The sequence below is a fragment of the Ochlerotatus camptorhynchus genome, unplaced genomic scaffold (assembly GCF_037179485.1).
Source record: "Ochlerotatus camptorhynchus isolate MF236.1 unplaced genomic scaffold, CSIRO-AGI_Acam_v1.1 ptg000221l, whole genome shotgun sequence".
NCBI lineage: Eukaryota > Metazoa > Arthropoda > Insecta > Diptera > Culicidae > Ochlerotatus > Ochlerotatus camptorhynchus.
Window position 1 is genome coordinate 564,948 of NW_027040711.1, and position 72,089 is coordinate 637,036.

Consider the following 72,089-nt stretch of genomic DNA (forward strand, 5'->3'; position numbering starts at 1 on the left):
TTTGAGCCTAGGGTTACTAGAAGCTCAAATTAAAAATGAACCCAGTTAATATGCACGAAATGTCGTTCAAATTAACGGAGGTCTACAGTACCCAGTGCCGAATTTAGGATCCGCGGGGCTTGGGGCAGCTATTCTTAAGGGATGGGGGGGGGGAGCATATATATGCTATAGAAGTTTGAATTTCAAATGCGATCATATTTTTCTTTTTACGATCTTGATATGAAAAAAAAATATATGTTTAAAAAAAATTAGAAGCAAATAAAATAATGAAATTGAATTTAGATTTATCCGCATTTAGATTTGACGAGTTTCAGTAGCTTTTCCTGCATAATTTCAATTTTAATTTATTGACGTTCAATAGCATTCAATATAAATTTTCAAACATACGAATCATAGGGTTGAAACGATTGTTGCCCTTAACTTGAAAGTGACCAATCTTTTAATTTTGTCGAACCTGCTAACGGAATACCTTTATGAAAAAAAAAATCTTCATTGAAAGTGACATTTTTCATTGAACTGTCAATCAATCTATTTATCTAAATACACTCAGGTCTTTTTTTACACGGGGGATACGGTCCGTGTAAAAAAAAACCGTGTAAAAAAAACCTACGAGATTTTGATTTTTCGCATGCTTAAATGTTTTTAAAAAATCGGATTTTGATGCCATTTGTAATTAAAGCATGATATGGTCCATATAGACATATTTTAAAAATTTCTGTATTTACACCAAAAATTGTGATTTTTTTTAGGTATGCCATTCGATTACAAATAGCTTGAAACGGATAATGTGATTGGAATCAAGTCGATAGGTTGTATCATTGTCGAGAAATCGTTAAAAACGTACCGTGTAAATCGTGGAAAACCGTGTAAAAAAAACCGTGTAAAAAAAACCGCATAAAAAAAACCGTGTAAAAAAAGACTTCAGTGTATGTTAAAATGTTTCCAATGTTTTAAATTAATTATTTTCTGTGAGATATAAAAAAAATGCCTACATTTAGGCGCAATTACAACCATTTTAACAAATATATATTTTCCATAATATCTGCTGATAAAATATGATGAAATATGTACAAGGACTCAGGGAACTATCTATTTTTAAACTTTTTTAATCAGAGACACTCAATATAATCATGTGGAATGATAGCATCATCATAGCCTATTGATTTTAATAGGGTAAACACGCCAATAGTGGAGATACGATAGTGCAATGTGTTCCTATAGTGGCTTATTGAGTCTTCAAATGTCACTATAGTAACACTTTCACTAACGTACATCCCTTATTGGTGCGTTTACTCTACCATGAGTTTGTCAATTTCTTTAATGTAACAATTCATTTCCATATTTAAGTTTTATGAGGTCAATTCGCCCCCCAATTGCGGTATTCAATTTAGAGTTGCGTATATTCTACATAATGCTACATAAAAACAATACAAATAAGTAAAAATAATTAAAAACATCCATAATGCTTCAATCTAGATGTCAATTCTTCAAAATCAATCTTTTTATACTTATCAATGGTCTTATACTTTGCCATTCATCAGTTAACGATGTCCTCAAAGGTCATTTGCAATTGCATTCTGCATTCATTTTCCATCAGATGTAACTGCGGTTGTTTGCGGAGACATCTATCGGAAACTACACACAATCTGTTTTCCTATAATTGTTCACAGAGGACACTGCAGAGCCATAGATGTCTGGTACCTCTATATATGCATTTAGATTATTATTCGAAGTCCCTCTTTTTTACACATTCTGCACACAAAATAGCTCACCCCTCACAGAATTTCCCACTGATTTTTATGAATGGGGCGGGCCAGAAAGTGTCTTTTGCGCAGAATATGTGAAATAGCAAGGACTTTAAATGTTAAAGTAAATGCATAATATAAAGGTACCAGACATGTTTTGTTGTGTCAGGTACTGTATTTTGTAATCTGTGAAAGGGAAATAACAAATCGAGTGTCATCAAAATACATGGCATGTTGAGAGATTGAGGTCGTGAGAGCAAATTTTCTCTCTCAAATTTGAATTTTTTGGCTCTCTGGAGACTGGTATTAAAGCAGGTAAAACTGTATGGGAAAAATCATGTTTATTCAATTGTAGCTTGTTTAACAATAATTTCTGGGAAAAACTAAACGACAAAGTCCCTGACTTGTTTCTTTAAGTTGTAGTTCACTTTTTTTTGACCTGAATATGCACCGAAAGTGAATTATTCCCACTTCTCTCAAATTATATATGGAGATTTTTATGACTTCCCACCAGCGGAACAGCGCCAGGTCTGTGGAAAATGGCCGGACGATATGATTAATTAATCATAGCTAATTTGCTGAAAGAGCTTTCACCTGAACTCAACAATTGGCGACCAACAAGGTTAGATATATTGGTGGACCATCGTATAAAATTATTTTAAAAGTTCAGAGCTAAGCTTTATGATTGTACGTCAAATGAAAATTATTTGCTTTAGCAGAAAAATATGATAAATTAAAAAAATACAGCAAATATTTGCTCAGCCTTCATGGCCATCCCCACCCCCACTCTAGTCGTGAGGTCCGGGAAAATTGTCCCCATTATCCCCCCTCAAATCCGGCCCTGACGGTACCCCTCTGAATAACTTTGTCGAAGACAGCAACCTTGTATTTCGCCAGGACCACAAGATATTCACCAATATGTGTCATTTAAAAAATGCCGTACTGGATGTACTGAGTTTAAGAGCCATCAATTATCAATCAGCTGATGTATCATCTACAATGTCGTGGAATCCTAATACATTTTGCACGCAGAATCCACATTTGGAAAAACCCATTGATTGCTATTGTAGTAGTAGTTGTTGCCGTCCGCCATTTACTTGTGATGACGGCACGGACTTCTGTTCCGTTAAGTTAGAGTACGACTGGTTTAGCCGGCAGTTAATTAGTGTGGGTGTATACGATCACTGTATTACAATAGCGATTCGGCTTGTTATTATGACATGACTTGTCATGTGTGTATATACAAATATTTCTGTTTTTTTTTCAGTCAAGCTATACGTGATCAGTGACGTTTTTTAACATTAATGGTGGTAAGCTCCAACTCAGATTAACTTTTAATGTCGTCCCTGTTTGGATGATCTGCATAATGTTTGCTTAGGGTCGTGTTGATTAAATCTGATGTAGACATCAAAGCAGCCGGACATTCTTGATAGGGATTTAATCCGAGGATAATATCGGTTGGAGCTTACACCCATAAATGCATAAAGTTTCTCGGCTAGACCATCAATCACGTAATGTTTAGCCATGCTGAAGGTATCAGGGTTCGATTAACGGTCAGGTCTAGATTTTTTTTCTTTTCTGGTGGACAAATGTGTTGACTTCCCTGGGCATAGAGTACCACTGTGCTGCTTGCATTGCAATAAACGAGTAAGGCAAAAATGATACAGATTCTCGAAGCAATTAATTAGCATCTATGGAAGTACTCAAAGAACTTTAAATTGTTGAGTGTAGGTTAAAATGACAGTTGCAACGTACAAGTCATATAAGACAAATAAAAAGATCGATCTGATTAGAAGGCAATAAGCAATATTTTTCTTTAGTATTATACTGTCAACATAGGGTAAACTACCCCATTTCCGGCCTATTAAGCACAACCCGCACTTAGTCTTTCATAATCTAGCGCAGTTTAGCACCAAACGGAATATTAATATTACTGATGGCTTCCAAATTTATTTACTTACTGTTACTTACTATTACCGCATTCAGTAGTTTGTCGCAAAAGCTACTGATCATCAGTAATTTTAATGAGAATAGCTGAATGTTCGAAATCTGTAAAAAAAATACCGAACAGGGAAGCCGTGTTTAAGTGTGTATGGTTTTATTGATTATTTTGCAGTGTAACGGGTCTACCAAGCTTATAAGATTTTTCGCAACTTATTCTTCGACAAACCGACAAGAAACTTAAACTTAACTTTTGCTCGAAAATCTATAACGGCCGATTAAAATGTGCAGCGCTCCGATCTGTCAAACCCGTATGATTTTGTTTTTATCTAGATAAAAACAATTTGTTAACAATTCTAGATAGAGCTGGCATTTGGTCGTAACAGCTTTTGTAAACAATGACTTCTATCGATGATTTCTAGCAACTAAAGGAACGCCCACGCAGACCAACATAACCATCGGATAGTGAAAGCCTTTCCTTACCTGATGAGGAGGTTGGTTTGCGTGGGAGAGCCTTGAATTTCTAGAAATCATCGATTAAAGTCATTGTTTACAAAATCTGTGAGGCCCTAATTCCAGCTCTATCTAGAATTGTCAGACGCAAACCAACTCATACATCAAAAAAAAAATCAGAATGGTTTCATGTATTCCAGACGCCCCTTTTCTATTTTTATGCATCCCGCCCATTTTTTGAAAGATATTCCTAACATCCTTGTTTATCTATCTGACTATTTCCGATATATTCTTTCCTATCCGCTCGCATGCCGTAGCAGCACTGCCAAGTCTCAGATTCGTATTAACGGTAGGGTGATGGTGGACTAAAGCCAAGGCTCACAATTTGGAGGGGGCTCCGACTCAGAGACATCAATCATATCCTTCTCAATAAAATATTTAAAAAAATCGTTGGGTAGTTTTGAAACAATAAACCATACAACTTTCTCATATACTGTCAGATTACAAAATAATTAGGGAAATTAGGTTGGTAGCGTGGACAAAATCTTTACAGCTCTACGGTCTTCGACAAAGTTGCTCGGTTTACCAAGCACAAATTTGTTAACGTTTCTCTCATGTTCCCACCGCCTAAAATGCACTCGATATTATTTTTTAAATAGAGCGTCCTAGGGATAGGGTTTCTTGGCTAAAGTTATGCATTTCATAATATTGAGAAATGTTGTCCAAGACAGACGAAATTCTTTGTTTTAATCATCGTGTAAAATCTCCACTCGGAAAATTTTGAGCTAAAGTTGACATAAACAACAAAATTGTTTACAAGCTTGTATACAACACAGTTGATATATGCAATATCGCACTTAAATTTACATGACATATCGTGTAAATTTACACCACATGCTTGATCGATGCTGATGCTAATACATATTCAGCAATCGACAAAATTTTCAATAGCTTCCAAAAATATCCATAGTTGCACTAAATGAGCATTATTTAGTTATTCGCAACATAGGGGAAATGGCTCTAATGTTCTAAGATTTAGCCCATCGCTAAAAATCAGCTATTTATCAATTTTATCTAGATGAACGCGTCATTTTGATACTAATGGATATTTTTGGTCACAATTGAAAATTTAGTCAATTGCTGAATTTATGTATGGGCCCAAATTGGAGGCATTTCGACCGTCATTACATCCATTACCATTCCCTAATCCCTATTTGCAAGGACTCTATGGTCTGCAACGATTCGATTGCAACGAATTTCAACCTCTTACGCTGTACTTGCCTGTTTACTTGCCCTCTCTCCACTGTCTACTATCGCAGTTGATGTGTTTTATTTGATGAACGACGCGGTGTCTCTGGCACCCGTGTTAATCGTCGGGTGTGACTATAGAAGGCACTGCAACAAGCTTCTTTGATTATCACAAGCACATCACGTTTGGCGTTTACGCATAGCCAGCAATCACTCACACAATTAATTTCGCGATGGCTATGTTTTTGGAGCTTGCTTCACAACAAAAAGCAGATTGGTATGGCCACCCTACAAACGGGTGGAGCAGGAGGGGTGGACAAACCTGTTGTATCTCTTCAGCGTTTTCCGGTTGCTGTAGATTCGATTTGTGTGTTGTTATGTTAAGATAAAAAAAATATTTCAATCACTCTTCGTGCCTTCAAACACTGTGGCCACTATCAAATGTAACAGAAAGAAAACATGGTCCTTATCACCATTTCCTCTCACCCTCGATAAATTGAAAAGGTACACACTTTTTTCCAATTGCACGCAATTAGCTCATAAACACCTTCCAGGAACTGCTTCAAACTGGATACAGTGATGAAGAGTGTCTGCACGAACTGCTGCTCTTTGTGCTTTGCCTGTACGCGGATTTGTGATAATAAACCCACTACACTACTACACGACTCTGGCGTGAATTCCGTAATTGTGCGATCCAATCAGTTGTACGATCCAGCGACGACTAACACGAGTTCTACGCAGAGGCTTCCTCATGAGAGGGTGTGATACAGCCGCGAAGTTAGTGACAGTGTCGTTGGTTGTAGATGGTGATAGTACACACGACCACAAATGGACGAGAGATTCAGAAAACTCATCAGGTTCGATCTCTGTGAGAGTGTATATTCCGTGGGCTTTCATTTTTACTTTGCGCGATATACCGGCAGCGTGCGGTTGATAGATTTGAATGCTGGTTGACTAGTATCACCGACACGATGATGTAGTCGTTGTTATTTCGAATGTAAACATTGAGCGGATTTCGACTTGCAGCAGATCAAATATGGGCTTTATTGAAGATATGGAAAAGGTGTACGGCTTGATTTTTTATGCCAGGTGACGTGAATAATATAGTCAAAGGAAAGTATTTGGATGGACTTACTTTCATTGACGTCATTGATTTGATACTGACTTTGCTGGTATAAAGTATTTCTTTGTGAGGATATTTGCTGTAAGCTTGATAGGGAATTCTGCTTTTATTTTTAGCTATGTTTGGAAATGAACTCGGAAATGAATGACAATTAACAAAATGCTTTATTTAGAAAAAAAAAGTGTTAAATTTCTTATAGGCCACGCTCCAGTTCGAGTCATAACTCCAAAATATGAGCCTGTGCAAAAATTGATAAAGAATTATTAAGGTTTAGTCGCGCAAATGGTTTGCAATTTGTATGGGAAGATTTTCAAAAGGTTGTCCAAAGGTTGATTTTTTTTTTTAATATGTTTTTGCTATGGCAAAGAACAAAAAGCCTGTTATTGTTACTCTCAGTTTTATGGAATATCAATAGCACAACAGCACTTATTGTATCACAAAAATAACAGGCTTGTTAATCATAGTCATGAAAACTACACATCAAATTTTGTCATCGTTTGGACAACTACAACCAAAATTAGAGTAATGTAAGTTAAACTCAATAATTTCCCAAGAAAAGCACCGAAATCTCCATACAAACTTCATTAGATTGGGGCGACCTCTAAAACTTCATCAATCTTTACCATTTTTGGCATAGGTATTGAGGTATTGAGTCGAGCTAAAGGGTGGTCTATAAGAACTTTAACACTTTTTCAAAATAAAGCACCCTATTGTATTCCTCATAACGTTAAGCGATATTACAAAACATGTATTGACCTTACTGACTACCATAACCATTACCATTAAAGTTCTCAAATCATATATAAAAAGGTTAATATAGTTCACTTTCCGAAAATGTATGGGAAAACAAGAAGTTGGTTTAACAACCCATTTTTTGTAAGAGCCAGTTCCAATAAACCATAATACATAAGGTTTAAATTTTATCACACAAGCGTTCATGTAATGTTCCAAAACCATTTTAGTTAAAGTTTAGCAAGGATTAAAAACCATTTTTAGCTATTTTTGGTTGCAAGCTCTTATTGTATAGTCCTGTACTGTACGAAGAAGTCATCTACATTCCACTCGATCCATAGTTGCAAGTCACCATGGTCCGCAGGTATCTTACCCGCTGTGCGCCTCATCTTCTCTCAAAGCACATCACTCGAAAAACGCACATCACTCGATCCATCGTCACCTTGACCAATCGCGTCAGTTTATCCGGAAATATTTTCAAATACAAATACAAATTATTATCATATTTGCAACCTTGTTTTTAGCTTTCATAATTTCTCTAGGATTATTTTTCTAAGACCATAATTTCAGACGCATTTTTAAGATCTTCAAAGTCAGTAATTGCACTGAAAATATAACTTAGTTTATACAACGAAATAAATAATTTATTGTACGAAGAATCAATTCTTTGTTATCAGCAACGAAATAAATCCGTACTTTCTCTGAAGCTACTTTCATTTAAACTGTCACTACTGCTGCGGTTCTAATGTTATTTCGTATTGAGCACGGATACTTCGCAATATAAATACGAATTATTCGTATGATAAAATTCAAGTACTGCAATTAGTACGAAACATTCATATACCCTCAAAAGCAACACCTTTTACTATTCAAATTTGGGCGCCAGCACCTTTGTTTCTTGGGCAGTTAATAATCAGCCATTTCTATCGGCAGCTTGTGGCAATCCTCTTACTGGATAACATCGAAAATGTGTCCTTCCCTGTAGTTCAGTGCTTCATCCGCTGGCTAGTAATTCAACTCGATCTGTTCGTGTACGTATGATCAGCACCGTCGCGGTGCTGATTAAAAAAATAAATATCAAATACAGGTATCATCCTGGTTCGTCGATGTTGTATTTTCCGATAACCGGGCCACACTGAATACAGAATAATATTGTTATAAATATCGCACTTGAACTTTATTGTGAACCAAATTCATTCAATTCATTCCCACAATATTAATCGAAAGAGCAGTTGGTAGAGAGGTTCCGTTCCTCGTTTTCAGAGTCTGCGAAGTACCAAGTGGTCCATAGGTTATAGGCGTATATGAGGTGATGGAAGAATTGAACGACAAAAACAATGAGATAGTGTTTTAAAATATTCTAAAAAATGGCGATTTGAAATTCGAATGATCAGAGATATATTATATATTATATATATTACTATTTTGCTTCAATTTCAGTGTGATGCTTGAAGTGTTGAGAAGTCTTATTTTACTACGAATTTCATTCATAAAGAAGTAGTATAATTTTCACATTCAGGGCTTAGATCTAATTTTGGGCCAACTAAGCACAACCGGCCCTTTGCCTTTATTTTTTGAGTGGATTTTTTTGTCACAATATGTAATGTTTTCAGATATTGTATTGAGATATTGTTGAAAAGCTAACACTGTTTCTTGACCCCAAACTTGACCTACGTATTCTACATTAGGCGTAATGCATTGAAATGCCATTCAAACGCCTTTGAATTTCCATCGGCCTATCGGATGAAGATAAAAAATTGATTCGGTCGGAGCGCTTCTTTTGTTTTTGAGAAAAATGGATGCACACATTCATATCATGCGTTCTCTTTTCGGAAGGTTTTGAACTAAAGTATCGTAGCAAACGCATAATTAACTTTTTAACTTTGTAACAATGGATTTCTGCCCTATCAGCATTTTTCAAACAATCTGCTGTCTTTAGATGGGTCACAGGAATTCATAGATCTTGGTTAGTGCAAAAAGCGTTTAAGTGACTGACAAAAATCAATAAGAACACTTGAGCGACACTTGTGCAAGCTGTGAAGTGGAGTCCGAAACGTGATTTTCAATTTGCGGTGTGTTATCGCCCGGTGCTAAACCATCTTCTGATCCGTGGAGGATTCGTGGCGATTACAAGGACGAGCTTTCGCGGCTTATAGGATTTCAATCCGGAGAAGTGGTACCTACATCCTATTGCTCAGGAAAGTGAGTTTTCGTTTCTCTCTGAATTATTGTGCTTTATGCCAAAATATAACCCAGTGCCAAAAGTAAAGGCACATAAGTATCGAGAAATGGAGCAGCAAAACCTACAACATCTGTTCGACAGCGTTCGTGCGTTGGAACAGCGGGTGAATACTCTCCAAAATAAAAATGCAAATTTTGCGTGAGGAACAACAAAACGTTCAAGCCGTTCCCAAACCCGCGAGATAGGCTCAGAACGATTTCTTCCGGATCCCTGATCAAATTAAAGCTATTCCATCCTTCGATAAGAACAACAAACAGTTGGCCTCTTGGCTTTTCACAGCTCAAAAGTCCCTGGAAATATTTGAAAACATTGTTGCACCTGAGGTGTGCTTGGTGTAAGAACAATCCGTAATAAATAAAATAGAAGGCAAGGCACAATCGGTGTCAACGGAAATCCATTAAATTTTACTGAAGTCTCCGAGATTTTTCAAGCAATTTATGGACATAAAACGATATGGTCACGAATCAAACGCAGATGTGTTCGCTGAAAATGGAGGAATCACTCTATTTATATGACAAAAAACTAAAAAGCTTACCCAAAATATGAAGGCGCTGGCTAAGCAAAAAGAGTTATACAATACTCATTGAACAAGCAATACTTCGGCTATGTACAAGCAGCAGAAGATCTGGAATCAGCAAACGCATTCCTATGCAAATTCCAGAATGCGGAAAACACAAAAAAGTATACTAATCAACCGCAAAATAATAAAACTTCAAGAAACCATTTACAAAATCAGAACACAAAAATTCATATAATTCAAATTTTCAAAAACCAGTTTCTGACAGACAGAAACTCACACCGATGGAAATAGAAACAAGATTTTTTCACATACAGCGGAATCTGAGGACGAAAATACTACAGACGCGGAGTCTGACGAAACAGAAGAGTTAAATTTTCAAATCACTTCCAACATACCCGTTCCAAAGTAAATGCGGTGAATGGTTTGCCTTATGCAACACTCAAAATTGGTGATAAAAATGCCAAAATCGTAATAGACAGTGGGACAAACAAAAATTTCATTTCGTATTTAGCAACCAATTGTCAACGGAAAACCTGTAAAACGATTTCCATTACAAACAATTCCGGTAAACATAAAACTAATCAGTGCTTCAGAACAAAAAAAATTCAGCAAAGGCAGAACAGTAACTTTCTATATCTTTGAATTTCACACTTTCTTCGATGGAATCCTTGGCTACGAAACACTGTCAAAGATGGAAGCCATATTAGACATAGGAAATCATAAACTTATACTGCCCGATGAAACAATTAACTTAAAAATTCATAAATTAGGTCTCCCTGATATTACACTTAATGCACACTCCACTAGCATACTTCAAATGCCTATGTTCTTCTCCCTCCGACAATTGCGATGTTATCCTCCCAAAAAATATTAGTATCCATGACGCCGAAATATCTGCTGGGCTTTATAAGTCTGAAAATGGATTGATTAAAGTAGTCGCAACTAATTTCGGCGATGACGATGTGTCCTTTTTTCTGGATGAAACCCGCAAAAGTGTATCCTATCTCATATTTTATGGAAATAAACAATACGACAACAGAACATTTTACTACGTGCGTTAACCCCGATTTGGAAAATTTTATCCGAACGAAACACTTTAATCCTGAGGAAAAGTAATCCCTTTTGAAACTGCTCAGCAGAAAAATTGACATAATTCATAACGAGAACCACAAACTTTCTTGTACAACAGCCATAAAACACAAACTCAAGACTTCTGATGATGTCCCGATTCATACAAAAACGTTGAGAAGCAGATAAATGAGATGCTTGTAGATGGTATAATAGACTGATGCAAAATTTGAAATGTTCGCCTCACAAGGCTCAAACGGTTCCAAATCGGGTCCTGATTAGCCTCCCAAAATTTAAACTCCTTTGGTAAGCAACTGACTTGGCACAAACCATTTGATGTTTATATGGAAATTACTATGGGAAAACCAAACTTTTTGTTCACTGTCTTGTAGCCTTTTTCCACATTGTACTGTTAACAAGTTCTTTTGCTATTCTTATGAGAAATTTCCTCAGCTACAACTTTGCAGAAAATTGATTTTAAGCCAAGCGTCAAACAAAACAGTTATTTATTGATTAAGAGATTGATAAACTTATGGCATGATTAAGCAGCTGTATTGGGGGCAACACTGTATTCTGCAGTGCGACATAGTAGCCATGATTTTTTTACTCTATTCTACGCCCCAGAAACACCAATAGTTGATTTAGCATAATCACACGACATCAGTGACTTGAATCATTAATAACTTTTGTTCTTTACATTTGATCGAAAAGTGGTTTTCAACAAAGTTGTAGCTGAAATTTCAACGATCGCAAGCTGGGTGAATTGGTGAATTTTGAGATAGATATGAACCAAAATGTTGGTTTTCCTTATAGTAATTTCCATCCAAACTTCAAATGGTTTGTGCCAAGTCAGTTTCTTTCTAAATATGATCATATTTTGGGAGCCTAATCAGGATTCAATATGGAACCGTTTGAGCACTGTGGAGCGAAAATTTCAAATTTTGCATCAGTCTAATGGTATAATTCAACACTCATTATAGCCATGGACATTACCGATCTGGATAGTACTTAAAAAGACAGACGCCAACCGAAAACAAAAGTGGCGAATTGTCGTTGAATATCGCAAGTTGAACGAAAAAAACTGTCGATGACAAATTCCCGATACCCAACATCGAGGAAATTCTTGACAGATTAGGACGTAGCACCTATTTTTCAACCTGAGACCTGAAATCTGGTTTTCACCAGATAGAAGTGGAAGCTAAAGACAGACCAAAAACGGCCTTTAGCACCAATAAAGGGCACTTCGAATTCGTTCACATGCCCTTCGGTCTTAAAAACGCGCCCTCAACTTTTAAAAGGGCGATGAACAATATTTTGAGCGATTTGATAGGTAAATGCTGTTTGGTTTACCATGATGATATAATAGTCTTTGGAAACTCTCTACAACAACATCTCGAAAATCTTAAAAAGGTGTTCAGAAGACTTAGTAGAGCAAACCTAAAAGTTCAACTAGACAAATGCGAGTTTCTTCGCAAGCAATGCGAGTTTTTGGGCCATATCGTTACCCAAGACGGTATCAAGCCGAACCCCAACAAAATTGAGAAAATAGTTAATTGGCCATTACCCAAAACTGCCTCTCAAATTAAAGGATTTGTAGAACTATTGGGATATTACCGCAAATTTATAAAGGATTTCGCCAAGTTAACAAAACCTCTGACGAAATGCGTAAAGAAAGACGCAAACATTGTACTTGACGAAGAGTTCTTGGATTGCTTCAATGAATGCAAACAATTACTAATCACAGATCCCATACTAAAGTATCCTGATTTCGACAAAAAATTCATCTTAGAAACAGACGCAAGTGACTTTGCGTTAGGCGCCGTCCTATCACAGCGATCTGAAGATGGAAAGGAGCACCCTATTGCTACGCGTCGAGGACTATAAGTGACACTAAATGCGGATATTCGGCAACGGAAAAAAGAACTTTTAGCCATCAGTAATACCACGGCAACCTTGGGGTGTTTTACAAACAATCGTAGCTTGCTTTATGACCGGCACACTCGGAACACCAGCGGCACACTCGGAACACCAGTGGCACACTCGGAACACCAGCGGCACACTCGGCACACCCGCGCCATACAAGCGGCACACTGACAAAAAAGCCAATATTTGTGCGCGGAGTTACCTACTCGTGGATAAAATACATGAAAAAATGACACTCTTACACTCGATCATAAACAAGTTTCCTTATTCTCGATTTAATTAAGTTTTCTAAAAACTTGTAGTTCAAGCAATGAGTAACAACTTTGCTCCAGACTGCATTATTTTTTTTCGATTTTATCCGATATTCATTGTTTAGATCACAAAATTACTTAAAACTAACGTTAGTAAAGCGGGGGCCGATCGGCTCGCGGCTATCTCGAGGTTGGGGGTAACAAATTGTAACAAATGGATGACAGGGTAGGGATTGAGGACACAAGGTTTGGAGAGCAATGTGCTCTTGATATCGAGCTAAGTGATATACTGATGAAAAAGACAAACATGGGGGTAAATACACCGATGGGCAGCTAACAACTTGGGAGAACACAAGATGATACTAACTACTAAATCCTCAGATCTATCCGTTTTAAAAACAAATTAAATTAAATTCAAATAGTCGAAAACTCGGCTCGTTTTCCTCGGGCCCTGAGGGATGCGGATAACTCAGATCTGGTAACAAAGACTGCATTATTAATCCTGTCAGTTCAATTGAGATATTTACTTTTGAATGTTTATGAGCATTCTTCTTTTTTTTCAGTCCTTTATTTAACGTCGGTCTCTGTTCTGCAATCTAGTGCCAATCACCGACGGACATCGATTGCCATCCATTGAGGCAATCGAATGTGCAGGAAGGCAGCTTCCACACCTACGTAGGATATCACAACCATTCAACACACATGGGCCGGGACCAACGGCTTTACTTCCCTTCCGAAGGAAGACATGACCAGAGATGTTTATGCCACAGAAAAATCCCACCGACCTCGGCTGGGATTGAACCCAGAGCCATTGGGATTAGAAAGCAGTCACGCTTACCACTACACCACCGGTGCCGGCTATATATGAGCATTTTGCATATGAAAATTTCAACGAAATTCCCTATATAAACATTAAAACAAAAGCACCAGTCCGTGTAACGTCAAAAATAACTGAAACATTTAGAGAGTGGTTATCTTACCTATTGACACTAGCCTGTAGATGAAATGTTATTTTTTTAGTGGTAATCTAGTTGATACGTTGCATAAGCTGCCGGAATTTTGTTGCAATATACGAACAAAATGCACATATAAATGCAGCAGAGTTGTTTCTTATAGAATGAGCTACATGTGCTGAAACTTTGAGCTTAAAAGAGTTTGCTCAACCAATTTCATGCACGAAAGGGTGAAGGGATGTTATTTCTCCATGTATTTCGAAAAAATCCCCATATAACTTTAAGCCAAAAGCACCAGCTCGTGTTACATCCGAATGAGCTGAAATTTTCAGAGAGTGGTTTTCTCACCTACACTGTTTAAAAAATTCTTGTAAATATCTGCGAGATATAGCGCACATAAAATTAACGCTAGATTTGGCATAAATTTCGTGTAAATTTAAGCGCAATATCGATTAAATTAGCAATATTGTATGCAAGCTTGTAAACGATTTCGCTGTTTATGCCAAGTATAGCTCAAAATTAAACGAAGGGAGATTTTACGCGATAGTTAAAATGCCATTTTCACCCACTCCCATCTGGGAGTCTATCGTCGTTTTGATTCTTCAATTAAAATTTTCACGTCCGGTTGTTTTGGTCCGATATGTGAGAGCATGTTAGAGAAAATCAGAGGAAAATATACAAAAAATAGCTGTCAAACTCCTTTTGAAAGATCTAATTTCATACATTTTTTTGGGTTAGCCAGAGGAAAATAATAAACAACTTTACACGACGACACACCCGCTAGTGTGCGTGAGTTAAACGTCACTAATCTCTATACATATGTGGTTGACAGGGATAGAATCGTCCTGCACGTGACGGAATCTATCTTTGACATAAGGCATAAAGGATGTGACGTAAACAAACATGTCATTAAATGCTCCGAGAATAAAAAGTTCGTTATTTGACAAAAAGTACATTTGATTGAGCTGAATTTTGCGTCTAGACTCAATTTAATGTCAAAATTGATGCTCATAGCACCTTAATTTACATAAAGTTTTCTAAGTGTGCATATATAAGTCCTATATAAGCATATACTGCGTATAATCCCTCATCAGTCCCATGTGGAAAAAGTATAGGCATTGAGAAAATGGTTGTCGAAGTTACGAAGTTAAAACCAGTTGCATTTAAGCTTGCATGTTATGTTATATCAGTGAAAAATATGGCAATTCGAAAAGCAGAACTGTTACTTCACCTCTGGACGATTGAATTCAAGGATGGGACTGATATGCGCTTACTTAGCTTGATGGGACAATCTGACTTGATGTTGTTTTCACATTGTTTATGATCAAAGTCCGTAGTTTTATTACATAATATAAAAGTAGATGCCACTTGATAGTGTATAGTGTTGTTATCTCAAAATTGAAGAAAATCCATATGGGACTGATATGTGATTATAGACAGTATACTGTCGTATAAGCATTAAATCACTAGTTTTACATACGAATATTGGCCAAGATATGGGCAACGTTTTAATGCTTATTGTTCATTTAGAAAACTTAGATTAAATTTGAATTTGGCACAAGTCTATTCATAGCGTGAAATTCATGACGGGCACTAACCCATTCCAGACCTGCAAATACTTTGACTCATAAAGCAAAACTTCAGTACACATTTTCACACATACATTTGTTTTTTTTTTTTTTTTTTTTTTAACTCAATTTGAACATGCAGATTTGGGTGCAGCTCTAGCTGAGAGTTTTCTAAGCCAGTACAATTTTTGTATTATTAGTATTGTGTGGCAAGTTCAGTCATACTCTATGCCCAGGGACGTCGAGAAAATTATCATCCTGGAAAAATCCTAGACTGGACCGAGTATCGACATGGTCTTGCTTTATATCTGCGCCTTTATCGACTGAGCTAAGGAAGGCCAGCTCATGTAGTTTCTAGTGCTTATTAAATAAGCTTATTTACTAGTTTTGAGCTCTTTGTATTTGGCAATGATATCATAATGAAAATAATTGTTTTCAATAAAAATGGTGGAAACGAGGATGTAGTCGTAAACTAAGGAACGCTGCTGTCCGGTGAGCATATGTTCGATAGTTGTATTTCCGTTATATTCGTTATTTGTAAAAATAGAATCAAATGAAAAAGTTTTTCTTCATTTTCTGATGCATTACTGGTAAGATTTCGCTTTGCGTCTATTGTAATACATATTATTAGTGATAGACGGGAAACTTTTGCATATTGATCAGTTTTATCCTGTTGATCAATTTAACACCAGTTGGTCATCTACAGTAGCCTATGCTGAGAAAGTTTGAGAAAATTTCATCATAACATGGCATAAGAAAAGTTAGAAAGGTTTAGTGAATTTCTTGAGTATTCTGCAGTTTATTGGATTATCTCTTATCCACTATCTCGTTTAGAACATAGCGGTATGAGTAAGTCGGACTGCAATAATGTAGTTTGACTGTAGAAATAAATTCCAGAATGGCTGTACAAAAGTCTATTACTAAGCAACGATCTGAAATTTTGAAGTATGTTTTATCTTGTGTTAATAAATTGCCTTACCAGAGTAATTATGCAGAACTATTTTTTTAAACCCCCGTTTTGACAAATTATTTTACAGCACAACTTTCAATTCCAAGGCATGTACATGAATAGTTAGGTGTTTCGGGATTTGATTAGATAAAATTGCATAAATTGTTAAATTTATTTTCTTACAATCACTTTACTAAACTGTACAATAATCTGAGCATTTCGGAAGAAAATAAACTTCCAAGTTCAACAATATGCAATACATGGATTTGCATACATTATGTTGCATTCAGTTGGTTTTATTATTTTACAGTGCTTGTAGATTAACTCAAAAACGACGAATTTATAAATATTGATCTATCTATGGAGATTCCCAGTTCACACCGTTTCTCTGCCAGAAGGCAATGGCCTGATTTATTGCTTAACTACTACTACATACAAAAATTAAACTACAGTTGCAACGTGCTGATCAAGGCAATCTATTTACTTAAGTGTCAATTTCCGTTTGCCAAGCGTTAGTTCCACTACACTTTTGATGTTAACGGTCGTTTATCTCACGTTCTGCACTTTACTAATACTGAATGTATGGGTGAAGTGTATTATTACGATGTACTTAGCACCAATTGATCCCAGTTTAAGCTTTTGCTAGATACGCCGATGACTAATTCTTGGTAGTATTGCTTTTCTTGGGAAAATCCTGCTCCCACATGGTGGGTAAACCAAGCTCTGCTCCGCAGGTACTATATCCTGGTGTCCCACAAGGAGACCATCTAGGCATTTTTGAAATTCGTTCATAGATGTGTGGCCCTGGGCTTTTAGTTTTCCTTGTCTGTGAATTGTAGAAAAGTATTTGTCAATATCAATGTTCGTATGGATTATTTTTAAACCGTCAAGTACCTGATTATGAGCGACGAGTTGATAGTCCTTGGTAAGGTAATCCTTGGCAACTCCGTGGGCAAGCAAGTGCTCAAGGGCAGAGAATTGTTTATCATTCGGTTCGTACCGAATGTAATCTCCCATGAAGCAAACAGAGAGCGTCTGGTTGGCGTAGGCGTTCGCAATATTCCAACCTCGACCAACGTAGATGAAGCCGTCACCACCAAGCTATGAGATTTGAATTTCAATTGAATAAATATTCCACTTATCCTTGAATGGCATAAATCTTACATAGAAATTATTGGGAATGTCCGGCAGACCCATCTCGGCAACAGCTGCATCCTGTATGGTTCGCATCTTGATTGAGCATCTGTACATATCCACACACGGTGTCGATTGGACTCCGATGTGGGTAATGAGCACGTAAGGAGTTGGCGAATGTAAAGGATAACGACCGCGGACTTCGTTCTGGGCACCCCAGTTTTGACGGTCGATGACTAGATGGCCGTTGCCAAGGTTGGGAACTACAATTTAATCTAACATAATTATAAAGTATGGAATTCAAATGAGTTTCTTACGAAAACTCTGCAATGGTACTAACTAGTTCCCGATTGGTAGTTGTTGCCGAAGAGAATCTCCGGCTGACTAAGGTTAGAGTTGCTTTGTGTCTGCTTGATGATGAAGTATAAAGCTGTGGAGAATGCGATGATCGTGAAAAGAATGAGTGCACCATAGAGGAAGTATCGTTCCTGTCTCAGAACAGATGACTGCTCAGGGGAAGGAAGGCCTCGATTTTGGTTGTTTCGACCAGCTGAAATGGGGGAATAAAGGTTTGAATTTAGTAGCGAATAATAGAGAATGCTAATTTTCATTGTTTGCGGAATGATGTGTGAAGCGCAGTGTCACGTACGATCGTCAGATTTATATGGTGAATATGTAAATTTGTAGCGAGTTTATTGTTATATTCTGACTATATAAAGCTCTTCATGATGTGTACATTCCATTGGCAAAACTTATGAGCATTTTGAACCTATTTGCAAGGGTGTTCACTTATACCGAATCCACATAAATTGTGTTGAATTGCGAGAAATCTGCTTTCACGACTTATAACATTCCTAGTGGACCATATGACTGCATCATCAGCATGATGTTAACAGTTTTTATGACCTGTTTACATATGTGCTGGTTCATAAGGCTGATTAACCAAAATTGGTATAATCCGATCAAGTTTGTGTAGAAATTTATGCGAGAATGTTAATCAGCACTGTTTACATCATGCACGTGGATCAGCACAAGTGTAATGGGGTGTTTACATCTGTACTGGTGTGGCACCGCTAGTGTACTAGAACTATACTAAAAAGTAGTCAGTATAATGTAAACAGGGTGTCAGCATCTACCAGCATGAGATTTGAGGAGCAACTAGCGCGAATTTCAGTTTCTCCTGAAATCTCATGCTGGTAGATGCGGACGCCATTTACATTATGCTGACTACTTTTTAGTACTGAAATTCGTGCTATTTAGTTGAGCTATTGATCCAGCATGTATGTAAATACCCCATTCAGGAACAACTGCTAGTTGGCACTGCTGAACCAGTATAATGTAAATACCACATTATCTTATAAGCCCTGGCGGTTCCCTTTCGAATGATATACGGTTTTTTTTTGCAAGAATAGATTACAAGGGTTATATAGATTCAACATGCTGTAGAACAAATTGTATATGTTCATAACTAGAGCTATCACATACGTACGAAATAAATGTTTTTAAGAACCTCGAACAAAAAGTTGTCGGTTTCAGGAAGAATTGCGCCTAGAAAAGCCTAATTGATCGAGATAAAAAAAATCCATCTTTTTTAAAATTGACTCGAAGGAAATCTAATTTTGGGAGGTAGAGAGTTAAATATTTGTTTATTTTTTTAGTGAATTTTTGAAAAACAGTATTACACGATTGAATGCTACCCTGTAATATTCATACAGTCGAGCATTGGAAGTCCTTCTAACAGTGATTTTAAGAAAATGAGGCACTACATATTGGACTGCATAAATAAATCCTCGAAAAACTTGAAATATATTGCTCCATGAAATGCTCGAGTGGTAGGAAACGTCATTTTAAACAGTTTGAATGATTTGATCTATTAACCATTTTATTCGAGCAGTTGAAAATGACGTTTGCTTCCACATGAACTTTTATGAAATATGTAATGTTTTGAATCATTATTTACTCTATTCACAAAACCGCAATATCTTTAAAAAGCCCACCTCTCCTGAGACCTGAGAGTGAGTTTGTTTCACCAAATGCACTGCGGCTAGAAAATCACCTCATCAAGGTTTTGTTCGAAAATATTCACTTGCTTGTACGCTACAGTCAATTGCAAGAACTGAAATTACATTTGTTGTAAGAAAGGATGTAGGAAATCCACCGCCATTCAGCCTATTGAAAAAGGCACAGTGCACGGTTACTTACCTTACCAATCAGGCTAAGGCCTTGTTGTCCTCTGCTGTCCGAAGAAGTCGTCTCCACTCTACTCGATCCATGGCCACAGTTCGCCAGCCTCGTAGTCTGCGAGGGGTCCGCAGGTCACCTTCTACTTGGTCGATCCACCTTGCCCGCTGCGCGCCTCTTCTTCTTGTTCCTGTTGGGTCGCTTTCTAGAACCATTTTCACTGGGTCGTCGTGCGGCATTCTTACGACGTGCCCAGCCCACCGTAGTCGCCCAATTTTTGCAATGTGGACGATGGATGGTTCTCCCAGCAGCTGGTGCAATTCGTAGTTCATTCGCCTCCTCCACGTTCCGTCATCCATCTGCACTCCACCGTAGATGGTACGCAACACCTTCCGTTCGAAAACACCAAGGGCGCGTTGGTCCTCCACGAGCATAGTCCAGGTCTCGTGGCCGTAAAGGACCACCGGTCTAATCAGCGTCTTGTAGACAGTCAACTTCGTGCGGCGGCGAATTTTATTCGACCGGAGCGTCCTCCGGAGTCCAAAGTAGGCACGATTCCCTGCCATAATGCGTCTTTGAATTTCTCTGCTGGTATCATTTTCGGCGGTCACCAGTGAGCCCAAATACACGAACTCATCGACCACCTCGATTTCGTCACCGTCAATCTGAACTCGGGGTGGGAGGCTAACATTGTCTTCCCTAGAACCTCTTGCTTTCATATATTTTGTCTTTGATGCGTTGATGGCAAGTCCAATCCGTCTAGCTTCAGCCTTCAGTCTGATGTACGTTTCCGCCATCATCTCAAAGTTCCGTGCCATAATGTCAATGTCATCGGCGAAACCAAGGAGCTGGATGGACTTCCTGAATATCGTGCCACTCGTGTCTATCCCAGCTCTTCTGATCACACCTTCTAACGCGATGTTGAACAGCAGACACGAAAGTCCATCACCCTGCCGTAACCCCCTTCGAGATTCAAAGGGACTCGAGAGTGTCCCCGATACTCGAACAACGCACGTCACTCGATCCATCGTCGCCTTGACCAATCGCGTCAGTTTATCCGGAAATCCGTACTCGTGCATAATCTGCCATAGCTGATCTCGATCGATTGTGTCGTATGCGGATTTGAAATCGATGAACAAATGATGTGTGGGCACGTTGTATTCGCGGCATTTCTGCAGAACCTGCCGAATCGCGAAAATTTGGTCCGTGGTAGCGCGGGCACCCATGAATCCCGCCTGGTATTGCCCCACGAACTCTCTTGCATATGGTGACAGACGGCGGCATAGAATTTGGGAGAGTACCTTGTAGGCGGCGCTCAGCAGTGTGATCGCGCGGTAGTTGCAGCAATCCAACTTGTCGCCCTTTTTGTAGATTGGGCATACGACACCTTCCATCCACTCCTCCGGTAATATCTCCTCCTCCCAAATCTTGGCAATTACCCAGTGCAGCGCTCTAGCCAGTGCTTCACCACCGTATTTCAATAGCTCACTTGGTAGTTGATCTACACCAGTTGCTTTGTTGTTCTTCAGCCGACCGATCTCCTCCTCAACTTCTTGAAGATCAGGGGCCGGTAGCCTGTCGTCTTCTGCGCGTGCTCCAAGGTCTGTTGCCGTGCCACCTTCGTTTTCTGCTGCTTCACCGTTGAGGTGCTCGTCATAGTACTGCTTCCACCTCTCAATCACCTCACACTCGTTCGTGAGAAGGTTACCGTCCAAGTCCTTGCACATATCGGCTTGCGGCACGTAGCCTTTGCGCGAACTATTTAGCTTCTCGTAGAACTTCCGTGTGTCGTTTACGCGGTACAGATTTTCCATCGCCTCGCGATCTCGATCTTCCTGCTGACGCTTCTTCCTTCGGAAAACCGAGTTTTGTCTGTTCCGCGCTTGTCTGTATCGCTCCACATTCAATCTCGTGCGGTGTTGCAGCATTCTCGCCCGTGCTGCATTCTTCTCCTCTACTAACAGTTTGCATTCGCCGTCAAACCAGTCATTTCTTCGGTCCGGGATTGCAGTACCTAGTGCCGCTACAGCAGTACTACCTATGGCTGAACGGATGTCCCTCCAGCCATCTTCAAGAGAAGCTGAGCCAAGCTGCTCTTCCGTGGGTAGTGCAACTTCCAGCTGCTGCGCGTAGTCCTGGGCAACTCCGGTGTCCCGTAGTTGCTCAATGTTGGGTCGTGGCGTTCGACTTCGACGTGTGTTATGCACCGTCGACAGTTTTGAGCGCATGCATACTGCAACTAGGTAGTGGTCCGAATCTATGTTCGCACTGCGGTACGTGCGGACGTTGATAATGTCGGAGAAGAATTTCCCGTCGATTAGAACGTGATCGATTTGGTTTTCTGTGTGTTGGTCAGGTGATCTCCAGGTGGCTTTGTGGATATCCTTGCGGGGGAAAAAGGTACTTCGAACTACCATACCCCGGGAGGCTGCAAAGTTCACGCATCGTTGGCCGTTGTCGTTCGATACGGCATGCAGGCTGTTTGGCCCGATTGCCGGTCTATACATTGCCTCCCGTCCTACCTGAGCGTTCATGTCGCCGATGACGATTTTGACGTCCCGTTGCGAACAGCCGTCGTACACCTGCTCCAGCTGCGCATAGAACGCTTCTTTATCGTCGTCGGGTCTCCCTTCGTGTGGGCAGTGCACGTTGATGATGCTGTAGTTGAAGAAACGGCCCTTAATCCTCAACTTGCACATCCTCGCGTTGATCGGCTGCCAACCAATCACGCGTTGGCGCATCTTACCCAGCACTACAAAGCCGGTTCCCAGCTCGTTGGTGGTGCCACAGCTCTGGTAGAAAGTAGCCGCTCGATGCCCGCTTTTCCATACCTTTTGTCCCGTCCAGCAAAGTTCCTGCAGTGCTACGACTTCGAAGTTGCGTGGTTGAAGTTCGTCATAGATTAACCTATCGCAACCCGGGAAGCCGAGCGATTTGCAGTTCCATGTTCCGAGTTTCCAATCGTAGTCCTTATTTCGTCACGTAGGTCTGTGCCGATTGTTCCGATCCGTATTTCTTTCTTCGGTATTTGCAACTTTGTTTTTTTCCAGGGCGGCTTGTTGGGCCTGCCCCAACCCCCTGTCTCGCCGGGGGACCATCGTGCACAGCTCTGTTTAGAGTCCCACGCTGGCACTAGGACGGTGATCAGCCGCTCCTAACATGGAGAACAGACGCCGTTTTGAGCCGCACCTCCATGGTGAGCAGACGCTCAGGTTTGGTGAAGCATTTCCTCTATCACCGTACTATGGTTACCGCGCCAGTGTTCGCGTCAGTGCACGGTACTTTATTTAAATAGTGAAATTTTTTGCTTAAGAGGGGTATACACTTAGATAAAAAAATAACTTTATTATGTCTAGCAAGGAATCAAAAATATCACCAAATGACAAAATGACAAGCGATCAACGAACCGAATAATAACGCTAATGTCAGAAGTGGAAAGCAATAATGATATAATCTTCTTCCTTTTTTCATGACAAGCAGCCCGTGCGATACAGCTCACTCGGGGCGATAGAAGAAAACGAGCAAATTGTTGGCAAGCTGCTTCACGAAGTAAAGCCGAAGATGATACACGCGTGTTAATGGGAATTTTTTTGTTATGTCTTTTCTCGATTCAGATCAAGCTATGTCCTCATCCATGTATATTGCAACAAATCAGGCAAGCAATATATCATTATCCTTCTACCACTCTGATCGAGCTATGTTACAGAGCGAGTTTGTCATGGTAGTCGTAGCAACCGTTTTGTCTGTATCGTTGGTTGCTTTATGTATTTGGATTCGCTGATGTCTAGTTAAAACTGATAAACATCTATAGAAACATTGTAGATGAAGTAATTTTAAGAAACTTTCTCGAAGACGAAAATTTTTCATCTCTTAAGTGGACGATGTCATAGGGTGAAAATGGTGGACAAACGGTAGTACATCCCCTTCCTTTACCATGTTTTCAATGTTTTACAAAGTACTTTGAAAATGCACCTTTCTGCACAATGAAGCAAAAAGCTATCTCTTCGTTTTAAGCATTTACGCCGACCTGGGCGAAACTCCTAGATCTATTAAAATTTTGCCAAAACTTACTCTAAAGCTCGATGAATCGAGTCATAGTTCGACAAATCTATTTTATCGATTATATCCGAGCTTAATATAAACGAGCTTAAATCTTTAAAAACGCATAATATCATTTTGTATCGTTCACATCTCTGTTACCGGGCCACATCTCTATAATTATCATGACAGGTAACGGTGACAGCCATTTGTTTATAAGAAAGGAACATCGCGAAATCTCGACCAACAATACAAAAAGGCGAATAAGCTTTTGTAATCAAACTTTTAATGATCTTTTCTCGCGAACCAAAGCTAGCCTTGCCAAAACAACAACCCCATCAGGTAGGGAAAATTCTCCCCTATTCGATAGTGGTAATCGATTGGTTAGATGAGCTGCGGTTTGCGAAATAGGGTCATCATGTTTGATCCGCCCTTCTGTATTGTTGGTCGAGCTCAAAAATCTTTGTTCAAATACAAATCTAGATAGAACTGAAATAAGGGCGTAACAGCTTTTATAAACAATGACTTCTCTCGATGATTTCTAGGAATTCAAGGCACGCCCACACAAACATGTAATGGAAGTCTTTCCAATGGTAATGTTGTTTTGCACGGGCGAGCCTTGACTGTCTAGAAATCATCGAGAGAAGTCATTGTTTACAAAACCTGTTACGCCCTAATTCCAGCTCTATCTAGAAATATTAAAAAAAGAGAAACTGCATTCATTTTTGCCTTGGGTATAAGCATAAGCGCTTCGAGATCACGGACTACGACTTGGACAACCCTGGCATCCTGTGAACATTAGCTAGGGGCGCGAAATAACCTTTAACTCCGACGCAGGCAACGGCTGTAATTAAATTAATTCCATTTATTACTGCTTTAATTACATTAATTACACAGTGTAGAACATTCAGAAGTTAAGTCCATTAATTACAGTAGAAATTTCGTAATTAAAGTACATTGCGGTGTTTTGACAAATCTGGCTGGCAGTCAGCTATTGAGTTAACCGTTATGTGCGTGCAGCGTGACACGAGTAGAAGAGAATTTCAAACCAATAGCAAGTTTTACTATTAAAAAAATAATATCAGAGCATCTCAATTTGTTATTTGTTTGATCGAAGTTAGAGTTAAATATTAAAAATAATAATTGAAAAGCTATGGGACCATAAGCGAATAATAGCAAAATAAGTTGTTGTAATATCAAATCCGCAACTATGTTCTTTCAGCTACTGAAGATCAAACCAATAGCAAAAGGAGCTATTATAGAAAATGAAGACTAAAAAAAGCATCAAACATGGTTTCAACGAGTCTCGAACTTTGTGACTATCGCAAGTGCTGAACACTCATCTATATAAACATGTTAAATTTGAGAGTAAAACGGGCCAACAGTTCCTTCGATTGTCGAGGTTTATGCCGTTCAGTGATAAAAATACAAGAATCTTGAGAAGACGTTGAAATTATAGCTTCAAGCAGGAGGGTGTTTCTACTAGTTTCAAGACTAACTCGTTTTGCTATGGATAAGATAATCTCGTCAGCGTACGAGATATCATTATTGAATATGTGATTTTAATTGTTCGTTTATATTTAAGCTGGTGTACTTTACTAATTATATAGGGAACTGGGATGTAGTTTCAGTCTACTACTAGGGGAAAAGAAGGCATCAGCACTTCTTTACCTATCATCGGTAGGGGGTTTTTGCATGAAGGTGCATCATCTTCCGGAAGATCGTATTAAAAAAACAAAAAAAAATAACGCATGTCCCCCCCGGATGAAGCTGTAGTTCCATTATATCCAGTATTTAAAACAATTTGTCTTATGTTTTCACTGTAGTTAGGTTGAATGATTTGTATAATTTCATTAGTATATAAAAATTACACAAATTAAAAAATCCAGGATTTCAATCATAAGCCGAGATAAGATCCCAAAACGGTGTTCCCGAGTACTCAACATAAGACGATATAGAAATAAGCATAACAATTTTCTCGCACATGAGGGTTAGTTTATATTATACATCTTTTTTTCTAATATGATCTGCTTAATTCATTTTTCGATTTCATCATAATTATAATATTCTATCAAGATCAGCGAACCTTGGTGCAAACCGGTACAAAACACCACTTTGTATAAGAAAAATAGACAAAATCATACGATAGATGCAAAATGTACAACGTGCAAGTTTTGAATTTTGTCATTGCCACTGACAGATTTCACGCGATATAGACAAAATTATGTTTGACATTGTCACTGGAAGATTTGACTCTCAATTAAACATTAAACCTTCGTCAAAATCTCATTCATTTGTTGTCAGTGACAAAGATTCATCTAGTTACAAAAAGTTGCACTAGAGGTCGTTGATGCAAGCTTACTTTGACGCCTCTATGGATTTATTTAACTTAGTTCATTTAATGTGGTTATGAATTAGCTGAATACAAAACATGTTGGTACATGTTCGTCATTGAAAAATGGCACAGCATCCTTTGATGATCATTTTCATTTCGTGATAGTGACGAAAGCTGTTTTGTCTACACCGTCGTGAAGGTTAAGATTTGCAGCACTGAGTGCAGTTCATTTATTAGCTTTTACTGATAAGTGAATCATACTCTGGAAGTTGATAAGCCATGTACTGCCTATAATCGCACATCAGTCCCATATGGAAAAAGTAGGCATTGAGAACATGGCAGTCGAAGCTACGAACTGCTATTCCCATGCATATATTTCAAAAATTGTTGTTAATTTGATGATAATCTGTTGAAGTTACAATCAATTGCTTGTATGTTCTGTTATACATGCGAAAAATATGACAATTAAAAAAGCAAAACTGTAACTTGGCCTCTGGACGATTGAATTTCATAATGGGACTAATATGCAATTACTTTGCTTGATGGGACAAACTGACTCCATATGGGACTGATATGCTATTACAGGCAGTGTAGTACCTGTGCATACAATGCCTTGGTTTTTTTTACATGCACGTAACCTATAGCTCATACCGTAGTAGGCTGTGTATAAAAGAAAATGATTTACTTAGTTTGACAGTTGCACCATGACAAAGTGGCAGCGTATTCGTGATTTGTCCCACGCGCAAATGTCGCAAAAAGACATTTCAATCGCCGTGGGAAGGTCCCGGTGGATCGTCAAATGGGTTTTAGACCGAGAAAAGAAAGGACAACTATCCGCCAAGGTGGCCACAGGTCGTTCGAGGTCAGCTCGGGTTCCGAGGGTTATCGCTGCTATCAAAAAGAATTGATTGATTTAACTTTATTAGGGAGGCTTTCAGCCTGGGGCTGGTTCGCCTCCATTATCAAAAAGAAGATTCTGGTGATTCTAGTGCGTTTAATAAGGAAAATGGCAAACGAACACGGGATCAGTGACTTTACGGCACGGAAGATCGTAAAGGAGGGCACGGGAAAAAACTCACATGATTACCAACCGCATCCGGGAGCTACGAGTCGAACGATGCAAGAAAATCTTGAACTTCCTTAAGCGAAAAAATCCGGTAATCCTGTTCACCGACGAGAGCATGTTTACCGTCGATCCCTTATCAAATTCTAGAACCAACCGGTAGATTAGTTCTTTTACGGTAAAAGACGTGGCCGACGAGCACAAGAACGTGTATTTGACCAAGCATCCTGCTAGCTTTATGATGTTTGGATTGGTGGCTTCCGATGGCAAGAAAAAATGGACCCGGTGTTCATTCCAGAAGGCGACAAGGTCAACACGGAGGTCTACATCGGGATTTTAAGTAAGTATGTTATTCCGTGGATCAAAGAACAGTACGGTCCGAAGCCAAATGTTGTATTCAAACAAGATGGGGCTCCGTGCCACACCTCGAACCGCACTCAGAAGTGGTTCCAGGAACATCTTCCGTTCTGGGCGAAGGATATGTGGCCGCCATCCAGCCCCGATCTTAATCCGCTGGATTAATCAATATGGAGCGTCATCAAGGCCAAGGCCTGTTCTAAACGCCACCCGAGTACTGAAATTTTTGTTTACGAAATCTGATCATTCTAATGGATTTCTCAGACGATTTTCAAATAAAAATGTAATATCCTCCTCAAAGCGAATATTTATATCATTTGAATTCTCGCAAACTTCATTGACCATGCTTGGGAAAAAATCGGGAATCTTTATTGTTTATTCCAATTCCTTCAAAAATATATATTGAAATATTAGAAAAATTGATGGATTGATGGAAAATATATATAAATTTGGGAAACCCAAAATACCAGATGCGCTTAAAGATATGCTTAACTTACCCGCAAAAATGTTTGTAAATTTTTAAGTTTTTTTGGCTGAGCCTTTTGCGTTAAATTTATTGCCTTAAATGTGTGATTTTAACATTAACCCGATACCTTGACAGTTAAATGTACAACACCCATATAAGCGAAGAATTTAGTTCGTTTATCGATACCGTACTCCGAACAGTGTCGCGTACTATAGGTCTCTAAAACCGGCTATCTCGAAAAAAGCCTTGTTGATCCTGAGAAATACTGTACGAGCAGTCTTGAACCAACTTTTCCAGGACAATTAGCTCGAATAGTTTGGAGATAGCACTCAATGCAGCTATTTCGCGGTAATTGGCGACAGTCTGCTTGCATGCTTTTTTGTGAACAGGGAAAACAAACGAATCCTTCCAACATTCTGGAAAAACTCCGGAGGTCATTGACAAGTTGAAGACCTTAGCTAAGGGCTCTGAAAGAGTGTCTAAGCAACGTTTCAGCACAGACAAACAGACGTAACACTTCATTGTGTATCTTCGTTCACGCATTTAACGGTTGATTTAAATATTATCAGTTCCGCGAACTACTCGCCGCAGCGCTGGCATCGGATCACTTTGACGTTTCTATACATTCTATAGAACTTTTATGCAATATTGTTTGCGAGTTAGCGAGCAATCTTGTTTTCCGCGAGAAGCCAGAGAGATGTCGTTACTGAGGTCCTATGTTTTGAGATACTATGTTTTCAAGAAAAACTTTTTCAAAGTGTTACGTCTGTTTGTCTGTGGTTTCAGTACTAATGAGGGAATGCCATCTGGACCAGATCCTGTTGATGTTTTCATCTGTTTCCCGGCTGAAATCACCATGTCGCTGTGGATGGTGAATGGAGAACCAAACACCGACGTACGAGGGACATTACTCGTGGCAGCAGCAATTTCCTGAGCATCAAGAACTTCGTCTGAAAAAACGCTGCTGAATTGTGTGCGAAACATATTGGCGATATCTGCGACGGAGTTGGCATCAGTAACGCCATCAGTCATATTGGACGGCAATCCCGTTTCTTTCCGTTGCTCGTTCACATATCGCCAGAATTCCTTAGGATTAGCTTTGAGACGACTCTGCAAGTGAGACTGATGTGCGTTGTACAAGCTTGCATTGAGATCTCTGTACTCGTTGTTGGCGCGGACGTAATTAGCCTTCTTAGAATCTGTGTGATATTTACTGTGTTTCCTCAGTGCACAGTTCCACAGTGTTACTGTGGGGGATAAAAAGTCGAATCTACTTGTTTGCAGAGCCAATTTTACTAGTTTTGGGAGCCCTGGTCTATATATTTTATCGTGGGCCCCCTATTTGTTTTCAATTTTCAAATTCTACCTTCCATGGAATAAATAGACTTGTGATAAACCTTTTACGTATGAAGTTTTTTTTTTAAACCTGATTTTATTCTAACATATATTAAATCTTACTGAAATAAATTGTTATTAAAAATGTTGAATCCAAGTTTTATCCATATGTCGTTATAAATAATAAATTAAGTCTGGTTCATAGGATCCCTCAAATAATTTTTCATTAATTTAATTTAGAAACTGACTGCTATCTAGAGCATTTGGTGGGCATCATTGCATCCTGAGGATAATTCTCACTTTAACAAAAAAAAAAACGATTTCAGTGCATACATATGTATTTCATAAATTATTGAGTAGAGCTCATGCTTTTCAATAAAATGTGTAAGATGTTTACAATCACGAAACATGTTCACGACCTTTATGATTAATTCGAGCAATTTTATGACAGTTCATCATAAGTGCATCTTTTGAGAATAATTTTAAAATGTCGTGGAAAGCAATTTTTTCAAGAATAGATGTAAAAGGTAAACTTCATCATCTGCCGCTCAAAGGTAAATGCTTCGATCGAATTTGATAGCAAAGATTACATCCTCAGAAGGGAGGTTTGTGTATTTGCTCATTTTTCTTTGCGTTGCTTCCACTTTTGCTCGAGCGCAGCGCTACTGTGTCTGACGCTTAGATTCAGGCAAAGTTGCCAGTCTTCTTGATATGATGTCTTTGATTTTAGGCTAACTAATAGCACGAGATGATTTTGTAGTGCATTGCGAAAATTTATTACGAAACTTAACCAAACGTAAACATTACACAATTCAGTTAAATGCATATCACAAATTTCACCCACGTGGGTGGTTCAAGAGCTGTAAGTTGGTATTATTTTCTGAAAAGTAATTATAGGGATATTTGTTATTGGCTGGTTTACTTGTACATGGCTACAATTTTTGTTGTTGGTGAATTAAAATTAATAATTACCAGATACACACAATGGCACCACTGTAGAAAAAAAAATAGATTTCAGCATTTGATTGTACTTACAGAAAAAAAATGTCAGGTCTTCAGCATGCAGATTTGCATGTTTTGAGAATCTTTCAAGAATATACCAACATTCTATTTAAAATAGTAGTAATGAAGTATATTGGAGTAATGAATCATTTTTAAAAACTTTTAATCATTGAAACTCAATATCTCCTAAGCGAAACATATTGTTTGTTTTTCTCGTTAAGTGGTTGTTATGTCAAAATGTCAGCTGAACACTTTGGCGCTATACAAATTAAAGAAAAAGTAGAAGCATTTCAAGATATTTACATTTACAATTTTCATATTAAAAATCACAGAGTTTGCAACACGATTACAACATTTGATTGTGCGTTCAAAATGCTTTAATAAAGGTACGTAATGTCGATTGTTCCTTTATTGGTTCCAGAGATATGTAAACATAAAAATTAGTGTTTGTTTCAAATCGGTAAAAAGATTGCCACAAACTTTGATTTTTTTTAGTTTTGGTCTAAAATAAGTAGACCCACCAATTTTGGTCCAAATTGGAGAGAGGTGATATAATTGCTCGGTCACTTGAGATGGAATGACCCCTGTGGATCATATTTACTCATGTTTGGGATTAAAAATTTCCCTATATTTGGGTTTGTCCGCTTTACGTCCAATCTGGGTAAACTTGATTTATATACGGCTTATCTTATCTTGTAGAACCTTAGATATACCATACAATTTGAGAAAAATTCCACTTGAAAGGATCCTCAAAGGTAATGGCACCCACCACCACGGTAAGGTAATGGCACCACCATCTTGGTTTGTTTTATTACTAGTCACTTTTTGATAAAACTGCTTTAATTTTGTCTTTAAGGATACGCAAAGTTTAAACTGTGCCAACACTCCGTTCTTAGCGACGCTGGTGGTGTAGTGGTAAGCTTGATTGCCTATCACCCCAAAAGGCCTGGGTTCAATCCCAGTCGGCGCCACCGGGATGTTCTGAGGCATAAAATTCGGAATGGAAGTAAAGCCAAGCCGTTGGTCCCAGGTTCATGAGTTGATGATGGGTCGATAGATGGTAGGGTCCAGGTGTGGAAGCTGCATCTCTGGCGTCGGTAGCATTGGTACTCAGTACGAAAAACAAGATCGACAGAAAACAAATCATAGAAAGAAAAAAAAAAACACTCCGTTCTTCTATAGAGCTTCAAACAATAATAGCCTTAACATATAAACGGCATTGAAAGCTGTAAACATACGCTAAAAATACTATCGATGAATTTTCAAACACTGCTCTGCCCTGATGGGATTTTCTCCAGAGAAATTATTCGCACTTTCTCAATTTGAATAAATGAGTTATTGCGCTTGTTGAAAGATGACTTAAAATCTACTTAAAAGCGTAATAGTTAATTCAAGCATTCTTCTATAAGCGACACATACATCTAGCTATGTAACTGGCTTCCGATGACGCTGCATAGGATGAATTCTTGCCGGCTGATGAGGATGACGACTTGGATACTCGGCGGTAGTATTTACGTTTGCGTTGCGGATTCAGATGATTCCGCTCCTTGCTGTGTATTTTCAGAAGTAGTTTCATGATTCACTACTATAACTGCTCGCATCAGTACTTAGACACTAGGGTATTTTTGATGGCACCCTTCACACATAATCAACTATGTCACCATTGCTCACTCATTGCTGATTTCACTCTACTAATGGATTTATGGATTAAAAAGTACTGCCCACTGCGAAATGACTAGTCCAACATGATTTAAATTGAATTAGTGGTACAGTATCCTATGAACTTCACACAACGCTCGTTTTGTTCGTGCACTTTGTCATACTACACTACACGGTGTCAATCATACACGTTCTGCATTCACGTGCCCATCAGCTATTTGTGTGCTTCTTAGATTATGAGTATCACTTTTCAGTTACAATTTTGGACTATTCGGATCGACGGTCGACGAGTAAGTGACGCTTCCTCGTCTGTTTGTTTAGTTAATCTGATGTAGGGGCGACTTGATAAACACAAATCGTGCTTTTGCGTAGTGGCGGCATGGCTCTGCGCGTATCGCACCATGTAGACTCGCTGTCCGCCTTCTTCGTGTTTGGGTTTGACCGGTGCACAGAGGAGTAACTAGGGCAAAATGCTGGCCATAATTATTTACTGCTATTTTGAGTGGCATTTGGCAATGAAACAATGTAAACGCTAGAAATAATTGATTAAATCAAATAAAAATAAACAAAAAGCAAAATTTTTCGAATTTTTGTAAAATTATGGAAAACATGCAGCTTTCAACAGGCTCGCAAATGCCAATCCGGACGAATCTGGATGCGTTCCCAATAACTTGACGTTTCATTCGTCCATCGATTGTAGGATAGTACCTAGCAATACTCAACAACATTTTTAACATTGTAAAAGTACAAAAAATCCGAAAAATCATATTTTTTTTAAAACAAGATAAACCGCTCATCAATTAATTTGCATTGAATACATGTAACATTTTCTGAGAAGTATTGTGTATTGATTATTTTGTTTACCTCTGGTAAGTGCAGTTACTAAATGGTTGATTTTTGATTAAAATAAAGTCATAAACTATGTCAATGTTTAAACACTTCCCAAAATTTGCACATATCATTAAATGTATTTTAAACAATGCCATTTATTTAAGTACACAACAAAATGTAGCAACATAGAAATCCTTTAAAAAAGGTTTATGCCTATTTTGGCCAGGGTTTTGTTCTAGTTATTCCTCTGTGCGGCGATGAAAATGAGAACGGATGCATTCGCTGGAACGTGCAAAACACTACACATAAGTCAAAACTCGTGAGCCGCGGTTGTCTGTTTGCATGTGTAGTATGTATTACAGTACACATTACAGAACACAACCTACAGAGGAAGACGAATTGTTGCAAAACAGGGTTGAAATATATACGAATTAATAACGAAACTTCAGCAATTGAAATCAAGGTGGAAAGATGCTTCTTTTTCAATTACCTACTGAATACACTCTGAACAATCAAGCAGCTTTGTATTTCAGAACTAATAGGGTAGAGAACTACTTCGGCCTAATCGCCTATTTTGGGCCTATCGTGCAGAACACTTCAAATAAATCCATGATTTCAGAGTTAACAAGTCAATTATGCGTTTGGTACGATACTTTAGCTAATAAGCTACCGAACGAAGTCAATGAGAACGCGTGGTATGAAGGTTTGCACCCATTATTCCCAAAAACAAAAGAAGCGCTCCAACCGAATCAATTTTTATCTTCATCCGATAGGCCGAAGTGAATTCTTTGGCGTTTCAATTGAGCATTTCTAGCTCAAATCGTTAAAAAAAAATGTCAATTTTGTCTCGACCCCTTCTGATTTGAATGAAACATTGCTCACGTGTTCGCTGCTACTAATGGTTGCATTTTTCATTTAAATATGATTTTTTCCTCCAGAGTAACTTTTGAAAAGGGCGTATAAAAAAATTGATTATTTTTTATTCAAAAAACCATAACTTGAAAACTATTGATCTGATCAAAACGGCATATGAGAAGAAGTTTTAGGTAATTAAATTATCTTTGCGGAAAAAATACACTGAAAGAAAAAACTTCGTAAATTAGTATTTAAAAAACGTAAAACGATGATTATCTCAAAACACCCCCCCTTCGATCTTTATAATTTTTTTTTCAAGAAAATTGATGAAATACCCTTGAATTTCGTTTTCAAAAGTTACTCTGGAGGAAAAAATAATATTTAAATGAAAAATGCAACCATTAGTAGCAGCGAACACGTGAGAAATGTTACATTCAAATCGGAAACACTCATGACCAACCGGTTTGCGTTTTGGGCTGGAAATGCTCTCTCTGGAAGCTTTGCGTATAATATTCTTCGATTCAATTTTGGAGTCGGTGAAGTATAAGTCGATAAAGCAGAATATTGTACAACATTGAACTACACTGAGGCAAATAGACTTAAGAATTCCATAAGGCTCGACTTATGAACAAACATATATGAATTTCATAAGCGTGACTTATCAATGATTTTCGGTTAACATATGAAGTAGCTTTTATTCGCCTTAAACCGTTTCATTTTCCCAAGCGTTGAAAGACGGGTAATCTCAACGTCCAATTTTCCGGTTCCAGTATCAACATTATTTTTCATCAGGTAAATCAATGAAATTCAAACTCATTTCTTATAGCTAAAATTCATAAGTGTTTCTTATGGAATTGTTACGTTCTTTTGCCTGCATGTATATGATGTGCAAAGCTATTGATATTACCATGTGAGGCACATAAACTCCAAGTGAGTCACTATTCGAGCCAATAGTGTTGAGACAATGGAAATGAGTGTGCTTCACAATAAGAGCTCAGTTAAGTGTGAGACACATGATGATTTTTTTCCTTGATTTGTTTTCCGTGCTGAGCACCAATGCTACCGACGCCAGGAAGGCAGCTCCCACACCTGTACCCTACCTATCGACCCATCAATTCATAGTTAAAGCAAATGTCAATGAAAAACAGAATCACTAACATGCACATGGACATAGGAAACCATGTTGAAGCTCTCAATACAGACTTCAGCAAGGCGTTTGATCGTATCACACGTACCCAACCGTACAAGCCGAGCAACAGACCACTCGAGATCGAGGCCCCACGCCGGGAAGCAAACGAAAATCGATGAAAATAAATGTATAAGAACATTTTCCACTGGAACGTACTCACCAAATCTCAAAATTACATAATGTCCGAGAGCGCATTGCCGATGCTTCAATGCATTTCCACAAGCCAAATCTAAAACTGCACGGTAGTAGGATACGATCAGCGAATCCAAACACATAAAGCAAACTAAGATAAAGACAAAACGCTTGCTACTACTACAACGATAATAGGCCCGTAGCCAAGATTTGGTTTTGGGAGCTAATTTTATGACATAAAAATTCCGATGCTTCATAAAATGTGCGCATAACTAAACATCAAATGATACAGAGTCACGATACATATGTTAATTTATTGTCTTTTTTTTACCTTCACCAAAATCGTTCAAATTCATGCGTCGTCATTTTATTTTTTTATTAATTCGTTTTAATCTTTGATCGGAATTTTCAATGAACCATCAGAATGTAAAATAATAATTTTTCAAAAGAAGAACAGCGGATACTGTTGCCTTCATCATTCTGTATGCTTTTTATGTTTTTGTTTGGCTATCACTGTATTTTTGTTTTGTTTTTGAAGTGATCGTTTTTCTGTAATATTTTGTATTGTTCCAGTTAGCTATATAAGTGCAAATATTCAATGTAATTAGATTAAGTTTGAATTTGACCTCCGATCAGGGTAATAAATAGAGAAAGTGATGTATTCTTTTACTTCATTTCAATCAATTGCCGATCTCCAAACTGCTGTCCAGAAATCTGAGCAATAAATTAAACACAACGTAGGGCCACATCCTGGAAGATTACAGAAGTAATCTTTTAGCTTTACTCTTTGCTAGTATATCAAACACGTGGTTTGGGTCAATGGCATAATCCCAGTTAATTAATATTTTAGCCAAGCCCGAATGTTGCTGGTTAGTTTGAATTCATTTCAGTGTGGAGAAAGATCTCTCCACACTGGCTGTAGTAACCGGGAGTGTCGCCAAAATCGTCAACACAAGATTGATTGTTGGAAAATACGTCGAGTCACATTTATCAAGCACCCCGAATGCCTCAACATTCTTGTTAATATTTATGTATGTAGGGCACCAGAGCTCGTATTCCACCTTTACTGCAACCACGCTGGTAAAATCACCGAAATAACAGTTAAGTTTGTCAAGTTAGGATGACTCTCCAATATCTGTAAAACCAGGCAACAAATAAATGACATTTCATTGTTTACAAGGTACATCGGCAAAATAAATGCAAATTTTCAGTAATAATCTGATAGTAATTACCGGAAACTTGTAGTTTTTTGACAGACAGAAGAAAATTAAAGCAATTTTACAGATTCTGTAAAAATGAATTTTACAGATCAAAACCGTAAAAAATATACCGAACATCAAAACTAGAATTTGGTGTGTAGCTTGATCGGAGTTGTAGAAGGATAATGGTTTATTGCTTGTCTGCTTTGTTGCAATATACACGGTTGAGGACATAGTTTGATCGGAATCGAGAAGAGACATAACTAAAAAAATCCCATTAACACACATTGTTGGCAAGCTGCTTCACGAACCAACACGAGCCAACAATTTGGTCGATTCCTTCTACCCAGGGTGGCCAGATTATTTTTTTCGTTATCGGTAGCATCTCAAAACTTTTATCGGTAGTTATCGGTAGGCCGTCTGAAGAAAGCTTTCCCGATACTTGAAACCTTTGTGAGCGGGGGGGGGGGGGGGGTCTGTCCTTCAGTTCTTCTGTTTTAAACGTGTCGAAATCAATATTTCTAATTCTAATGCTAAGAATTCAGCCATAACATTTGATAACGGCACAAAAGTATTTGTAAACAAACTTTCTAAGGCCCTTTACACGCAAGCCAACAACATCATCGGATAGGGCAACTACCACCTTTCCGAAAGTGGTATTGGTTTGCGTGGGCGTACTTTGGTTCGCGTGTAAAGGGCCTTAGAAAGATTGTTTACAAATGCTTTTGTGCCGTTATCAAATGTTATGCCTGATACAAGGAAAACAACACATAGGTATTGAACATTTTTCAAGATTACCAAAAATCTGTGATTCTCGGTAGGAAAAGTGAAAAATCGGTAGTTTTTAACCTTTTGTCTGTGAATCGGTAGGCATCCCAAAAATCGGTAGGACTACCGATAAATCGGTCTGGCCACCCTGCTTCTACCGACCCGAGTGAACTACATATTGCAAAGGCATATATTGCAAAGGCCGTTTGTAATGAAAACAAAATAAAAGGGTATGTGCCTAGGGGCACGAACGGAAGCTTGACGTAGGACCGCTAGTGGATGGAACAAATGTGAAGCGCATTTAGTTCTTTTAATTGATCGATCATCTATTATCTTAAATCTTTCCGATTTTGAATATTAGGTATACCAAATTTGTAGTATTTTTTTCAAAGGGAAAGTTGATGAAGAGAATCGATCCAAATCATTGGGGGTGCTTCCAAGTTTGGTTGCAAGATTACAACTCTAGAGAGCATTTTGTGTGGTCGTTCGGGGCGTGTGGTTCTGAATATGGACAAACAGGCACTGATAAATTCTATTCCAACTCTTTACTGCAGTACTTCCCAACCTGGTCGCCGCGGCGCCCTGGTGCGCTGTGAAGCTTTCCTACACGCAAACCAAAAATCTATTACAATGAATGTTAGTTCCGTTTCCTATCATCCTCTGTTCATGAACATCGCAACGAATGTTAGAAATTAACCATGCAGGCGATGTAATGGTTTTTTGTCTTTTTTATTTCGTGTTCCATCTACGCTTTCGACTATACCAGTAAGTTGTAGAACGACGCACATTGCAGAACATTGTAGAACGACGCACACACTTATCTCGAATCTCTCCAGTAGAAAAAGCATATGAAGTCGAGCATGCGAGAAAATGAGCGCTTCATGTTTGCTTTTAAGCTAACCATATTCAGAAGCATGGATAGAGCAGTGGAGAAGGCACAGGTCTGATTGTCGCAACGTCCGTGGTTCGAGTCCAGTCGGCAACCTTTTTTCTATTTTTTTGCGACATAATTAATTTCACTCACTAATACACTCCACATTTTTCGGTCTCCAATTTTCTTACATCGGACCGCAGCTAGGTATATCGCATCCTCGGTTCATGCGGTCTCCACTTTACATCCTCTGATGATGAATCCCACATAATTGTAAGCGAATCTTACATCCACCGGTAGGGTGTAGGTGCGCTGCGGGTTGATTAAAAAAATATATATTAAAATCCAGCTAGGGAACGTATTTTTTTTTCAAAATTCATTCATGACCAGTGCCTAATATTCAAACATGTAATAAAAATTCACTCTGTTCACTTTTGTAGTTGAGAAGTGGTTTCAAATCTCTCCACCTGCAATAGTGAAATCCAACCAACCACCGGCCACCCGTGGCGCTGTTGTCGTAGCGGTGATAATTTGTAAAACATCTGTCAAACGTGACTCACATCAGAATTGTGTATCAGTTTGTAAAATTGTAGGAAAAGGGGGGGAAATTGCTCTAATGTTGGCCTATGAATCTAAGATTGGGCCCATCGCTAACAATCAACAATTTATCAGTTTTATTTAGATGAGGTACTAATGGATATTTTTGGTCACTATTTAAAATTTAGTCAATTGCTGAATTTATGTATGGGCTCTGAAACCGTACAGAGTCCGTCTCTGTCGCTTCAAAGCGTAGATGACATCCATGGCCGATCCAGTGTAGGTGACAGCATCACGGATCTCATTTTATAGGAAAACCTTCAGAACACCTCGTAGATCAGACCGGAGATACGTTGAACCTTGCGATGACGCCTCCTTTACGAAGTTTGCCATGACCAGTCCAGTGTTGGGTAGAAGAGTGGACTACCTAACCTGCCACAACCTTCCTACTGATGCTATTGATGCTTCTGCTGCCTGCTCACCACGCCGTCCGAAGCGAAAATGAGTTGAGGCTAGACAGCAGCGCTCTGTTATATCTTTTCAGGTTAAAGCAGGATGATGTGCAACAAGTGGTACTCGGTTATGACGACTGGGTTTGGGAAGAACGTTTTTTTCATGATAAAATTATCACTTTTTATTTGTACATTGGACAATGCTTGACATGATAACTTTTTCAATAGTTTTTTGATGAAAATCATCAGTCGGAAGCATTGATATTGATGCGTAGAAATATTGCTGATCGATTGGTGATAAAATTATTGAAATTGATCTAGGGGCAGCTGAGTTATTAATGTTCTAAATCTTCCATAATTTTGTTACATGTTCCTTTTTCGGTTTTCACAAAGTGTACCCCCATATAGAAATCACAGACGTAGTCCTACGTCAAAAGGGATGAAGATTATATCATTATTGCTTTCCATTGCTGACATAGCGTTATCATTCGGCTCGTTAATTGCTTGTTATTTTGTCATTTTGAGATATTTTTGATTCCTTGGGAATGATTCACTGTTATTCCACATAATATCAATTTTGCTTTGTAGGCACACTGATCATCCGCTATAATCAGCCAAGAGCCAATTCAAAACACTTCTGAACCAGGTTTACGGCTATTCATAAAAAAGTAACGAAGTTTGATCGAAAGGTTTATTCTTAATATTTTGTAATCGTAAAATTGAACATATTTGTAGTTCTAACATTAAACATCTAATATCATGTCAAAGTTGACAATTTTGTATGAAAATCAGCATCGGTTTCTTCAACAATTTTAAATTGTCAGTTGTGTGCAAACGCTTATAAAACTACGGTTTTACGATTACGGTTAATGGTGTCCTGGGTGCTCTTTTTCCTCATGAGTTAAGGAATAAGTGCCCGAAGACACCAAAAAGATTGATAGCAAACCCGTAGTTTTATAAGCGTTTGCGCACAACTAATGAATGTAAATTTTCTAGCAACGCACAATACATCCTATAACGAGAATGGTCAGGAGCCAGCGATGAGAAAGTTTTAGTTCTGCTCGTGATGGATTATTCTGAATTGGTTTAAAAAATTATTTATTCGCAGAACAATTTTCCATTAACTCATTTTGATTTCCAAACTCTCATTCTATAACACTACATTACAACCCTTAGATACACTATAAACGATTCATCAGAAAGTGATATGTATTCCACATAGGTAGATGTATCCATCCTTCTACAACGATGAGCAAGCAATAAATTGAGTAAATAATTGAGTATGCCTATCTCGTTTACCAACGTTCGTGGTCACTCGCGTATGCACGCTACAGACTACATTTTGTTCGTCGTGGTCGCCAGTGGGTTTGCACGCGCGAAATGTCTTCCTCTATATTCCTTGTAGGTGTTCATTTGGTTTTTCCTAAGACAAGACAGTACATATGCCTCGTTGTCTTTTTCTTCGTAGGTTCTTAATCCGCTCCTGTAGTCCCTGTTGAATATTATCCGTGCTAAATCAATATAAACAGAAAAAAAGCAACCTTAAACATGAAAATCAACCAATTAGCGACTGGAACAAAAAGAGGATCCAAACGTATACCCCAGTTGTCTCCCCCTAGGCTTCTCCATCGACTTGTTGCTTCCACTAGGCACTGATTGTCACAATTTGCAAACAATAATCATAACATCAGATTAGTTTGCAACGAGCTGGTCAGTCATATGATGCGGTTAGTTTTGTGGCTTTTAGCTTGCGATGGACAGTCGCTTCCACAGAAAACTGGTGCTTAAAATTTATATCACGAAAGATACACAGCAACAAATAATTTTTAATATTACATCCAAGAGGATGAACTTCAATTATGTCGAAAATCTCATTTAATTTTTATGGCCACAAAAATAAACAAATGCAATGAGAGCAGCGACATGTCGGTTCATGCACTGAATTATTTTGTCCTTTTTGGCAAGTAATATTACACCATATTTTTGACACGATTGAAGTGCATCCACATTGATGTGATATCAAAATTAGTTTTTTGCTGTGTAGATAGAGCTATGCAGTAAGTCGGTAGTTTTGGGGGCACCTACTTAGACAAATTTATTATTATTTCTCACTTATCCTTTTTTGCACGACATGAGTCAGCTTAGTATCTAATATTAGACTGGCCCACATCTGTATGGGGAAATTTTTTTATCATTTATTTCAACAGTCCAACCAAAGAAGAATACTAAGATGAAACAGTCGGAAGAAAACTTTATATTTTAGTGTCCTCTTTCACGGTCCCTTTCATCCAATGAATACCCCCTGTATGCAAGGTAATTTTGTGGTTTTGCTGCCCCCTCGGTAGAGATGAAATTTCACGCTCTTTTGACGTAGGACTACGTCTGGGATTTCTATATGGGGGTACACTTTGTGAAAACCGAAAATGGAACATGTAACAAATTAAGAAAGATTTTGAACGTTAATAACTCAGCTTCCCCTGGTCCAATTTCAATAATTTTATCACCAATCGATCAGAAATATGGCTACGAATGTTGATTTTCAACAAGAAACTATTGAAAAACTGGTAAATGTTCAGCATTGTCCAAAAGCGTCGAATTAACTAACAAATCCACCAATTACCTACATGCATATTCTGCTTCCCCAGCACAGTCGTCAGAGAGTAGTAAGTAGACGAAACAAGTCGAAGTGACATTCGCCTCCGATCCTCGGGTGCTTGCGAATAGGGAGGATGGAATTGCGTAATATTTTACACACTCATCGCCATGTACGAGGTGTGCTGAAGGTGTTCCTGAAAAATGAGATCTGTGATGCTGTCACCTACACTAAACACGCCATGGATGTCATCTACGTTTTTGAAGTGACAGAGACGCACTCTGTTTGGTTTCAGAGGTTAAATCATCACCAACATTGGAAACGAAACGGCTCTTTTCAGGGCCACCAAGCTTATTACAGTAAAGAGTAGGAATAGAATTCATCTGCTTGTGGTTGGAGGCGAACCAGCCTAAGGCTGAAAGCCTCCTAAATAAACCTAATAATAATAATAATTCATCTGCTTGTTTGTCCATATTCAGAACCACCGACCACACAAAATGCTCATGTAATCAAACTGGAAGCAGGGATACAAATTATTTTGATCAACCTTGATCAACTTTGAATCGCCACAGCCGGATATTTTCGATGGAAGAAGCAACAATCTAGCATCTAATTCGACGAAGACGGCAGGAAACATTTCTGGATCAACAATAGAATAGGGCCCATCAGCATTTATAAACAAACCGTTCCAAAGCCTCACAAATCGAAGGCCGCTCACACAAACCAACACCAACATCTTGTAGGTAGAAGTTTCCCCTATCCGATGATGGTGTTTGTTTGTGTGGGTGGCCTTCGCTTTGTGAGTAAAGGGCTTTGGAACGGTTTGTTTACAAATGCTGATGGGCCCTATTCTATTGTTGATCCAGATTTGTGAAGCCGAGTTATTTACGAAAGAGAGTGTCGATGAAGAGAATCGATCAATGTAGATAGGACCTATTGAAAAGTGACGCGAGATTTGTTTTCCGTACTGAGCTTCAATGCTACCGACATAAGGGACGCAGCTCCCAGAGATGTTAGCCCTTAGAACATGCCGATGGCGCCGACTGAGATTGGACCCAGGCCTGCTGGGGTGAGAGGTAATCACGCTAACCACCGGCGCCGATATCTATCACGGCGAATGAGAACGACCCAAATTTGAGTTTAGTTATCTCAGAAATAAGTGCAGGAACTCAGCGATGAGTAAATATTCTTCATGTTTTCCCAGGTTTTTCCAGGATTTTCCAGGGAAAAATTCCCGAATTTGAGAAAAGTAAAGATTGGATTCACTCAGTCTATTGGTACTACTTCGAGACTGAATAAAATTTTCGTCAATTTCCTCATTTTCTGGCAGATTTTTTAGGTTTTCCACAGGAAATCATGAGACAAATTTACTCATCGCTGAGTTCCTACACTTTTGGCGATTATGAGTAAACTAAACTCAAATTTGGCGCGTTCTCATTCGCCGTGTACGCAAAAAGAAAATAGCCAGTGTCACTACTTGATAGCAAACTACTCATAATGGGAGGAGTCTTTGTAGCTTTTATACCACTTGGTTGCACATCATTCAGCTTTAACCTAAAAAGATATAAAGCAGCGCTGCTGTCAGGTATCAGCTCATTTTCGCTTCGGACGGCGTGGTCAGCAATAGCAGCAGTAGGTCGTGGCTGGTCGTGGCAAAGGAGGTGCCAGTCGTCATCGCAAATTCTTCGAGATAACCACCATCCGTCGTCTGGCTCGCCGTGGCGGTGTCTGACGTATCTCCGGTCTGATCTACGAGGTGTGCTGAAGGTGTTCCTGGAAAATGAGGTCCGTGATGCTGTCACCTACACTAAACACGCCAAGCGTAAGTAGCCATGGATGTCCTCTTCAATAAAACGGCCCTTTTCAGGGCCATCAAGCTTACATCAGTAAAGAGTAGGAATAGAATTTATCTATGCTTGTTTGTGCATATTCAGAACCACAAGCCCCCAACCCAACAAACATTGCAAGCTGAGTAACAGCTTATTCAGGCACAAATATGCTTCTTAAGCTAAAAAATAGCTTATTCAGCTCAAATTGTTTGTTGGGAACGACCACACAAACTTGGAAGCAGGGGTGCAAGTGATTTTGATTGATTCTCGTAATTAACTTTCTTTTTGAAAAAGATTACTACAAATTTGGATCGCCTACAATTCAAAAACGGAAAGAGTTGAGATAATAGATATTTCAGGCATAACATTTGATAACGGCACAAAAGCATTTGTAAACAAAACTTCTAAGGCCCTTTACACGCGAACCAAAGTACGCCCACGCAAACCAACAACATCATCACTTAGGGGCAACTATCACCTTTCCGAAAGTGGTATTGGTTTGCGTGGGCGTACTTTAGTTCGCGTGTAAAGGGCCTTAGAATGTTTGTTTACAAATGCTTTTGTGCCGTTATCAAATGTTATGCCTGATTTGATCAATTAAAAGAACTTAATGCTCTTCACATTTATTCCGTTCACTAGCGGTCCTACGTCAAGCTTCCGTTCGTGCCCCTAGGCACAGACCCTTCTACTTTTTTATCAAAACAATCACACCAAAATTAGAGATGTCCCATTTTTTAAATTATTCGATTAACAACTAATCGATTATTTTTTTGTTCGCTGGGCTGCCATTTTTCCACCAATGAGAGTGCAGCATATGTTTGAAACGATGGGTTATGATCCTCTGGAGAAGTTAATGCTCATGAGCAGTTCCACACAGATTCGCAAATCGTTTCGGATCGACCTTTTACGATTATGATGAAACTTTGCACAGTTGTTTGTTATTGCCCAACATGCCATTTTACATATATGGTTCCCTAGTTTTGCACACGACTAACACTTGAAAAGGGCTTATGCAAAAATGATACGCATCAATAGAAAAATATATATCTCATGAACGATTTGTTTGATCGAGATGGTAACTTAGAAGTATTGTGCCTTCCAAGAAAAAATATACACTGTAAACAATTTTATTTTTTTTACAAAAAAATCAAAATTATCAAAAAAAAAAAAAATACTCAAATTGCATATTTTTTTTTTTAATTTTTTTTTATATTTTTTTTGTAGTTTAGATAAAGTAATACCTACTGACACTGTGCATTTGCTGTGCAAATCATAAACAAAAAAGTTATGAATTATTGAAAAAATAAGCATTTTCCAAAATACCACCTACAGTTATCGAATATCTTTAAAATAGTGTTAATATTAAAACACATTAAACTTACAACAAAAAAGCTAATAGTGCTTAAATTGCCCAAAGTTGTTATTTTCGAGATACTCGTAGGTTAAAATTCACTTATCGCATAATTTGAGAAATTTTCGTTCTTTTGAGATGTTATTCGTGAGTGTTTAATCTTGAAAATATTTTTAACAAAAAGCCCAATTAATTTCCTCAAACTTTGCTGTTCACAGTTTTTTAATCATACGCATGAGTTAAGATTAATTAATTAGCTAAACTAGCTAGCCGTATATGAGGCCAAACAGAAAAATACACTTTTCCCATACCGTCTCTTACTCATAATTAAATATATCTTAACTCATGCGTATGATTGAAAAACTGAGAACAGCAAAGTTTAAGAATATTAATTGGGCTTTTTGTTAAAAATATTACGGCACAAAACTAGGGAACCAAATATGTAAAATGGCATGTTGGGCAATAACAAACAACTGTGCAAAGTTTCAACATAATCGTAGAAGGTCGATCAAAAAATTTTAAAAAAAAATGTCATTTGAAACGGAACTGCTGTCATATCAGCATGATATAATCGATTACAATTATTTTACTTTTCGGTTCGTTAATCAATAATTCGAATGAAAATCGGCCATCACTAGATGAATGTGAAACGTCATTTCGAATTTAAGGACGTACATAAATAATGATAAAATTTGAAAGGGACTGGGACTAATCACAAATTACGTCCCCACGGTAACTGAAATAAACACGAGTGTTCACCGGTTGGTCCAACCCCTTGATTTGTGCCATAAGGTGAGAAAAGCACTCTACGAAAATTTCAGCTCTTTTGGATGTAACACGAGCTGGCGCTTTTGATTTAAAATTTATATGGGGATATTGGTTGACATGTGTGGAGAAATTATATTCCTTCACCATTTCGTGCATAGAACTGGTTCAGAAAACTCGATTGAGCTCAGAATTTCTGCTCGTACATTGCAACAAAATACAGGCAGCTTATGCAACGTATCAACTAGATTACCACAAAAAAACTTCATATTTTCCACAGGCCAACATCCAGGCTCATGTCTTTTGGTGCGATAACCACTCTCTGAATGTTTCAGCTCTTTTTGACGTTACACGGACTGGCGCTTTCAGTGTAATGTTGATATAGGAGATTTTGTAAAAAAAATCATTCACAAAATGCTCATATAGGGGAAATGGCTCTAATGTTGGCCTATGGATCTTATATTGGGCATATCGCTAAACATCTGCTATTTATCAATTTTATCTAGATGATCACGTCATTGGGACGGTACTAATGGATATTTTTGGTCGCTATTGAAAATTTAGTCGATTGCTGAATTTAGGTATGGGCCCAAATTAGGGGCATTTAGGCCGACATTACATCCATTTCCCCTACATTTATAAGCGAGCATCTCTAACTGGATTCATGATGCAAGCTTCAGCAAAATTGTTACTCATTAACTGAACTACAGGTTTTGAAAATCTGAATCAAATCGAGAATAAGGAATTTTTGTTATGATCGATAGAGTGTAGGAGTGTCATTATTTCATGTATTTTATCCAAATTCCCCATACAAAATTCAAACTAAAAGTGCCAGCTCATATAAGAACCAAATAAGCTGAAACTTTTGAATTATGGGTTTCTCATCACAAATCTAGAGGTTTGTCCGTGGAAGTTTAGAAATTTTATTTCTGTGGGCCAGTCTAATCTAATATAGTAACATTTAGTCAAGCTGTCGGGTGGAAGCCTATTTAATGACATTTAAAAATAATATTTGATTAATAATTGGTTTGAACTTAATCATTGTTGTTCTACTCGATTTTGAATTAGAACAAGCTTGTAGATGCAACGCTGAAAGCTCTCCAAACTTTTTTTTTTTATTATAGTCACTTTAACGCTCTTGGGTCATTCGTGACTTGTCCGGAGGTGAGATTTGAACTCGTGACTTTGACGTGAGAGGTATGGATGCTTACCACTACGCCGGGGTCGCCCCCTCTCAAAACTTTTTCTTTTAAGACTTCTCTGACGTTTATGAATTGCATTATTATATTAGTGCAGAACTTGGGGTAAATTAAAAGTATTAGTGCAAGAAAACCTTTTGAATTCACCCAAAGTTCTACACTTATACTTGTGCAATTCATAAACGTCTAGAAGTCTATATCTTTGTTCATAATTTACAATGTGTGTCAAGACAATGAAGCCACCGTAAATTTTATTGTCATTAAAAATTCTATGTTGTTTGTTAACAAATGGTTGCAATTTTCGAGACATATGAAAAAAAAAATAACATAACGTCCTTAGAATAACACGTAATTTTGATTCAAAACTCTAGAGATATTGGCGACTATGGTATATTGGATGAAGCTCACTGAAAAGGTTATTTGTCGTTATGATGTTGATATACTTTCACAAAAAGTTTCCCATAAATGATCATCTTCTGATAAATATGAGCTAGTATTAAATAAATGAAACATTGGTTGATTAGCGGTACATTTAAATAAAAATGTGAGTGAATTAGTAATCGTCATATTTTGAGATTATGTTTAATAATGTGCATGGTAATTTATTGGTGTAAAGGTATTGACATTACGACGAGAAGCAACTAGTTGATTGAAAGATGTTCCGCTTCAAATAATCACCCGAATCTCAGAAGTTTGTCATTGACATTGTGTGAAATTTTGTAGAACTATGGACACTACCCAAGTAACAATTCACCAGCTGTTTAGCTTTCACTCTGATTTATTGGGGTTTTATAATGGAAATCCATACTCGTTTTAGTTTAAATACAGCAAAACATTCTTGATTACTTCTTCATTCCTTTATTTAACGTCGGTCTCTGTTACGCAATCTAGGGCCAATCACCGACGGACATCGATTGCAACCGAATGTGCAGGAAGGCAGCTTCCACACCTGCGTAGGATATCGCACCCATTCAAACTCACATGGGGCGGGATCAACAGCTTTGCTTCCCTTCCGAAGGAAGACGTGACCACCCAAGTAACATCGCAAGTTTTATCGAGGTTTTAAAGCATGCTACAAGTCTAAATCACAGTCTTCAGAACCCTTATAAATCCAAAATTGTTACTTGGGCAGAGATTTTTATGCCTCAGAAAAAGCCACCGACCTAGGCTGGGATTGAACCTAGACCCATTGGGATGAGAAAGCAGTCACGCTTACCACTACACCACCGGCGCCGGCTACATTCTTGATTATTAGTTCAGATTTTTGCTGTTTTAAAACCCTTTTAAAGTCAGACTATGCAGTCAAAACATTTCTGGATTAAAAAATTAATTTAATGCAGCACTCTATCCCTTCATAAAATTTACAAAACTAAATTTCAAAACCATTGGTAACGAGAACGAACAGCATATTTAGTTGCTTTTTGGTGTAAATAAAGTGCATCATAAAATCCTCCACTGTTTACAAATTAAATCAAAAAGATAGAGACAAACAGAGAAAAAAATATAACAATCGAGTTGTGTTTTCAAACGTTAAATCACAGACAAACAGACATAACACATTTAATATTTTTTTATATAAAACATCGTCACACTAAAACCACAGAGAACAGACGTCTAATTTCCACCAGAAACTTGTGTAAAGATAAGTGGGAACGTCACCGCTACGTGGTGCTAGCATCTTCTGATTTCCTCTATAAATTTTCCACTTTCGACCAATGGTGCTAGTATCGATAAATTTTCGTATGAAAATTACCACTCGGCGCTACCGGCACTTAGAGTCTAGTGTAAGTTGTGCAACGCCAGCGCCATCATGTTGTCAACGAGGGTTTTTAAGTGGGGAAGTCGGCGTTGGTGGCACTTAAGTCGAATAGGAATCTTAACACAAGTTTTTTACAGATATTTAGTTTGAGCCTCAACGTCTGTTATCTGTGTTAAAACACTATTCCCATCTGTTGACTATACTGTGATGAGCAGTACGCTGAACAGATGGCGGTAGTGTATAAACATCAAACGCAAATGAATTGACTTTGCACGCTACAGGTGCTGGTGCTACGAACTAAAAGATATTTAAATTGATCGTTAAATGCGTGTTAGATGAACAACTTGCGAGAGTTATGTCTGTTTCTCTGTGGTAAAATCATCAAATTTACGAAGAAAGCTTCGGACAAGGAAATGCTGAAGGATAGTTGAAGTAATTCTAGAGATGCTGACTCCGCAAGGAAAATGGAATAGATTTCCAGAAAAAATCCTGGTAGGTACCAGCAGCTCTGGCTGAACCGGTTCAAACAACAACAGAACAACTGACTGAGTGAAGTGAATGTGTTTTTCTTTATGATATGTGTTCATAAAATATTTCACGTCACGTTAGAATGAAAAACATATAAATTGCGTTTCGCTGATGATTTGAATCCCTGCATCAGTACCAAACAGGGACTGCAGATGACTACAGACAGAAAATTACAAAAGCTGTCAGTCGGCTGGAAATTGGTGAACCATAACAAACGGTCAGCACTCGTGTTTATTTCAGTTACCATGGGAACGTAATTTGTGATCAGCCCCGGTCCCTTTGAAATTGTATCATTATTTATGTACATTATAATAATGTATCGATGTCTACAATTACGCTATTGTATGTAAAATTTTAGTTTAATGAAATTATCATTAGGTAACCTGCAACACAAATCCCATGGCTGATTTTCCGAACTGTAATGGGGTGTTTACAGATATGCTGGTTCACTTGCTTAACCTGAGCGGTGCAGAGTCACTCAAAATGTTTTTTTCCTTGATTTGTTTTTTCCGTCGATCTTGTTTTCCGTGCTGAACACCAATGCTACCGACGCCAGTGAGACAGCTCTCACACCTGGACCCTACCTATCGACCCATCACATTCACTCATGAACTGGGGACCAACGGCTTTACTTCTCTTCCGTGATCAGAGATGTTATGCCTCAGAACATCCCGGCGGCGCCGACTGGGATTGAACCCAGGCCTGCTGGGGTGAGAGGTAATCACGCTTACCACTACACCACCTACAAAACTTTAATATTAGAGCTTACGAACATTATCAAATTACCTCAGCTGAGCTCAATGATTAATTTAAAAAATAGTTTTTTATGGATTCCTAAACTAATAATGTTTTTTTTTTAAATCAACGTTTTCCGAAGGTGGACTAATTTTTTGAAGCACATATTACATTAGATTTAATCTGGTTTCTAAAACTAGACCTTAATATGAAAACTGTATTGATATTTTTTGGAAATGTTTAACTTTAATGATAAGAGACGAACCAGCCTAAGGCTGAAAGTCTCTACAATAAAGATAAAAAAAACATTAATGATGAATGGATTTTTTACAGTTTCATTTTCGATCAGTTTTTATTGTTGAAATGAATTTGTCAAGATCGGATTCATCTTTTTTAATCACCATTTATGGTTTTTTAGTACGATTAGCAAGCGACTAAAGAAAATAGTAAATATTTTAATTGGTTCGCAATTATTTCGTAACATCAACGGCATTTGTGCATATAATCGGGGTTTTTTAATTTGTAATTTGAACTTCTAGTAATCCGATGACCATCATAAAGGGAGTTTATGTGAGAATTTTTTTCTGTTTTGTTTTGATTCTGCGTTCCGTTTATAATCGTTCCATTTATCTTTTCCCAATTCCACCTGCTAAATGACGTTTGAGCAAAATTTTATTTGCACGACCTGCAGATTAGCGGGGTTCAAACCAAAAAGTGTACCGATTAAAAACGGTCAGATTCCCGGGGGTCTACGGTATAACCTTTTTGCAGCAAATCAATCTGGAAGTGCTTCAAAAATATAACCTTGAAAGCCTTCTCCAGGGTGGGTCAATTAGACAGATTATAAGTCTTAACGAGGCTTTGGTGGATGTAATGCAGGCAAAGCTTCCTTGACCAGGGCATATAAGAAGAGATTACCACCACGATTAAAACAAATTAATAGAATGGTAACGCTTTACTTCACAGCTAGACTACATTTTTCACTAGTGCTTCTCGTTACAACGATCATAAACAAAACGTAAAAATGTTCCATAGCGCAGAATCTTCTATAGATTTCTCTAAGTGTAAAATCCCGCATAAACAATAACCATAAGAAGCGCCTAAAGGAAGATACGGTCAAAATTTGGTCAATATCAACTTGACGTATTTCTTTCAATTTTGCATTTAAAAAACCTGAACACCCCTCATTTTGAAGGTGTGTGTGTGTAGAATGTTGCTCCTATTTTGATTTTGGAATTCACTCTTCAGTTGTCAAAATGCCGTCCAAGCAAGAAGAGCAGCGTATCAAAATTTTGCTCGCGCATCGCGAAAATCCGAGCTACTTGCACGCAAAGTTGGCAAAATCGCTAAAAGTTGCCAAATCAACCGTTACAAATGTAATTAAAGTGTTTGGGGAACGTTTGTCGACAGCCAGGAAGTCTGGATCGGGGGGAAATCGAAAACCGTAAGCCGCTGAGACGACAAAGAGAGTTGCCGGTAGTTTCAAGCGAAACCCTAACCTCTCTCTCCGAGATGCCGCAAATAAGCTGGGTGTATCATCTACAACCGTGCATCGAGCCAAAAAACGAGCCGGACTATCGACTTACAAGAAGGTAGTGACTCCAAATCGCGATGATAAACAAAATACGACGGTCAAAGCACGATCCCGGAGGCTGTACACGACGATGCTGACGAAGTTTGACTGCGTGGTAATGGACGACGAAACCTACGTCAAAGCCGACTACAAGCAGCTTCCGGGACAGGAGTTTTATACGGCAAAAGGAAGGGGAAAGGTAGCAGATGTTTTCAAGCACATGAAACTGTCAAAGTTCGCAAAGAAATATCTGGTTTGGCAAGCCATCTGTACCTGTGGCTTGAAAAGCAGCATTTTCATAGCTTCCGGAACTGTCAACCAAGAAATTTACGTGAAAGAGTGTTTGAAAAAAAACTGCTAAGGGCGAACAGCAGTTCAAGGCAAACTGGTTTTCTGCGGCGAAGAAGGTGGACAAGGTGGCTGTACAAAATCTGATGGCAGGGGTCAAGCGTAAGGCCCGGCAATTCGGATTTGGAAAAGCGGAAGCCTAACTGAATATTTTTCCTGAATTTTATACTAATTGAACTTGAAAAAGAAATTTAATTTGATTTTTTAAATAAACGATTTCACCGATTTACACGCGTTTTCCCTTGACCAAATTTTGACCGTATCACCCTTTAACCACCAATTCGGAATATCATCCCAACTTTATGTTGTATGGTCGTACCATCTATGATATAGTTAGTGTATGGTAACGGTTTATTAGGGATAAAATCAAAATATTATTTTTTTGTTAAATCATGAAAATTTCATTAAGTTCTTATTCAATCTTATAGTCTGTTATCATCAAAAACGTTCTATGTTCGTGTTCTCTGAATGCTGTTGCTCATTCGTTTTCAATTCGTGAATTAAATTAAAATATATTATATCCAATTTTACTATCCAATATATCACCATCTAGTGGTCTTGAAAAAGTTTATACGTTTGTACGTGAAGCCAGATATGTGCTAGTGTTGTCTAGATTTATTTTTCAAGAAATACCAAGCACCTGAAATCCCTAAATAGAGGTCTAGTACGATCACAAATTCAAAAACGCGCTCGATGCATTTTATAGAAAGCAAAATAGACAAAAATCACTTGTTGCCAAAAACGGGAAGGTACTGTAGTTGAGTAAGCATAAATAGAAAGCTCATTAAAATATACCACACATTTCAAGCCGAACAATGGATTAGGTCCTAAGTAACAATGACAGATTCTCTTAGTCGATTTCTCTTTGCATCCCAACGACCATCTAATCCATTGTTCGGCTCGATTTCCGTACATTTGTATACGTCAACCCATTTAAAAAATACAATAACATTACACTTATCACGTATTCGCTGTACAGTCGTAAACTTAGGCACCGAAATCAAAGGGCCATCTGTGACGCAAATTGACCAATTGTTCGGGTTTGAAGTCCTTCATTCGGTGCGTGAGCCAAATCCAGATTGCCGGCCTACGTAAGCATATGATTGAATGCAAATACTCACAAGCGATTCGACTTGCTTCGACGGTAGCGTCCATATATTGATAGATTGTAACGGATCCTTGATATTGAGTCATCGGTCCGATTACGACGTCACTGGAGTTGGATAAATTAATCACACTGGTTGTCGCCGGTTGCAGGTTGTTGTTATTGTTGCTGTTGCTTGTGGCGCTTGGCATTGATCCAGGCCCTGAACCCGGTGCTTGACTGTAGCTATTGCCAGTCATTTGAGGCACAGCGTGGTGTTGGTGGAAGCTGTTGTACCGGGGTTGAATGCTCATTAATGCGTTCGCCACCGATTCCGGCAATGGAGTTGCCGATGCTGACGGTTGTGCGGTATTGGGATCCATGTTTACTATAGACTGCCAATGAGCCAGTAGTGGGAAAGCCGATCCACCAAGCACGTGAAGTGTGATTTCAAAAGCACCTGGACGGGTTAAAGCTAGCGTCAAGACTAAAACACACTGATATGGTGAGTGACTTCAACGGGTTGACTAGCTACGAGACAGTTGTTGTAAGTATTAGCTTGTTCTCGATGGTTGTGATTCATACATTGAGAACGTGTTACGGGAATGGGAAACTCCAGATGCTCATTGTGGTTTGTGTTTGAGAACTGTATGAATATTGAATTTAAATATATGCCAAGAAAACTCGTTGTGCTATCACATACACGTTATCGATATCGACTTGCATAATATGTGATATCTGCTTGGTAGGGGATAGTGGTATATAACGCACTGGTTAAGAAAAAGCAGCATTTTATCAGGGAAATCTTATTAATTTCATGTCAATAAACCTATACAATAAATAAACAATCTGTTTTGTATCTTAGGTATTGTAGGAAGATTTTCAATTATAGTTCAGGTCTACGTTATTCATAGACCTTACTAAGTGGAATCTGTTGATTATGAGATATACTTAATATATATTGATGGCTAGATGATTCACTGCACTGTTTGTTTTTCTTTTACATAATATGTTTGTAATGCAAATGAATATTGTAAGACTTTGTAAAAATCAAACATTTCTTAAAATACATTTTATTTAAAAATAATTCCACAACTGGGATCTAGTTTTAACCAAGAAAATTTTGCAACAAAATTGCATTGATGAATTTTACCAATATTGTAATATTTGTCTCGGTTTTTGTCCACCGAGTGTTACTAGATATATTGCACGGATCCTATAACACTACCTCAAATACCACTATCCAGAAAACCATTGCCTCAATGACACATTACCCCTAATTTATTTTCATTGTCATCATTATGTAGAATAGGAGAACTGGGTGTAATAATACGTATCCCTGGGGTTATGTGTTCATTAAGAAATGGAATATTCCAATTATTAAAAAAAAAATCTGTAAAAATATGAAAAAAAGGCTCATGAAGGTAAAATTCCAAATGATTATTTAGCCTACTTTTGATCATGAGCTGTTCTTCCATAATCAATTGAATAATAATCTCTTCGAAAATTTCAACACTAATGTTTATTTGCGTTTAAAGGTGTATGTAAGTAATAAATAAACATGAATGATCTGTTGGTCGGATATACTATAGTTTTTACAAATGAGCACTGTTGTATAAAATCACGAAACGAAGAAAATGGAGCCTTATCTTCTGCCATGTTAGTCCAAAATCAAAATGGACAGTTTTGCACGCGTGTTCGTCATATAGCCCCAACCTTGATCCTGCGAAGTTGCAGAACTCTGGAACATGGAAGCGTAAGATACGGAACTTGGAGCTGTTCGGTAGTCCTGCCTGAATCCAGCTCTCTGCAAATTCTTCAATTATCTGAAGACGTGAGTTGAAGGCAAGCTTTGAACACTTCAGCAAAACGGTCAAGTACCTACACATAGTCGCATAATTAAGTTAATGATAATAAGAGAAGAGTTATATTGAATTCTTACATTTCTGAAAATACTGAGCGGTCCATCAGATTTCAACAAAGTTCTCTTCTCTAGTAATTTGTGGCAGTTTCTATCTGTAAAGCTATACTTGCTACACACTTAAAATAAACTAATTTTACACGTAACGGAATCTATCTTTGACATAAAAGATGAAGCGTAACAAACATGTCATGTAATATTTAGTGCTCCGAGGCCCCGTAACGTGGATAGATCACCTTTTCGTGGTACGTTACGGGATGTAAGATCTACCACCGATTCCTAGTCCTGACTACTTCAAACTAGGGGAACAGGATTTTTCAGTAATCCAAGGAACACATCTTAGTCCTTGTTACTTTTTATACCTTGTTGATAGTGACAAGACTCAGCTTTGTCCACCGAAGATGATCTTGAAACAAGGAAAAAATGAGCTAGTTATCTATGTGATTCCTAATCTTCTATGTGATTCTCTGCAGAGTGTTCATCTATGTGATTCCTAATCTATACCTAACCTATCTATTCGTTGTTCCGTAGTTGTATAAGATGATGGATTCTAGGATAGCTCAGATGACAAGGCAAGCGGCTGGTGATCGGAAGGTCCATGGTTTGAATCCCATGTAACGAATGTATATGTATGTAGTTCATTTTGAATATCTGTATGGTACGTGCCACGTCAGAAATAATGAAAACAATCACGACTAAAGAATAGCTAACGCCCATCCCTGTCGTCTCTTTTATTTTCAGTTTAATTTTCCACAGTTGAATAATCGTTTATTAAATGTATAATAATGTCAAATTTAACGTAACTTTACATGAGAATCAAGCGTATACAGAGCAACACTGTTTTAATTAAGGGGAAGCAGTATTGTCTAATGAACGCTGAATAATAAAAAATGGTATCGAATAAGCTCTGTTACAACTCATATAAGTCGAATAACAGCTTCTCGACAAACCTTATACAACACCAATAGTTCAATGTGTTGTGGTTGAATAAATTCTCCAGATTTGTGTGAACAAAGCCTGGACAGAAGTTATTATTAAAAATAATACAAGTATTATTAAGCATGTAGTTCAATAAAATCGTCAAGAAGTCGTTTTTTCAATAGTTTGTTGGAACCTCCAGATAGTGTCAAAAAGTACAGTGAAGGATACATTTATTTATACAAATAGGCCGTCATTACCGAGCATGGAAAGCTGGATATTTCACGTATGTTATGACTCAAATTTATGTCGAAATCGACACTCGTATATGTCACTCACAGAGCACCTAAATTTGCATGATTTTTTTCTAAAATACCCAATTATAACTACAAATTTTGGGGGGCGACCCCGGCGTAGTGGTTAACATCCATACCTCTCACACCAAAGTCACGAGTTCAAATCTCACCCCCGGACAAGTCACGAATGACCCAAGAGTGTTAAAGTGACTATAATAAATAAAAAAAAAGACTACATATTAAGCATTTTTGAGGGAAACAGGGACTACCCATTAAATGAGTAAAATTTTACCCATTTATGAGTAATTACAACTACAAAAACAAGTAGTGAGTACACTGGAGTCGCTTTTTACGCGGGTGATACGTACCGCGTAAAAAAAAACGCGTAAAAAAAACCGCGTAAATTCCGGAATCCGCGTAGAAAAAAACCGCGTTAATTCCGAAATCCGCGTTAAAAAAAACCGCGTAAAAAAAGACCGTGTAAGAAAAAACCGCGTAAAAAGCGATATACCGCGTCAATTCTGAAATCCGCGTAAAAAAAAACCAAAATCCGCGTAAAAAAAACCGCGTACATTCCGGAATCCGCGTAAAAAAATACCGCGTAAATTCCGAAATCCGCGTAAAAAAAACCGTGTTAAAAAAACCGCGTAAAAAGCGACTCCAGTGTATTCATTTTTAAGTAACAACAGTCTCCTTCGAAAATGCTTACTTTGTAGTCATTATTGGGTATTTTGCGGTAACCGTGAACTTTGCTTCACCCACACGGTAAGAAAAAAGTACCCAACGGCGAGTTCACTTTTACCTACTTTTGACTACACGGATAGAAATCTCCTTATACCTTTTGGCAAATTTCCATTGCTGATTATTCATAAAATGTATAAGTCAACTAATAAGCAGACGCCTTGCAAAAAGTTAATAAAGATCAAATGTCAAATGAAATGTATAAGCGGTCACACATACCTTTTATGCATTCTAATAGGACCTATGTGGTTTGTCTTATGGAATGTATAAGGCTGATGCTTTGGCAAAAATGTATTAGTGAAACACATGAATTTAATAATTGATTTTCGTTTCGTGTAGTTTGTCTCCTTTTCTCCTTCTTATGTTGTCAAAACGGAGAAGCAAAATCACCCAACAGGTAGTAAAGTGTGGGAACCCAACGTTGAGTATAATCATATTTACTTACTGTTGGGTACAACTAACTTATTTTTGGGTAGAAATCGAGTGAAAAATTCCACACAAATAAATGAAAACTACTATGAAACCGCTTTACCTACTATTGGGTTCCTGCTCTATAGTCACCGACAAACCGACATGAATGACCATAGCAAAAGCAATAACATTTCTGACCAAAGCACGCTACTGACATCTGGCTCCGTGTTCGCGGGAAATATTTAGCTAAGCTATGAATCCGCATGCAAAAGTTATGGATTGGTTCGTGTCTGATCTATTCTGGACAAATTATTATTTTTTATTTTGCTAGAAGTGTAGAATTTCTGAACTGTTATGACCTCGCCCTTATCACGTTCGGCATTATAGCGTTCTGACCTAATCGTACATCTTAAAAAAATTGACAACCCCTATTCTGATACCTAGATATGTCCCATAATGAATAACGGCCGATTTGAGCGCAGTACCTTACAATTGTATGCATGACATGTGTCAGCATACATAGTGCTCATGCGCAGGGCAGTATATACAATTACTAGTCCCAAAGACGTTCTCTTATAAATCCAATAAGATTCGTTTGTCTACTTACTAACAATATTCCTCTTGTTAACAATTTATTTTATCATAATTTATTTTGATATCATTATTGCTCATATATTTACAGACAATGGCAATGGAACCAAGTTCTTCGGTGATGTTGCAAGGAGATGATTCCGACTGCAATCGAGTGGATACAACAACCAAAGAATCCGATGGCGTAAAATGTTCTATTCCCGCTAACAACCGTACTTTTCGTCGTCACCTTGATGCCGCTTTCCAAAAACATGGTTCTCAGCTGCCGGAACAAATTATGAAGTCACATTACTTGGACAAATGTAAACACGTTGAGGTGGAAACATATGTGAATGAATTCGCCACCAAATCCGAAGAGTGTGTCTATGAAAAGATGCGGGACAAAGAGGATTTTGTTCGGGTCACCAACTGGTGTGAGCTAATGCATTCGACGGAAATGAAAACCACTAGCAATCAGGAAATTCCACTTGCATTGAGAACGATTGCAATGACAGAACAATTTCCGGATCCGACATATGCCAATGGGGTAAATTTCAAACTTCTGTATACGAACCTTTCGAACATGATGCTGGGCCATCCGGTTCAAGAGATGAACGCAGCTACGGCAAAGGTTCTGAAGGATGTGTATGAGGTAGCATGAACACTCAAGAAATATTTACGATGCATTTGTTATATCAATCCATCTATTATAGGAAATAATGCTACAAATGCAGCATACCGATAACAACGAAGATTCAGCTCTGCTTCGTCCACCGTGTTTGCTTACGGCAAAGCCATCAACGACAGAAAACCTTAGCAATGGTGGGCTGAGTCCTTTCTTCGCCGACCGCAATCTGAATCCTCTACAAATTCCATTCGAGAAACTTTTCTATGTCTCCAAATAAATGCTTTCTTTCAAGAAAAAAAGACTGATAATAGAATAACTGTTTTTAATTCTTTCTGGTGTCAGCATTTGTTATATAATTATTTATTTTCGACTTTTACTCAAAATAGTTAACCACGTTCACAGTACAATTCGATCGTTTTACAATAATTGTTTTACATTGTATCGATAAGGAGTGGTTTTCTTTGCATATTGTTCGTGTACATCAATGTGTTTTGGATCCGAATCGTACGAAATACGAATACGCTGTCTCTTTCTTTAGTTTTAATCGACATTTTAGCCACTTAGCTTATTATGTTTCTTTTCATTCAATACATCTAGATTTCTTTGCTGATGCTGTTTTGTTAAAAGTACACCGTTAGTAGAAATTTCCTTTGATCCAGTAGTGTAAGAATTCTATTAGAAATTTTAAAATAGTTTATATTCTGCTTAAGCTGCCAAATGAGGATCATGATCATTTTGGCATATGTAAACTTCAAAAATTCATAAAAATATTTGCTCTGCTACTTTGCTACGAAATGATCTCCTTGTGGTGTAAATATGTGTTTATTTTATGTCTGATTGTTGTTGGTTACTAACATGGATAAAAGCTTTCAGTGTTCAACAAAAATCTAAACAGCAAATGTAATTATGTAGCTGCGTCCTTTCCTTGAAGATCATCACACCCGACGCACCATGGAGTATTTACGGTACTAACTCTATACTATGAAGTCGGAACACTCTGCAGAGAATATTGAAACGGCTTCTTATTTTATTCCGTTGCTTGTTGCTAGAGCTGTAGTGAGACACTTCAGTACTTAGTATAAGCAATATTAAAATCCATAAAATAAAAAAATCACGGTATTTTACCCAATATTTTTTACTAAACATAGATGCATTCTATCACATTGCATGTTTATTTTCAAAATTATCCCTCCAACGTAAGTGTAAATGAGAAAACTTGTAAAATCTTTGAACGCCGTTTTCTCATTTACAGTTTTTTACAGATGGGACTGACTTGCGGTTATGATCAGTTAGTATTATTTCCTGATACAGTAATGACCTGATTTTATCAGTCCCTTCACGCATTATTCTTTTAATGTTCCATAATTCGAAATCTTTTCCATTAATCTTCTTGATCGATGTTTAGGGTAAACTTTGGTGCAATAAAACCATTGAAATAGCGCATGGGTTTCGTAGATAAAATCAGGTCATTATTGTAGTTCTTTTCAGAATGCCAATAACTTTTGGATCCTCTCTAAAATTCCCTTATAATTCTTATCGTATAACTCTCGTAATTTTCTTCTGCAACCACTAGGAATGCATTTTAGAATTCTCTCATTATATTTTTTGATATTTCAAGTGAAGAGAATAATTTTCACGATCTACGCAAATTGGTCCGATGTCACTTTTATACGTTTTACATTTTTATATAAAATAGTACCTTTTTAACATAAACTTTCGAATACGTATAATTTTTTTGTATTGTTCCATTGACTGGTTTCAATACAAGAATTGTTTAAGAAATATTTATATGATCACAAGAAACAGAAGGAGCATTTTAGCAAATATATTATATTAATATTAATCCCTCGTGAAGATAAACCAGTACATTGGTAGCCTTTTTTGGCCACAGAGGCGCTTCCATCGCAAAAAAAAAATCCGTTTGCCAGCTAAACCAAAGAGTGTTAATGTGATATATTTGGTCTATGCAAAAATATGCATTCTGGAAAAAATTGCCTGTACGCTGCAGTCCATAGCAAGAACTTCCATTACATTTGTTGTATGACACAAATGCAGAGGATGTAATAAATCCAACCTTACACTGAAAGTAAGACAAATTTGTTTTGCATGTACATTATCTCCAACTGGCAAACAATGATTCTAAACATTTATGACGTTTCGTCGCAATTGCAACCAGTGGTCGTTAATGCACATTGTTATTGCGAAGATATCCCCACTTAAATGTATGGGGGACAAAATTTCTCGGAAATTGTCCCCTATAACATTTTCACGGCATTGTGGGCTTCGTGGTCATGTAAGGGCCATGAAGTGAGCGTTAAATTCCCGCTCCAGCCGGTGGAACTTTTCATTCGAGAAAATTTCCCTAATGGTCTACTAACTGTTGTGTGTTGTCCATTGTCTAGTGTTAAGTGTTCAGTCTGGGTTGAAGATGAGGTCAATTATCTTTTAATTTTCCTTAACCACCTCTGGGTGCAACTTGGGACTAATATTCGTAGCACGCATATTATTTATTCGTATTTGTTTTTTGAATCCACCTCAGAATGTTCTTAGTAGTTTATTGAGAATCATCCAGGAATTCTCCAATATTCGCTTGAAAATCTCCAAAGATTTCTCCTAAGAATCACCATGGAATACGCTGAAAAATTCCATGAAGATTTGTCCAGCATTATCCTTGAATTATTCTCTGCATCCCCTTATAACTCTCTTCTGAAACATTTTCGGATGCTGTCGGAATTCCTTTGAAACTATCCAACAAATTCCTTTGGAATTCTCTTTAAAATGCTTAAATTGCTTTAAAATTAGAATTTGATTCTCTTGGAATTCTTTGCAAAATTCCCTTAGAACTTCCCTTTCTTTTTTTTTCCTTTGGTTTGTTTTTTCCGTCGATCTTGTTTTCCGTGCTGAGCACCAATGCTACCGACGTGCCAGGAAGGCAGCTCCCACACCTGGACCCTACCTATCGACCCATCAACTCATGAACCGGGGACCAACGGCTTTACTTCCCATCCGAAGGAAGGCGTGATCAGAGATGTTATGCCTCAGAACATCCCGGCGGCGCCGACTGGGATTGAACCCAGGCCTGCTGGGGTGATAGGTAATCACGCTTACCACTACACCACCGGCGCCGTTATAGAACTTCCCTTGAAATTATCTTAATAATTCGATTAAATTTCTACTTTAAATTCAGCAGGAATTCATCTCACAATTCTTGTAGCATTTTTCTTATCACCTTGAAGTTCTCTTAAGAATTAACCTGTATTTTTCTCAGAACCACATTGGAATTCAAGGCAGCACTCCCTTGCAATTTTCCTAAGTGTTTCTTAGAAATTTCAATCAAAAGTCCATTAGAATACTCCCAGGAATTCGTTTAAAAAATTTCCCAAAGTTCCTTAAAAATGCTCACCAAAATTTCTTAAATTGTAGAAATCCTGGCATTTTGTCCCAACTCACACTGCCCTGAAAATTTACCAGGGCCCAGGCTTTTCTACTTAGTGTTCTAGATTCTCTTCCATCGCAGTTATTAACTGAGAGCTTTCTTTGCCAACCAATGCATGCTTTAGGCAAGTACAATGATACTCTATGCCCAGGGGAGACGAGATTATTACCATCCCGAAAGATTTCCTCGACCGAACCGGAAATCGAACCCATCACCTCTAGTTTGGTAATAACGTGCCTTTACTGATATCTTAGGTCCCAAACTTTTCCATCAATTTTTGTTTTCATATTTTCATATAAAAACCGTTGAATTTCTGATCAAAGGCAAAGTCTTGAGGACCTTAATCCGGGGGGAAAATGATCACTTTTTTCGGAAAAAAGATTAAGGCCGAAAATCTTAAAGATTCTTGATTGCTCTCGATCTTTAAAACATATATGTTGTTTGTCCTACCGCAAATTTTTCAAAGTTGAATATTTCTGTAAAATAGCTTCCACAATTCGGTCAAATGACCCAATTGTGTTCGACCCAGCAGCCTCGAAAAGTTTTAATAATTTTTTAAACGTTCAAAAATGTTTTAAATTCAGAGAATCTAATTTTGTTACTGAATCCGGGAGAGGTGGCAATCGTCCTTTTCTGCCATCCCTACGCCCATGTTGGGTAAAATATATTTTGTGGGCTTCAAACGTATCTGAAGTTAAACAACGATTAAATGCAGTTATGGAATATGAATGGTAAGTGCAGTTATGGCATATGTACCAGTTATGACATAATCCCAAAAACGCAATGGTACCAGTTTTAGCCTACCCAATTTAAATTACATTGGCCAGTTCATGTCAAAAATGCTGCATATTTTAAGTTGTGCCAAAACTGTAGCCCTTTCACTGCTCTAGCTTGAGAGCTTCTAATCATTGAAATTTTAATCAAAATCGAAATTTCAATCCCGCGCCAGTAGTTCTCTGCAGAGGTTCCACCCATTCAAGCTTTGTAAGGTACTGCCTCTCAGTTGTTTCCAACAGATTTGTATATCCATACATAACGTAACATGTAATCACATAAAATTACTGCACATTAGCAAAACCGGATGTAAATCAACGAACAGAAGGCGTTATCACAGTTCTGAAATAAATACTCATCTATCTACTGTATCTCGTACTCCACGGTGGAAAATGGTATGGGATAAGTATATGATACCAGTTGTCTATCATCATGGTCGGTCAATCGGTCAGATGTAGCATAAATGGACAGGTAGGTTTTATTATGAATGGACCGGAGCCAGAAGAACACACATAAACACACACACACATACACACACATCCACACACTCACATCCACACACGCTGCTACAGCTAATATCGGTTATTACGATTTAGATTTTCGGATGTGTTGTTTCATTCTGCGTAGAGATACGAAAACGTTCGGATTGTCAGCTGGTTTCGATTCCTATCTAATGTTAACATACGATACGGGGTCAAACAGTACAATTGTTTGTATACAGTCACTGTGATGTGGATTCTCCGCTAGCAGTGAGCGGAGCTTAGGAGTTGTTTTGATATAATCATCTGTGAGTTTTGATTAAGTTGAATTGTACACAGATATATCGACGAATAGTGTCCTTTGATTGTGATGTGCAACATTCTTTCTTGTGTGATTGCATAGGAATAGCTATCCATTGTCATTTCGCACGAATGGAATATAGAGTGCATGCCAAGTTTTGATAGCCTTGATGATTTTCTTATCGCCTAAATTTCCTTTGTATGATCCTCTTTTCAACATTTATCATAGTTTTCTTTTAAAAACAACGTATTATTTATCCTTTTATTTTTTACAAGAGAGTTGTCCTTAAAAATTATAAAACTGGAATTACAAAAATCTCTACTGTCTAACATTTTTTTATCATTTTTAATCTTTGGGCAATGTTACACGCTATTCCTAAGTGGATCGACACGGTTTTCATGTATTGTTTACTCTTTCTAGGGTTGACACGTGGTGGACTGTTCATTTTTATATGGTTTATTTTTTTAAAATTAAATATACTCTTTTCCATCTTGAGCAAACGCTAACGTAGATATACTTATCATGGGTTTATAATACACTTCATTGTTGGGGTTTCTTTGGTATTTGACGCAATGCTTCGAGAGCCCAAAGTGGTGATTGTCAAATGGGTGCATTACTGGCCACACTTTCGCCGGTGGCCAAAAGTCGTGCTAAGCTCTCACACTATTAACTTGCATTTGGAAATTTTGAATTTCAAATTTTTGTAAAAGTGCTCGACTTAGGTGTTGTTTTGTTCTTCAGTGATTGAAACTCTTTGATTTATTTGTGTGTTTCGATTATAAGTTCTCTAATTCTAAGTCAGCTTCAAAAATTTAGTGTCACGTTTATTTTATTCTTCTTAACTTTGATTTTTGTCACCATCGTCACTTATTATGAAAATTAGAATAAACTACGCTGTTAATTGGTTGTTCTTCTGCTCTTTGCTTGAATGAAATGTTTGATTGTTTGATTATTTGATTATTCTCTCTGTCTTTGTCTATCAATATCCGAAAAGTACTGCATCTTACGTAAACATCAATTTATATGTACATTCGCAGTTATTGACTAGTATTGTTTCGATTTTAGTTTGTCATTTTCCGCTCACACCAATGCCAACAATGAATTGCTAGTTTGGTGGTAATTCATACATAGTTTCCAGTTTTATTTTCTTATTTAAAGCTTCTCAATAGCAGTCACCACTTTGAACTGAAAACAATTCTTGATGATGCATGAGTGATTATGCTTTTTGCCATTATACATTTTATCTTGGTCCAATTACCTGAAACAAAAGCATGAAACACAAGCTGATTATTGTTTGTTGATGGTGATAACTGTCATTTCCTATTTTTGACACTTGGTCATATGATTGTCACAGTGGGGTGAGGGTTTGTACAAACTGCTTCGCTATTTTTTTCGTTATTTACATGCTTATGCTTCATCTTTGGTTGTTGAATTGACTTGTTATTCTGTTTGTTCATTTATTCATCGATCATTTTCTTTATAATAGCATGCGATACGGAACATGTAGTTTGTAATTACTGTATGCTTTCCGATGTACATTTAATTATAACGTTCAATCGAGTTATTGTTTTTAATGGCTTCCTTGGTTGACTATTGCTTCAAAAGGAATTGATTTAATTGTTTAATGTTTATAATTTGTTACGAAAGGAGAAGAAGATGATTTTACTTGCAGTATTTAGGTGTCATGATATCTAAGCATTAAAGGTTAAATAAAAGTAAGTGTTTGCTTGATAACGGTAAAAATAACAGTTGCAAAAATGCGAAACGATATTCCAAAAGAAAAGCAAAACATCAATTAGAGATATCTACCGGTCTTCAGTTGTATTGTAAATTGTATTGTTAATTGTATTGTGGTATGTACTTGTAATAATAATAAGTTTTGTCTTTGTTATAGAGACTACCAGTCTCAGGCTGGTTAGACTCTTATAAGTGATTACTATGATAAATGTACCAGTCATAGCTATATGTTCCTATTTTGGTACATGGAAATTACCATATGTCATGATAGGAACGCATCATCATATGATCGCCTAGCCATGACTGCATCCACCCAGAATCGTTCTCAGCAGGTGGCGAATAGAGATTTGGTTGACTTATCTGCGAGATCGAAAATAAATGTTGACTTCCTTATTCAACTTCTGTCGATAATCGTTTGATCGATAGTTTCGTTAATATAGGAATATTAGAATTTGATTTTCGAGCTGTCACTCTAAGGCTATGTTCCATTTTGTGAATTTTCTCTTAAATTCACTTAAAAATATTTTAAAATGTTCTGTTGTTGAAAATTCCTCTCATGTTCTCGAATGTCTGAATTAATGCACCAAATGGAACAATGGAGTCTTAGAGGCTGAACATGTTTAATTCCATGTTAGAGAAAAAATATATTATAGTGACAATTTGTTGAGATAGCCTTTTTATATTTTACGCTATTCTTATGGAATGGTTGAAGGTGGAGACGGGCTACAACATCGAACCTGTCAAATAAAACCACTTTTGTATACCGTGGACCCACGCTAATCTGTACGACAACTCATTCATATCGTCCCGGTTCTGTGGTCGATGATGGTATCGGGAGCTTCCGGCCTGCAACCTCAGGCGAGTATGTTTGCGATTCGGAGCTTTTGGTACCTGATGTACTTTCGATTTCCAGTTCCCGTGATTGCTTCTCGAATGGTCTCCGGATCTACTACTAAAACGTGCGTGAGCTGAGGACTGAAATCGACTCGTTTTTCCTGGCTGTTGCGGAGGCCGAATATGATTTGATCGTGCTGATGGAAACGTGGCTGGACGACCAAATTTACTCATAGCAACTTTTCAGGTCACTCTATTTCGTCTTAAAAACTGACCGGTCTCCCCTAAACATTCAAAAATCGCGCGGTGGCGGAGTCCTGATTGCAGTATCAACGAGACTAGCCAGCTTCGTAAGTACGCCACCCATTTCCTGTCAATTGGAACAGCTGTGGATTGTCGTAGAACTTCCACAAACCAAGCTTAGTGTAGGCGCAATCCGGCATTCCGACTGCACGATCATGTGGAATCGTTAGGCTCGATTTCTTCTCAATTAAGTCTCTGCTCTCCCGCTTTCGTATTTGGCGACTACAATCAAGCTGGTTTGCAGTGGCGCTTTACAGACAGTGGCACACCATTCATTGATTCACTGCATTCGCATATGCCGGTTGCTTGCTGTGACGGTTTTAACTTTTACGGATTCACACAAGCGAAAACTTTTCCTAAACCGAAATGGACGTTTGCTAGATCTTGTCCTTGCAAATGATTCCACATTACCGGGCACTTCTGTTTCCATTGCACAGTGGTCCAGAATGCAGATTTAGGTGGAATGATATGTTTTGAGCCTGAAATTGAAAGTCTCTTCTACAAAGTTGTTTCTTATAGTTAGGCCCTCATTTTTATGACAATGAATTCTAGGGTGGTTCCTATTATCAATAAAATCAAAAATCTAACTTTTTTTTTGAATAAATTAAGGTATACATTCTTCGGCAAAGTTATAGCTGAGCTAATTTCAAGCAACTTTGTTGAAAATAACTTTTTTTTTATCTCTTAAATTGACGGATTTAGAGCTATTTTCTTGAATTTAATTAGGGTGGCTCTTAAAGAACAGTTTTTTGCTCTAGTTTTCTTATTACGAATTTCTCAGCAAAGGTGTCTTCAGATAACTTTTAGATTTTAAGAAGGCGCAAATTTTTGCTGCACAAAGTTTGTCCATATCTTTCGCCGATCAAGAGTTATTGACATTTTTATACTAAAAATAAGCACTTTTCAAATGTTAATATCTCTGGTTGGGGCAAACAAATAAAAATTTTTTTTTACGGCATTTGAAAGGGCGTATGTTATTCTCAATAATGGAGGTATGTTATTTTTTAAACTCGTATAAAATCAAGTTGAATTTATTCATGTTTTTATTATATTTGGGTATATCTTTTTTATTAGAACATATAAAGGCAACAAATTCAGCTATAAAACATTCGTCTTAAAGAGTTTTAAAATTCTCTAGAAGATGACTATCATGATAAATTTTAAATTTATTTTCAACAAAGTTGCTTGAAATTAGCTCAGCTATAACTTTGCCGAAGAATGTATACCTTAATTTATTCAAACAAAAAAGTTAGATTTTTGATTTTAATGATAATAGGAACCACCCTAGAATTCATTGTCATAAAAATGAGGGCCTGACTATAAGGAACAACTTTGTAGAAGAGACTTCTAGTCTAAAGTTTCAATTTCAGGCTCAAAACATATCATTCCACCTAAATCTGCATTCTGGACCACTGTGCATTGGCTCGACCACAATGATTGATCTAGATGCCGATCATCCTTCTCTCGTCGTGTCATTAAGTTTACTTTCGCCAATTGTCTTTACGCCGTCATCTGAGTGCTAGTCTTTGGACTTTCGCCCAGCTGATTATGTTGCATTGAACAATTCGCTTGCGGAAATTGATTGGCAATTCATCGAAACAGCCGCTAGCGTGAATGATGCTGTGGATTTTTTCAGTGCTGCACTGGAAGATGCTATTTTCCGCATTGTCCTAGCACGATGACCCCCGCAAAAGCCTCCATGATCTAACCTACGCCTACGCGTGCTAAAACGTCAACGCTCTGCCGCCTTTCGAAAGTATTGTAACTCTCGCTCGCCGTACTACAAACGACTGTTCAATTTTGCGAGTCGTAGTTTTGGAAATTACAATCGTTTATTCAACTGACGCACGGAAGTGAACCTTCGCACGAATTTGACAAGTTTTTGGTCGTTTGTCAACTCCAAACGGAATGAATCCCGGTTGCTTTGTTCCATGTGTTTCTGGAATGACTCGGCTAATAGGATGCTGCACGCTAACGTCACGAATGAACGCGATGAACCCGCATTCATCAGTTTGACATCCAGTGGTTGTTTGTTTACCTTTGCTTGTTTGTCGATTCAAGTGGATTAGAGGTTTTAAATAAAAAGAATTCAAAGATATGATATCCGACTATGTTCGTTTAAAAAATATTCATCTCTAAAAATATCTAAAAAAACATTTATTATTTTTTTAATTTTTCTTTACTAAGTCCATGTAAACAAACCACTGCCAGATGTCAAAAAAGTGAGGTTAACCTGACGATGCAGCTCCCTATAGCGAAAGAGAAAAAGGTGACTTGTTTGCTCGGCCATGTTTTTGATTCTATGATCTGCTCTTGTTTTTCTGCTTATGGCTAGATTTTCCATCCCTTTCCACCATGTATACGTCAGGCGGATCGTATTTAAATAAGGACCAACTTGCCAACTTTTAAACGTAAAAGATTGAAATGGAGTTGCCAGCCTCCTGGTTGCAGTCTATAATTATGAATATAATTCAAGTTCTCCTCGAATCATTATATTGATGAAGGGATGTTGTGTGAATGTAAACTTTTTAACCGAAAAGTGATTCATTATGCTTCTCCTTTTGCTTTCAAGAATTTACGAATGTAAAAAAATAATCGAAAAGTCATGGTTTGGTAATTTGGTTTCGCAAAGTGCATATAAATATATGAGTAGGGGAAGACGGGTACACAGAAAAAAAGTTGTTGAATATTAGATCCAAACTGCTGCAACCAGGTCAATCCATCGGTTGTGTAATATAACGTTGTATACGATGTACATCGATTTTGCGAACAAAATTACATCCATTAATGTAATATTGTATTTGCTTTTTGCTATTACATCATTATTACATACATCAGCTTGAATTACATTGATTGATATTACATTTTTTTTGCTGTGTAGCTCAAAATGAGGACAAATTTTCACATTTTGCTATGCTACATATGAATAAGCGTTCATTTATCTATGGACAAAAATGATCAAATGTTCTGATTCATCACATCATTTATGCTTTAAAAAAAATGCTTTTTCAACAATTTTTGAAACGATCAAAAATACTCCTTATGTTACAAGCAGGGTAAGAAGGACCACCAATGGGGTAAGACCAAGGGGTAAGTCACTCAGGCTTACATCAGCAACCTTCGACACAATATCGTATCGATTGTTGAAAATAAAATGGGAGCACGTGCAGTTTGACTATGTATTCCAGGAACATCCTCTAATTGAATACACCAGAGAAACTCAGACCAGCAGTTCACTTCTCGGTTCACTTATAGAATACGAAATGTAGGTTCTAGAGTGGGCTCAATAAAAAAAGCAGTTAATCAGACCCCATTAGTACCCTTAATTCAAATAATGCTGGAACTCACACAAAACAAACTACAGAAGTCATATTCATCATCCTCTATAGTCGGAATCCAACAATGTTCCCCACCGGTTCAACTCTTTCCGGCCGCTGATGGACCGTTTCTTTTCACATCACGAAAGGTTACATAGGTTTCTGTTCTGCCTTTGAGGGCATTATAAAACCTAAAACACAGGACTTTTATTATCCTATGAACACAAAACACCAAAATTTCGCGTCATCCTCAATCCGATTTATCCTTAAGATTTCAAACCAAAACATTCAAGGTGTCAGAAATACCGGGCTGCCGGGATGGATATTTTACAAACAATCGAAACTTGCTCTATGACTGGCACAATTGGCATATCTGCGGCACATCTGCGGCACACTTGAGGCACACTGACAAAAAATATGACCCAAGATTGGTGTGCGGAGCCGCCTACCCCTTGGGTAAGACGGACCATGACGGATTTTAGACAACCGTTGCACAAAATTGAACGCATTGCACAAAATTGAACGTAATCATAAGTGAATGTCTTTGGAATCGGTCAACTGGTTCCACAGATATGGCCGGAACAGGTTCCAGTGACCATATGTCCTGTGAGCACAGGTCTAGTAATGATCAAAACGGTATAAACCTATATTGTGACACAGAAAATCGCATTAGAATAAGAAAATATGATCAGTAGGAGTCATATTGTGTGCCCAGGGCCACATTTTCTACATCCTAACATGTTCCGGGTACCCCCGGGGAAGTGGTCAAATTTATATTAACTCGAAATATATCATGCGACACATCAAATTACATGAGGATTCTAAAATTTTGTCATTGGAGGTTAAATTGAGTAAGGCCACATGTTCCGGATGCTATCTAACATGAAGCTTTAGTGTGATAATTTATTAGCTAGAGAATGATCTTTGAAGAGGGTAGGTGGATAGTTCCGTTAGAGTACGGCAGAATTTTGAATAGAAGTTGAAAATGAGCGAAGGGCCATTAATGCGACAGTACAAAGTCAAACGCACGATGTACGCGGAGATTTGAAGTACATATGTCTTCAAATCTACAGGCAAAAAGTGTGCGCCCGCCTTTGCTCATTACAGTCTGCGGCTGTGGAATAGTTCTAGCGACGTTTCATCACTACCTAAAACCCCACATTGCCGAGAGCATTTCCAGTCGATGGTGTGTTATAATGCAATTCTGGATCAACAATTGAAAAGGGCCCATCAGCATTTGTAAACAAACCGTTCTATAGCCCATTCCTCACACATCGAAGGCGCCCACACAAACCAACACCATCATCGTGTAGGTAGAAGTTTCCCTTATCCGATGATTGTGTTGGTTTGCGTGGGTGGCCTTCGCTTTGTGAGTAAAGGGCTTTGGAACGGTTTGTTTACAAATGCTGATGGGCCCTTTTCTATTGTTGATCCAGAATTCTTCTTTAACCAACAACCCCTTCGCACATTTTTAACTTCTATTCAATTTTCATACCGCCGTACTTAAACGGAACTATCCACCTAACCACTTCTAAGATCATTCTCTAGTTAATAAATTAACACACCAAAGCTTCATGTTAGATAGCATTTCCAACCAACTTGGATTTTTCACATGTTTCATGCATTTTTACATACCTTTATCTACAGTCACAGAAGCAATACAGCCTACTGAAGGAAACAGGTACCAAAAAACGTCAGAAAACATCGTTTGTTCATCAAAAAGTCTTATATTTGTTGCTTTTAAAATAAGATCGTGAATGCCCCACCGAACGAGATTTTTTTATATTGTTTTGAAGCTTCATTAGTAGTGTTTCGGAATGATAAAACATGTTGTTAATCTTTTCTGTATTGAGTATTGGTAAAAATCGTGAGGATTCCATATAGAACTGACTATGGTCCATCTTACCCCGCCGGGCGTTCTTGCCCGTCTTCCCCTTTCTATCCATTTGACAACTAAAAGCGTTTCTGTGCGATCTAGACGTCCCTCACCCTACATTGACAATATTTTAATTCGTTGTTGGGTATAATCGAACACAACAAATCAAGAAGACTGGCAACTCTTCCATTTCCTCATACGAACGCTACACGGCGAATGAGAACAACCCAAATTTGAGTTTAGTTCACTCATAATCGCCAAAAGTGCAGAAACTCAGCGATGAGTAAAATTTGTCCCATGGTTTCCTGTGGAAAACCTAAAAAAATCTGCCGGAAAATGAGGAAATTGACGAAAATTTTATTCAGTCTCGGAGTAGTACCAATAGACTGAGTGAATCCAAACTTTACTTTTCTCAAATTCGGGAATTTTTCCCTGGAAAATCCTGGGAAAACATGAGGCAAATTAACTCATCGCTGAGTTCCTGCACTTTTGGCGATTATGAGTGAACTAAACTCAAATTTGAGTCGTTCTCATTCGCCGTGTATGAGACAGGTACAATCGCGTCATCTGCCGCTCAAAGGTAAATGTTTCGAACGAATTTGATAGAAAAGATTACATCCTAAGAATAAAGGTTTGTGTATTTGCTCATTTTTCTATGCGTTG

General features: G+C 37.9%; 2 protein-coding genes across 3 annotated transcripts; one reads left to right on the forward strand and one right to left on the reverse strand.

Annotated features, from left to right (window-relative positions):
- Positions 1-17,260: 17,260 nt before the first annotated feature.
- Positions 17,261-53,383, reverse strand: PGRP-LA (Peptidoglycan recognition protein LA). Of its 2 annotated transcripts, none has more exons than XM_065225093.1 (5): positions 52,922-53,383; positions 18,191-18,400; positions 17,881-18,113; positions 17,611-17,817; positions 17,261-17,542 (listed from the first exon to the last, which is right to left on the reverse strand). In XM_065225093.1, exons 1-5 carry the CDS (start codon positions 53,265-53,267, stop codon positions 17,375-17,377), a joined length of 1,164 nt encoding a protein of 387 aa, XP_065081165.1. In that variant the 5' UTR covers positions 53,268-53,383; the 3' UTR covers positions 17,261-17,374. The 2 variants fall into 2 exon arrangements, with proteins under 2 accessions (XP_065081165.1, XP_065081166.1); XM_065225094.1 differs by lacking the exon at positions 52,922-53,383 and adding an exon at positions 32,047-32,713.
- Positions 53,384-57,777: 4,394 nt separating this feature from the next.
- On the forward strand, positions 57,778-58,661 carry LOC135703761 (uncharacterized). The gene is made up of 3 exons (XM_065225078.1): positions 57,778-57,794; positions 57,854-58,393; positions 58,455-58,661. Exons 2-3 carry the CDS (start codon positions 57,857-57,859, stop codon positions 58,644-58,646), a joined length of 729 nt encoding a protein of 242 aa, XP_065081150.1. The 5' UTR covers positions 57,778-57,794; positions 57,854-57,856; the 3' UTR covers positions 58,647-58,661.
- Positions 58,662-72,089: the final 13,428 nt, after the last annotated feature.

Excerpts from the sequence above, each read along its gene's own strand:
- PGRP-LA (XM_065225093.1), bottom strand. The coding sequence starts at position 53,267 with ATGGATCCCAATACCGCACAACCGTCAGCATCGGCAACTCCATTGCCG. Across the intron at positions 18,114-18,190 it reads CAACTACCAATCGGGAACTA|TTCCCAACCTTGGCAACGGC; the intron begins GTTAGTACCATT and ends ATTAAATTGTAG. Across the intron at positions 17,818-17,880 it reads ACATTCCCAATAATTTCTAT|CTTGGTGGTGACGGCTTCAT; the intron begins GTAAGATTTATG and ends CAAATCTCATAG.
- LOC135703761 (XM_065225078.1), top strand. The coding sequence starts at position 57,857 with ATGGCAATGGAACCAAGTTCTTCGGTGATGTTGCAAGGAGATGATTCC. Across the intron at positions 58,394-58,454 it reads TTCTGAAGGATGTGTATGAG|GAAATAATGCTACAAATGCA; the intron begins GTAGCATGAACA and ends CATCTATTATAG.